The sequence below is a fragment of the Pistacia vera genome, unplaced genomic scaffold (genome assembly GCF_008641045.1).
Source record: "Pistacia vera cultivar Batoury unplaced genomic scaffold, PisVer_v2 Contig106, whole genome shotgun sequence".
Taxonomy (NCBI): Eukaryota; Viridiplantae; Streptophyta; class Magnoliopsida; order Sapindales; family Anacardiaceae; genus Pistacia; species Pistacia vera.
The window spans coordinates 265,444-337,532 of NW_022195093.1; the positions used below are offsets into that span (position 1 = coordinate 265,444).

Below are 72,089 nucleotides of genomic sequence, written 5' to 3' on the forward strand. Positions count from 1 at the left end.
GGATACGATTATGATTACAAGAATAAGATTTGCAGGATATGTGTTTGGTACGGTATTTTGACATTGATATTTGTGTTGAATATTTTATTAATATATTTTTTTATAAATGATTTATTAATATAATATTTTGTTGCATTTTGTTAAAATAATGTATTATTATATATATATAACTTATCAAATTACATTTTAATAATACTAAATATTTTATTGGTAATTTTGTCACCCGTATATATTAAAAAACAAAAACCCATATTAATTTCAAGTACTAATCCAACTGTTTAAAAACACCACATTAATGCATATATGACAAAAGTACTAATTATCAATCCTTACAATCATTATTACAAGTATACTCCATTAACAACTACGACATGGTCCACTGTGCCACCCACAGTGCATTCGTTATGTTATCCCGTATAATCGTCATGTAGTCTATAATACCTTATTGCGGTTGACTCGGTCCTTCTCCATTTCGGCCATATTCTGCCCCATTTTGACGATCACAATTTACTTGCTCATTAGCCGTACTATTATTGGTTTGTTCGAAGATACGGTCGTCCATATTGTACATTCTGATAAAATTATGAAGTACACAACATGCCATAACAATCTTCCCTTGTTTGTCCAACGGGTAATTGTTCATTTCATTTAGAATATGTAACCGTCTTTTCAAAATACCAAAGGTTCTCTCGATAACATTGTGGAGTGAAGCATGTCTGTAGTTAAACAACTCTTGTGGCCCTCTTTGGTTACGGCGGTGATCAGAAATATGGTAAGCCACTCGCCTATGAGGGGCGAGGAACCCATCCCTATTTGCATAACCCGCATCAACCAAATAGTATTTCCCTGTAATAATATCAAACATTTTATTTGAATTACAGGGCCTCAACAGTGGATGTAATACGCTATAATACGTCAAGAAAATACTTATACCTGGTGGAGGATGTGGGAATCCAGAATTAGGATCATCAATAATTGAATTTAAAACTCTTGAATCATGCGTAGATCTTCCCATCCAGTAACGACATAAGTGAACATCATGTTAAAGTCGCATACAACCATTACATTCTGTGACATCGATCCTTTGCGATTTTGGTACCTATCAGCAAATTCACATGGAACCAAAGCGTATATATGTGTGCCATCCATGGCTCCAATACAGTCCTATTATGAAAATGAGGCATTTTACTAATATTAACCTATTAAACAAATTAATAACACAATGAACTTAACTATCTACTAATAGCAAATATAATGAACCAGTACCTTAAAGAAAGGGTAATATTTTTTGTTGGCTGATATTTCCCATGGAACATCATTGAAGTCAGGTGGTCTGATAAACTCTGTCTTCAACTCACATATAGCGTCGCAAACTGCGGTAACATGTTTAGAGACCGTCTCACCCGAATGTTAGAAATCCTCCATCATCGTTCTAATTGTCTCATTTTTTCCAACGATTGTTAGAAATATCATAACTTGTTCTTCCAAACTCGTCCTCCTGGTTGGTTGCAATTTTCCTTGATCAGACAAAAATTCACATAACAATGTAAAACAGTCTTTGTCCATGCAGCACTTGTCATAGATCCTGTCAGGATGACCGTTGAGTACTTCTAACATGTACTGATGACTAGTTAATACGGATGTATGTCGTGGTTGACGCTGACTTGCTTCTAACGCGGCAACACCGTAGAGTGCAATGGCTATATCTGTCAGTATTTCTTCTTCGTCCCTCTCATCTGTAGCACGTCGTCTTCTTCCTATATGGCTAGACGACGCCATTTAAACCCACACATTTGAAAAACATTTATCAACAATTAACAGTTGTTGTACTACTTAGCAAAATATAACAGTCAATATTTAATTGTAATGACAATCGAAAACAGTTTTTACACATTACAATATCACATAAATCAGTTCATACAGTAGCGTTATAAATTGTAATTGTAATGACAACTGCCCACTGACGCATGCAAAATTGTTGCCAAACAATTATGAAATATAGTGTCATCTACTAATTATTGGAAAAAAATTTATGAATCTAGTTAGCCTTTTCCTCCAGTGGGAGTTTCACAAATATCTCCCGCCACCCTGAATTTTCATATAAGTACGTGACAGCGGGCAGATAAAACTGTGTCGGTACTTGCATGGCCGTCATGATGTCAATACAATTGCTCATGGAGAAAGGATCAGATGGAGCAATGATGTTCTCTTCTTCCCTCTCATCTGCACTGCGATTGGAAGCCCTCGATCCCATTGTCCGCTTCTCTGCAAGCTCGTCCATCAAGCTAAAAATGGCATTCGCAATTGAATGTCCCGGCCCTCTTCTGTGCCTCCGATTTCTCGCTCTTCCATGGCCAGATGTGTTTGGCCCTTTTTCCCCTGTCAAACAATCAAGATCAGGTTCAAAGTCGCTATCATCCATGGGAACCGCGCTGAGATTGGAATAACTGGAGGTCTCCACCTGTTGGGATGTAGATGTGTACGCATATCTTCCAGTGGCAGTTTGCTTCTCAAATATTATTTCATAAAGTTCCTTGTGAAGAAGTTCCTTGTGGTAAAATTGTTACGCCAGTGGGTTTTGCTGGTAAGTTAAAAGAATAATATATTAATATTTAGCAGTCCAAAAAAAACGCGTACATTTACAGTGACGTTGAATAATAATAGTTAAAAAATATTAAAATTTACCTTGACATATTCTTGCCAAACCTCAACGGGACACGTTGGACTTTGTGACTCCTGATCCCTCCTGAACCCCATGTGTTGCAGCAATTTTCGTCATGCTTGATAAAGTTTTCGCAGGCGAAAGAACTTAGAGGTTATTTGTGTCACGTTGAGTCTCCTACCAACCAATGATGATATGTCGTCCAACATTTCTTGGCAATCAGCTGTTTTTATTGCAGTACCATGTGAAGTTTTGGCCCGCTCAGATAACAGGACCAAAAATTTGTGGGTCATCTCAGCGGACCCGGCCACATAATCACCCATCTAAGGACAGTACGGTGAGGGACAACCAACATTGGGGCACCATACGAATCGCCAATCACATTACAAAATATAATACTCACATGTTAACGTAATCAACTAAACACATATAAAATTATACCTCGTTCGATTCGACACTTCTTGAAGACGTCAATGCAGGGGAAGATACAGACAATGTCGACCAACAGGGTGTATGATGAACTGCAAGTCTAGAAAAACGTCAAATCTTTCAGCTCTGTTGTAAGTAATAATCAATCCTACGACGTCGAGACAAATTATTAAACCCGAATAAAATATTTGAGTCAACTAATTACAAAACGCATTATTAAAGTCCAAATTAAAAGGATTAATGAAAAGAAAAAAATAGTATTAACAAAAATTATTTCCAATAAAAAAATGAAAAAAATAGCGTCTCAGTGACTTGAAAACAAATAGGTAACGGAAACTTACAAACTAGATTTGGATACTTTGCGGGTCTATTTCCCTTCTCTGAGACAGATAAACATCAAATACAATTAAAGGGTGTGTGTACAGGAGATTAAAAACATGTCAAACAAAACAAAAAACTTATTAAAACAATTCATCTGTTTGCCAAACAAAACAAAAATGCATTGAAAAGGCCTATGCCAAATAAAACAAAAACGAAAAAAAAAAAAATCATTCCCGTGCCAAACAAAATAAACAACCAATTACAATAATGTGCCAAATGCCAAATTAAACTCATTCACATGCGTGTGCCAAATGCCAAATAAAAGCAAAACCCATTCCAAATACCAAATAAAACAAAAACCATTCCAAATACCAAATAAAACAAAAACCCATTCAACAATCCATTAACGCAAAAGAGCATTCTCTTCTACACAGATCAAACAAAAACCCATTCACACCATCAACGCAAAATAGCATCCCCTTCTACACAAATCAAACAAAAACCCATTCACAATCAATTCCTACCAAACAAATAAAAAACGCAAAACAACATCTGAGGTGGGTTTGATCCAGATGGGGGTGTGCGTTTGCGAAGGATCGGATCACGGTGGGTTCGTTTTGGATAGATCGAGTCACGGTGGTTGGGTTGCGAAGGATCGGGTCACGATGGGTTCGTTTTGGATAGATCGGGTCACTGTGGGTTCGTTGTGGATAGATCGGGTCACGGTGGTTGGGTTGCAAAGGATCGGGTCGCAATGGGTTCATTTTGGATAGGTTAGTCACGGTGCGTTGTATTGCGAATGATCGGGTCACCGTGGGTTCGTTTTGGATAGATCGGGTCACGGTGGGTTTGTGTGTGACAAGTCGGGTCATGGTGGGTTTGTGTGTGATAGATCTGTCATGGTGGGTTTGTTTGTGACAGATCGGGTCATGGTGGGTTTGTGTGTGACAGATCTGTCACGGTGGGTTTGTTTATGACAGATCTATTTTCGGGTTCACGGTTGGGGATCTGAAGTGGGTTAGCGGTGGGTTGTGACAGAGGCATTTGCGGGTTCACGGTGGTGGGTTGACGGTGGGTTCACGTTGGGTTAGGATGTGGGTTTGTGACAAAGGGACTGGCAGGTTCATGGTGAGAAGTGAAGCACTGAAGCTGCCACTGGATACTAGAAAGTGAAATGGTGGTACTGCAAACTGGGAAGTGAAGCACTGAACTTGGTAATGGATTATCAGAAACTGAAATGGTGGTGATGGATACTGAGAAAGTGAAGCATGAAAACAGTAATGCAAACTGAGAAGTGAAGCACGAAGTTAGTAGTATACTGAGAATGAGAAAGTGAAATGGTGAAGCAGTGAAGAAAAGTGAAAAAGCAAACTGTAATGGTCAAAAAAAATTTGTCAGGATTGAATTATCAGGACAGTGTTATGTAAATAATAAAACAAACGTTATCTGTAGAATCCGATCCAAAATATGAATAAAAATAATAAGCCAAACATGCCCTAAATCTGAAACAAAAATAAAAATTTTAAAATAACTCCTCATCTCAAAATTCTCTCACAAACACCGTCTCTCTAAAACTACTTCTTCTCTTCCGTCGCTTCTGTCTCACTCCCTCTGCCACAACCTCCAATTTCTCTCCCTAACTGGCAGTTGCACACCTCTCTCCCTCCCTAACCCAAGCTGGTCAAATCAAAAGCCGCGATTAATGTGCTTATAGTCCACATCACGCTCGTCTGTAATCCTTCGGCGAAAGAACTTTCTCAGCATCAAGGAGCAGTTAGGTAAGGCATCCGGCGAGCAATAGGCGACGCAAAGAGAAGACGAGGGCACGACGCGAAGCAACGAGCAGCAATACCCAACAAAGTGGCAACAACACCAACCACCAAAATCCGAAAGACACCGCGAACTTGTCGTGATGTTGTCGCGAGATCGACCGATCTCAAAGTTTGCCGATGCAAATGGGGCGAAAACCAAGAAGACGCAGTCGACGCAGCCACTAGAGGTTGGCGGTGGACTGGGGATGGTGGGGGCTACAGTTGGCCAGATCTGGTGCAATACCCCAGATGGGTTGAGATTTTGTGTTGATTTGGATCCATATGAGCAAGTTCAATCAATTATAGGTTGTCAAGTATTACAATGATCGTATAAATTGATGGAGATTTGCTTTGGTTTACATGATGTTGAAGCAGGTAGTGAAGCAAGCATGACATATTTTCCCCATTTGACGACCATGGATGTTGTAAGGTTTCTTGGCTTAAACCCCAACTAGGATGTTCTAAAGTTGATCAAATTTGATTGAGAGTTGAAGAAACAAGAAGGCTTTGGTGAAACAGAGGAATGCGATCGATTACCAAAAAAGAGAAATAGAAGAATGTAGCAGAGATCTACCCGCCATGTTGTAGACAGTGTGAGTGATATCAAGGATGAGAGAAGGAGCTGTTTTAGGATGTGGTGAGGAGGATTAGACTAAATGCATAAGAGAAGATTTAATATTGAAAGAAAAAAAAATCTAAAAAGGAAAAAGAACAAAAAAGATATATTGTTTTTGTTTTGATGGTTGGTGACAAACTACTTATTAATTTGGCTAGATGGTGATAGTGATTGTGTGGTGGTGGTGGCAGTGGCTAGGTGGTGGCGGCGGCAATGGCAATAACAGTGGCTAGGTGGTTGTAGATTGGGATGATGCAAAGGTTGAAGAAGAGAGTTTCATTGAAATAAATTTGAAAGTAAAAGATTATTTTTCTAATTCTACTAATTTGGGGGTTTAAAATAATTTATTAATTTATTTGTCAATGGCAGTTTGGCAATAGCACTTTCTATATTTTATCAAAACCAAAAAATAATTAACAGTATTAATTTAAGAGTAGGAATCTGGAATTTATGAAATCAATGGTGGGAACTTGGCATTTGGAACATGTCGTTTACTCTTTCTATTAATCTAAATTCAATCAATCTAATATCTAAAACCTATCAACAATGTTGAAAGGTTAATATAGTTTTTTTGAGGTTAAACAGATGAATTTGTTGATAAATTTGTAGGTTGAATGAATGACATTTCCCAAACCAAAGGGCGTTCACTACAAAAAGGGTCAAACACACAAGGTTAAGCTCATTTCGAATTTCCAAAACTAACTGGTGCTTAGTTAAAAAAAAGAAAATATATATATATATATATATATAGATTTAGGTTTGTTTTTCCGAAACCTAAATGCAGAGTACTCTAGCTTGCTTATGATTGAAGTCGTGTTCTTGTACTCTAGCAATACAGTGTACAGTAGCACTATTGCCCTGATATTTACTCAATATTCTCACAATCGTGGGCTTTCCATACAGAATTATCCTTCACTGGCTAGTCTACTAATGGGGTATGTTAATGCAATCTAGTTGATGCCATGTCGTTCAAAGCTTTGAAAGAATTGCGACTTTATTGGCTGAATAACGCTGTAAATGTTACGCAAATTTATTTGCAGATTGCAGTTCAGAGATTAAATAAATGTCTGGAGCAGCAAAACAGATATGGAATTCACTGGTGAGGTTGAGACAATTGCATGAGTTCAGAATTTGGCATAAGAAAGTAAAATAAGATAAAACTATGTGCATTATAGTATTACACTATCTGAATGACATGTGCAGACAGCAGATAGTTTTAATTGAAGAAAAGCCGTGGCTTTGATCCTTTTTTCTGCAAAATGTGTTTCTATTTTTTGTAAATGAAACGCAGCGTTTAGTTTCAGTGAACTTACGGGTCTGGAAACGGAAAGCTCTTACTCCGTTAAAAATAACAGAGTTTTAACGAACTCTGTAACTTTGAATTAACAGAAGACCGTTGCCAAGCCTAACTAAAACAAACAAGTTCTCTTCTCATTTGGGACGAAGACATTCTTTTGTTTCAATGTATTGGGATCAAAACGACACTGAGAACTCCATTCAAGCGTTTGATTAGGCCTTCAAATTACAGAAACCATTTAAATTTGATTTAATAATTATGGTTATAAATGTGATGATTTTTCGTTATTATTTTCCTTCATTGATTTTGTTTCCTCTTCCCTTTTTATTATTTGAAGTCCTAACATTTCCTAACTAGGAGAATTAAAAGAAAAATCTCTTCAATGATCCCCAAAGTACTACACTAGAAATTGAAGGATCCGTTTGTTTGTTATTTTAGATAAGGTTTTAAGAATAATATTGGATAATTGAATAGAGTGAGTATTACTAGATGAATTAAAAATTAACAAAAAAAACCTCCTAGGTTGCTAATTTAACTAAACACCCCAGTATGATAAATTTTATAAAATGACAAAAACACCCCCACCTATAGTGCCAGATTCCGGCCACCACCGCTGGAATCTGACCCAAAAATGCGTTACGAAGCAGACCGATGGATAGCTCAACGGTATTTCCAGCCAGATCCATGTGTGGATTTGATCAGAAAAGGCCAGATCGGTGATTACCGGATAGTTTCGATCATTTCTATGCCATTGTGACAAATTCTGACAACCACCAATGATGGTTGCAAGAATCTAGCAACTATGAGTGGATGCGGGTGTTTTGTTAATTTTTAAACTTTTTTTTCTAGGAGTATTTAATTAAATTAATAAATTTAAAGGATCTAAAAGAATTAAAAAAATATAAAAGTATTTCTCAAATAATTAAACAAACAGATTTTGGAAATAGAGTTTGAAATAATCATCGGGAGTGTTTGTGTTAGCTTGTGCACACATCAATTAATCTCTTAGGACTGTGAAACTATTGGCTAGATAAGAGCCCCAGTGACCACCCTTATAGTGTCTGAAATTACTCAAACTCAGAACTTATAAAACTCTTTTTACTCTTTCACCATCAAATTACCCAATGGTGGATGGAAACACATAATTCCCTTTCATAATTCTTAGTTTGTTCTTCATACAAATTGGTTAATGAAGCTTAATTTAATGACACACAATTAAACAAGTAAATACCCAATTACAAAATGGCTTTTTCGATCAGATCACGACCAAATTTGGCCGTCAACAGCTGCAAAAGGCCGGATTGGCCATCAACGACAGCCAAAGATATGGCTATCATTGTCAATAACGATGGCCAAGATTTGGCCGTCAACGGTATTTTCGCCAGATCCCTGTGGATTTGATCAGAAAAGGCCAGATCGGTGAATTACCGGATAGTTTCGATCATTTCTATGCCATTGTGACAATTCTGACAACCACAAGATGTTGCAGGAATCTAGCAACTATGGGGGATGCGGGTGTTTTGTTAATTTTTAAACTTTTTTTTCTAAGAGTATTTAATTAATAATAAATTAAAGGATCTAAAAGTAATTAAAAAAATATAAAAGTATTCTCAAATAATTAAACAAACAAGTATTTTGGAAATAGAGTTTGAAATATAAAAACAAGATTCTCTAAACGTTTGCTTAGAAAGTTATGACAACGTCCTTGAAAGCAATTATAAGCCGCAAATGACCGTTTGTTCTGATTGAAATTCAACCGTTAAACCCGATTCCATCGGTGTAGCCCACAGTCGGGACCCAAAGCCCGACTGGGCACCATTCTCGTGAAACGCATGAATGCTCAAATTCCATAATGCATTCATTTCAATCCTCCCATTCTCGTGATCTAATAAATGTTTCACTTTTATTCATTTATCATCCTGACCCATCTCATTAACTCCACCCTCACCCCTCTATAAACCCTAACCCCATGACCCCAATTTACTCGTGCTCACTCAAGCAATGGCACACTTTTTCTCAGTACAAAGCCTTAACCTCTTCCTTGTGTTTTACCATTTGCTACGCCTTTCACTGTCATTTCCGATTCCGGCACGCCGCCACCGGCCCTTGTTGACGGGCCTCAATCTGGGTTTTCGATGAACAAAAACAGGGCCGTACCGACGCCCACGAGCAAGAGGCAGTCTGACATTATGCGCGCGACGGGAAATGATTGGGCCACCGAGATTCCTGACGTTTGCCGTGGCCGGTGGCACGGAATCGAGTGCATGCTGATAAAGATAAGTTGTACCATGTAGTGTCTTGATGTTCGGAGCTTTGTCCGATGATACGGCCTTTCCAACATGTGATCCGACCCGGTCTTATATTTCGAGTCTATCACTAAGTTCCTTATGTTAGAACTTTGTTCTTTTACCGTTGTTTCAGCCATAATCTCAGCAATCAGCCTTTTTGGGCCGGTTGGGCCCAACATTACAAACTTTGGTGCTAAGGGAAAATGGGCATGTGGGTCCAATCCCTAGTGAACTAGGCAATCTTAACCGTTTAAGAGTTCTTGATCTCCACAAAAATAATCTCAACGGTCACATACCCTTTTCATTGGGTAGGTCACGGTTTAAGGTCGTTAGATTTGAGCGGGAAAAAGATTAACCGGTTCAATACCCGGTTTAAGCTTCCAGTTTTGAATGTTATGGACTTGAGCCAAAATCTACTCAATGGCTCTATCCATCTGTCTGGTACTTGTATTCTCTAATTAAGATCGATTTTAGCCATAATCGTCTCATTGGTTCAATACCTGATTCCTTTGATGGTCTAAAGAACTTATTCTTATAGATTTAAGTTATAATGCTTTCTAATCCATTTCCAATATCGCTTAAGAAATTAAATTCTCTTCAAACTTAATTCTAAAGACAAAATGGGTTCAATAACAATCCTGATGTATTTTGAAGGTATGAAGGGTTTAATGATCCTATTCTATCACCATGAATTGTGCGGTCAAATCCCTGAGTCACTAGGTCGCTACCAAATCTTCGTGTTCTTATCTTGATAAAACAGCTTCAATGGTTCCGTTCCTTCAAATTTCAAGACTTAAAGCACCTCAGCGAATTGCGACTAAACGATAATCAATTAATAGGGCCACTTCCATTTGAGAAGAAATGGTTTGGAGGATGAAAAGAAAGCTTAGGCTTTACAATAATTCGGACTTTGCTACAAGGCAAAGAATGGTTGAAGATGGTTTGGATCGTCCCCAATTCAGGCATCGGGTTATGTAAAACAGGTCCACCCGTTCCAGGGAGGTCGGTGCAACATATTTCTACACTTGATGAAGATGAGGCAGGATCAAGTGGTGCAATTCATAAGCTTCAGTCCACTGCTGGATTGCATCAACTAACATAGTATTGTGTTTATTTATTTTTTTTTGTAAATAAAATTGTAATTCAATCTTTTCAATATAAATAAGTTGGGTTGTTAATTTATAGCAATTTTATGCTTAAGATTCTTTGGGCCTCAAATTTTGCCTTACTTTTATGGGCATGGGCTGGTTTTGTCTCAATCTCAAAATCCTGTTACTGCCCTGTAGAAGTATAACATCGAAAAATAATATGAATTATGCTCGAAATTCAAAAACACTCACAATATTTTTTCTAAAATAAAAATAAAAATCAATTAGGGAGTCTTCATTACAAAACTAACATATTTTTTCAACGGTGATAAGTAAAATCAAATAATTTATATAACTCTTTTCGAATTAAAGAAAGTTATAAATAAAAATCTATTTTTATGATCATTTTGAATTACGATATGAGATTATGTTTTACAAATCTTTTAATACAAAAGTTGTGAGTATTAGAAAGTAAAGAGGGAAATACGTACTTTTTTTTCTTTTTTTATCATCGGGGTGTCTGGGTCAGCTTGCGCGTACCTAATAATCTCCAAGACTGTGAATCTATTGGCCAGATAAGAGCCCAATGACCATCTTTATTAGTGTTTGAAATGACTCGAACTCAAGAACTTATAAAACCTTTTTACTCTTTCACCATCAAACTACCCAATGGTGGATAGAAACACATAATTCCCTTTCATAATTTTGTTTGTTCTTCACACAATTGGTTAATGAAGCTTAATTTAATCACAACAATTAAACAAGTAAATACCCAATTACAAAATGGACCAACCAAATGATTGAAACAGCTGCCTTAATAAAATAAAATAGGTGAATCTTTGAGAGCCATGATTGCAAATGCTACATTACAAAATCAAGAAGAAGAAGAACAAGAAGATACCCATTTGCAGTTTTTGTCTTCTCCTGACACCAATCATTAGTGGGAGGTCTACTACCAGCTCGCAAATCGGCCAAAAAGGCAACAACTTCATGCATTAACCACATCTTCCTAATTAATTGCAATTATTATTGTTAATTAGTTTTTGATTTGGTCATTAAGTATTGCAGCTTTACTATGATGGAATGATTGTGTAACATTTGTTTTTTTTTTTATTCTTCTTCTAGGATATGTCTTATTTGGTTAATCTAAAGAATATGTACAAATTATAATAATTATCAACTCAATTCACTCGGGTGCAAGATTAATATTATGATAAGTGGGACTATATAAACATAATATATGGTATCCTTTATGCGTTGATAATATAATTTTAAAACTCTAAGGGATTAGTTAGTGTCAAGAATGTTTGCTTTTTTCATTGACTTCTTGGATTTAAACCACCTTAAGACCATATATCACATTTGTGACTTACCTAGAACATTGAGTTTGAATGAGCTTCGAAGATTAGTTGAGGTACACGTAAGCTAGGCCGGACACCCGGGTATATATATAATTTTAAAGACAATTTCCCACCCAAAGTTATCCGTTACTACCCAAAATCAATTCCAGCAGAGAAAATTATCTCTATCATCACCATTTGAAACTGTGTCTCTCTATAAAACCTCTTTCACTCCGACACCTAATTTTGCTAATCTCGGTCATCGCAAAACTAGGGTTCATGTTCTTAACTAATTTTTTACGTGAATATTCTATATGTTATCACCATTCGATCCACCAGCCTCCACTTTATAAAATCCCTTTACACTAACTCCTGGTAATTCGTAGAACGTCGGAGGAAAGTGAAGTATATTTTGAGTATTAACGTGGAATAAAACTTTGGGTGGGAAGTGTTATTTTGAAACTGTTTGGGTGAAAAAGTGTCATTAAAGCAAACCTTGGGTGGGAAAAATTCGTTTATTCTTTTAAAAACTCAATATTTTGTTGTTAAGATTGATAAAACATAAGATACAGTAGATTTAGTGTTAATTTAAAAATCATTCATTTATGTTATGTGGAATGGACAAATTCCTATCCTATCCTCGCCCTAATGGCTGGATTCACGTGCACACATTTTGGCTATCTTCAAAAGCCGCAGCCTACTTATTCCCATATCAAACAAGCGTTTTATTCGTTTTTCTTCTTCACTGCTCCTAGGTACTACACCCGTAACATTACCTTGTACTTCCTTTCCTCTTCTTCGTATTAAACTTTAAGAAAACCCGCAAAATTCTAAATCTCCCCCTTTTTTTTTAATTCTTTTATTATATTTTGGAGAAGGGTCGGAAACTCCACTTTTTTTACTAAATTTGACACAATTTATGAACCGTTAGATTAATGTATTTCAATGGTTGAGATTACATCTAAATTAAAAATTTACAGTATATATTAATTATAGAATTTGTATCGAATCTCAACAACTCAAATGATTGATCCAAATAGGGATGAAATTATAGAATTGTGTATCGAATCTCAACAACTCAAATGATTGATCCAAATAGGGATGAAACGAGTTGAGTATCGGGTACTCAAACTCGATTGGTTGTTGTAGTATTGAGTTGCAGTTCAAGTCGGTTGTCGAGCTTTTTGTAATAATAATCGAATTCAACTTGCGTGCAATTTAGCTCGGTTTCACCGGTAGATCCAACCACTTATAATGTGTCAGATTTTGTGTTAAAAAATGGTTCTCGATAAACACAGATGATTTTTTGCATAAAAATTATAAAAATTTATTTGAATTTAAAAATTTTCAAGTTGGCCACATGAAAATTTATGTAATATGTTAGATCTTATCAATATATATGTTTGGATTATTTTATTGTCACGAGAAACGAATTTTATAAACCAAAAAGTAGAATTGGATACATGTGAGGGTGTTTTTTTTTTTTTTTTTTAAACATTTTTTTAATTATTTCTTTAATTTTTAAAAGAAAAATGACTTAAACCCAATATTTTTTTTTCTTAACCAAGCAATTAATTAGATTAGCATGTCAAATTATTATTTTATTGGTTTTTAATTCTACTAGACAAATTTAATTTTGTTATTGAATGTTGTTATGACTTATTGATAGTTGATACATAATTGAGTTGAACTTACCACTACCTACTACATAATATAATTAATTTAATGTAACACTTTTTTTTCTAAAGTTTATTTTAAACTATGTTTTATACTTGTTTGGGCGGTTAAATGCCTCCATCATACTAAGTTTTTTAATTGCAATTGACAATTCCCTCTATATCTATTAATTTTCTGTTAATTTATTATAGTTTCAATGTATATATAAAAAATCAAATATTAAGATTAATCCAGCAATTTCACTGATTTTTTACCGTCTTTTCTTCATTTATTTGTTTAAAATTTGATAATATTTTTTGTATTATCTCTTTCGGAACCATATACTATAATTGAGACATTTATAAATGAAAGTTTCCAATTTTATGGATTGTGAAAAAATAGGTATCTATATAAATTGGTAGGCATCAATCAAATGAATTTGGTTTTTATTTTTAATGGAAATAGTTAGGTCAATTAAGTCATTTCACAGACATCATCACCCTATTCATTAATAAAAAGAAAAATGCCCAATTTTTATGACGTGATCATGATGTTGATAGTATTAGATGCTGTAAAGAGATAAGAATGGGTTGTAAAATGGTCCAAGACAAGTTGATTTTGGAACATTTGTCACATTTCAGTAAGAGTAAAACGACTTTTTCACACCCAGGTTGCCTTTATGACATTTTCCCACCCAAAAAGTTTCAAATATCATTACAAAGTCTATATTTCGTTAATACCCAAAATACACTGTATTCTCAGTCGGTATTCGACGAGTTATCAAGAGTTAGAGTAAAAAGGATTTTGTAGAATGGATATCTGTGGATCAAATGGTGGTGACTGATTAATATTTGTTGCGGAATCAGCCGAAAATCAGTTAAGAACAAGAAATTTTAACTTTATGGTGATTATAATTGGTAAGAACTCATGTGTAAGATTAAGAGAGATTTATAGAGAGGAGACCAAAGGTTCAAATGGTAGCGTACATAGATAATTTCTGCAGTCAAAATCGACTTTGAGTAGAACAAAGATATTAACTTTGGGTGGGAAAGTGTCATTAAAGCAAACCTTGGGGGGGAAAAAGTCGTTTACTCTTCAATATACACTAAAATAAAATATCCAATAATACATTAATCAAATTCATAACAACGGTTGCCCATTACCCACTAAATGTAACGATTTCATCTACTAATTACCACGTTTAATTTCCATAAAAATCCTTGAATTTATCAATTATTAAATAATTTTATCATAGTTAAAACATTATCAAATTAAAAATTCCTTAATAAAACTTATTAAATACTTCCGAAACGGAACAGATATTGAATATTCTTATAAAATTAACAATTCCTTAATAAAGACTATTGAAAATACTTTCGAAACGGAATGGATTAAAAAAATTCCAAACCGTCTTCTTTATGAGAAGAATACTATTTATTACATCATCTTAAATAATAATAAAAAGAAAAAAAGTAAACTTGCAGGAACAGTAACATAGTGGGGTACAGAAGATGGTGACAAACTGAGCAATATTATACTATAAAAAATTTAAAACTTAAAAATAAAAATAAATAAAATAATTTTTTTTTTAATCAAGTAACAGGGTCCACTAAATTTGAAAAAAACTGAAAAAAGGAACAAGCTTCAAGACAGGACCTGTTGAAGTAGAAGAAAGACCTTAGCTTCCTTCTCTACACACGTTGTCCCAATTTTTTTTAATTTTTACTGGAATTCAATTCAATCAAACATTTTAGCAAACATCTCTCTGTACCAGAGCAACACTCGAGTCTTATCTCTTCAACAAAACTAAACCCACCTCTCTTCCATTACGGAATATTTAAAACATTTAAAAGTTAAATTAAGGAATGTGTGCGCGTTACTCTTTGTATCTTTTCTCCACCCGCTTAATAACTGGCATCAACTGATACCAAGAAAAAGGGGAAATCAAACCGACCGAGAAACTGCGAAAGAATCAACGGAGGGAAGTGGGTTTTTATTTGGTGGAAGCTCAAATGACGTTTCGCTCTATCTTTTGTGTATCAAGCCTTCAGATCGGTAATGTTTTTTTTTTTTTTTTTTTTTTTTTTTTTGATTGATTTGGATGGTTTTTGTTTATGGTTTAGTTTAGATTTTGGAAATGATTAATGGTGAATAGAGTTGTCGTTTTTATGATTTGTTAGGTGGGTAAGTGGAAACAGGAATTTGAAAATGGAATTATGTGTATTAACTGAGCTTGCTGATTTAGTTTGGTAATCAATACTTAGTTTAAGCTGTTGAATAGAGGGTAATCTTTATATGTTTTATGGTGTTTGATTATGAATTGGTGGTTTGATTAATGTAGATTGATATTTTATAGGAGCGACAGGAGTAAGAAAGAGCCAACATGGAGGATTTTTTCACTGAAGGAATTACATTCTGCCACGAACAATTTCAATTACGATAACAAGCTCGGAGAAGGAGGATTTGGAAGTGTTTACTGGGGTCAGCTTTGGGATGGATCACAAGTAATGAATACATTTCCATTTGTTTTCTGGGTTAACAATATTATTGCAGTTCAAGTATTTTAATTTATGTTATGCAGGATTTTTCTTATTGATTTATCCATTACTGGTTACTTGATTGTGTGGAATCGGCCTTATCATGAAAGTACATTTTGTAGTTGGACTGTTGATTTAAGTGAAATTTTATAAGGATTAATGCTGCTTGTTAGAGCGTGTATACTATTGTTTTCTTGAAATTGTCTAAGTTTAGAAAATACTTTATATGAAATTTGATATTCGGAAGTAGCTTCAATCAACGTGAATCTTTGCCTCTTTAGAACTATTTTCATATTTAAAAGATAAATGAAGTTCTGTTAATGAGGCAAAAACTTAGTTCTCTTCTAGAATAACATGCAAAAGCTTACCTAGACGATGATATACAGTATATGATATAAGAAGAAGATGGAGCTGGAAATTAAAGACTGATCACCTTATCACAAACGTCAAGAATGTCTACTTTAGCTTCATCATGAAGGAATAATGTTGACACAGCCACAGAGATGAATGTTGCCTTTCTTGATTCAACATGTTTCCATGAGATCATGTAATATTGTCATTGTATGAACTGCATGCGTCTAAAAGTTTGAATTGGATTCCTTTGTTAAGGGCCTAATATTGCTAGTTACATGTGTTCCATTGAAATTCAAACTTCTTGACTTTAGCTAGTAAAAGTCAGGTGCTAAGGGGCAAGAGAGCTGGCCTGTATCTTGAGATTGAACAATACTTAAAACTTCTCGTCCAAGACCCTATTTTGATGGGACCTGCACTAGTTAACCCTTTTCCTTATTGCCTCCAAAGTCTGCTTTGTTATTGGTGCTTGCATTTGTAATTTCATTGCCCTTATTTTATATTGCTTCTCAGTATTTTCATTGCAAACCTTTGAATATTGGAGTTGTTTTCAGTCTGCTGTATGAACAATTTTCTTATCATTATCTGAGACTTAAACCTGAGGTCACAACTGTTCAACCAGTCTCTCTCTCTCACTGTGTTTGTGTGTGTTTTAAGTTGTGATAACAGAACACCATTTACATGCCATTTCAAATAAGATGATGTATGTATGTACGGGCTTGGAACTTGATTAAGATATGATTTTCCAAAAATACCTCACCTATCTCTCTAGACTTGTAAAAACTATTGACTAAATAAAACCCCGTGGTCACCCCTATTAGTGCCTGGGAGAACTCGAACTCAGAATTTATGAAACTATTTTTACTCTTTCACCATTAACTACCGATGGTGGATGGAAACACATAATTCCCTTTCATAATCTTAGTTTTTTTCTCCATACAAATTTGCTTAATTTTCACACACAATTAAACAAGTAAATCCAATTACAAAATGGACCAACCAAATGATTGAAACAGCTGCCTTAATAAATAAAATAGGTGAATCTTTGAGAGCCATGATTGCAAATGCTACATTACAAATCAAGAAGAAGAAGAAGAAGAAGACCCCATTTGCAGTTTTTGTCTTCTCCTGACACCAATCATTAGTGGGAGGCCTACTACCAGCTCTGCAAATGGGCCAACCTTCATGCATTAACCCAATCTTCCTAATTAATTGCAATTATTATTGTTAATTAGTTTTTGATTTGGTCTTAAGTACTTGCAGCTTTACTATGATTGGAATGATTGTGTAACATTTGTTTTTTTTTTATTCTTCTTCTAGGTAGTCTATTTGGTTAATCTAAAAATATGTACAAATATAATAATTATCAACTCAATTACACTGGTGCAAGATTAATATTAGTTAAGTGGGACTTTATATATAATATATGGATCTTTATGCGTTGACAAATATAATTTTAAAACTTTAAGGGATTGGTTGGTTAGAAGTTTGCTTTTTTCATTGATTTCTGGATTTAAACCACCTTAAGACCATTATCACATTTAGGTTTACTGGAACATTAGTTTGATGAGCTCGAAGATTAGTTGAGTGCACGAAGTTAGGCCGAACACCCCGGTTTTATATATAATTTTAAAGAAGATTTCCAAGTTTCCTTGCACCCACCAAAGTTACTCGTTACACCCAAAATCAATTCCAGCGGAGAAAATTCTCTCTTCATCACCATTTGAACTTCTGTCTCTTCTTTAAAACCCTCTCACTCGCACCTATTTCTTGTTAATGTCGGTCCAGCAAAACTGGTTTCATGTTCTTACTAATTTTTTACGTGAATATTCTTATGTTATCACCATCGACTCCACCGACTCCACTTTAAAAACTCCTTTTACACTAACTCCTGTAATTCGTGACGTCGGCTAGAAAGTGAAGTATATTTGAGTATTATAATATAAACTTTGGGAAGTGTTTTTTGAAACTGTTTGGTGAAAAGTTCATTAGCAAACCTTGGGTGGGAAAAACGTTTATCTTTTAAAAACTCCATATTTTTTGTTTAAGATTGATAAAAACAAAGATACAGTAGATTGTGTTTAATTTAAAACTTCATTTATGTAAAGTGTGAATTGGCAAATTCCTATCCTATCCCTCCTAATTGGCTGGATTCACGTGCACACTTTGGCTATCTTCAAAAGCCGCAGCCTACTTATTCCCATATCCAAACAACTTTTATTCGTTTTCTCTCTTCACTCCTCCTAGGGTTACACCCGTACTTACCTTCTACTTCCTTCCTCTTCTTCGTATTAAACCTTTAAGAAAACCCACAAATTCCTAACTTCTCCCTTTTTTTTTAATTTTATTATATTTTTGAGAAGGTTCGGAAACTCCACTTTTTTTACATAATTTTGACCAATTTATAAACGTTAGATTAATGTATTTTGTGGTTAAGATTAATCTAAATTAAAAATACAATAAATTAATTATAGAATTTTGATTGAATCTCAACAACTCAAATGTTTGATCCAATAGGGATGAAATCGATCGAGTATACTGATACTCAAACTCGACTTGGTTGTTATAGTATTGATTCGATCGAGTTGGTAATCGAGTTCGACTCGATTAGTTCAAGTTTTAGTCAGCTTTTCGAAACACTCGCGTGCATTCGATTATTTTCACCTAGATCCAACCACTATAAATTGTGTCAAATTTTGTTTAAAAAATGGTCTCGATACACAGATGATTTTTTGCATTAAAATTATAAAATTTTATTTGAATTTAAAAATTTCAAGCTTGGCCACATGAAAATTTATATATGTTGGATCTTATCAATATATGTTTGGATATTTTATTGTCACAAGAAACGAATCTTTTATAAACAAAGGTAGAATGGATACATGTAGGGGTTTTTTTTTTTTTTTTTTTATTATTCTTTAATTTTTTTTAAAAAAAAAAAATGACTTAAACCCAATATTTTTTTTTCTTAACCAGCAATTAATTATTTTGCATGTCAAATTATTTATTTTATTTGGTTTTTAATTCTACTGACAAATTTAATTTTGTTATGAATTGTTGTTATGACTTTTTGATAGTTGACACATCAATTGATTGACTTACCACCTACCATCAATACTAATTTTTAATGTAACACTTTTTTTTTTAATAGTTTTATTTTTAAACAGTTTCCTTGTTTGGGCGGTTAAATGCCTCCATCATACTAGTTTTTTAATTGCATTGTCAATTCCCTCTATTTTTTTATTTAATTCTGTTAATTTTATTATAGTTTCAATGTATATAAAAAAATCAAAATATAAGATTAATCCACAATTTCACTGATTTTTTACCGTCTTTTCTTTCATTTATTTGTTTAAAATTTGAAAATATTTTTGTATTATCTCTTTCGGAACATATACTATAATTGAGACATTTATAAATGAAAGTTCCAATTTTTATGGATTGTGAAATAATATTATCTATATTAATGGGTAGTCAATACAATGAATTTGTTTTTTATTTTTTAATGGAAAGTTAGGTCATTAAGTCTTTTCAAAGACTATCATCACCCCTATTCATTAAATAAAAGAAAAATGCCAATTTTTATGAGACATCATGATGTTTGATAGATGCTATAAAGAGATAAGAATGGGTTTGTGTAGATTGAATTTTGGAACATTGTCACATTTCAATAAGAGTAAAACGACTTTTCCCACCAAAAAGTTTCAAAATATTACTTCAAAGTTTATATTCGTTAATACCCAAATACATTGTACTTTCTCATCGGATTCGCGAGTTACAGGAAAGGGTAAAAGAGATTTTGTAGAATGAAGCATGTGATCGAATGGTAGACTATTAATATTTGTTCATCGGAATCAGTCGAAATCACTAAAAAAAAACTTACTTTGTGGTAATCAACAATTGCAAGAAATCAGTGTTAGATTGAGAGGGGTTTTTAGAGAGGAGACAGGTTCAAATGGTGGCGTACAGAAAGATTTTTCGTAGTTAGAATCACTTTGGGTAGTAACGGAATATTAACTTTGGGTGGAAAAGGTCATTAAGGCAACCTGGGTGGAAAAAAGTCGTTTACTCTTTCAATAATACACTAATAAAATATCACAATAATACATTAATCAAATTCATAACATGTGCCACCCCACTAAATGAACATTTCATCTAATTACCACTTTAATTTCCATATAAAATCCTTGAATTTTATCTATATTAATAATTTTATCATAGTTTATAACATTATCAAATTAAAAATTCTTTAAAACTTATTAAATACTCTGAAACGGAACAGATTTGAATATCTTATAAAATTACATTCCTTAATAAAGACGTTTGAAATACTTTCGAAACGGAATGGATTAAAAAAATTCCAAACCGTCTTCCTTTATGAGAATACTATTTATTACATCATCTTAAAATAATAATAAAAAGAAAAAAAAAAAGTTAAATTGCAGAACAGTAACATAGTGGTGTACAGAAGATGGTGACAACGAGGCAATATTATACTATAAAAAATTTAAAACTTAAAAAATAAAAAAAAATAATTTTTTTTTAATCAAGTAACGGGTCCACTAGCAATTTGAAAAAACAGAAAAAGAACAACTTCAAGACAGGACACGGACGTTGAAGTAAGAAAAGACTTAGCTTCCTTCTCTTCACACTTTGTCCCAATTTTTTTAATTTTTACTGGAATTCAATTCAATCAAACATTTTAGCAAACATCTCTCTGTCCAAGCGCAACACTCGAGTCTTATCCTCTTCAACAAAACTAAACCACCCCTCTCTTCCATTTTACGAAAAGTTAAATTAAGGAATGTGTCGCGTTACTCTTTGTATCTTTTCTCCACCCGCTTAATACTGGCATCAACTGATACCAAGAAAGGGGAAATCAAACCGACCGAGAACTGCGAAGAATCAACGAGAGGGAAGTGGGTTTTATTTGGTGGAAGCTCAAATGACGTTTCGCTCTATCTTTTGTTGTATCAAGCCTCAGATCGGTAATGTTTTTTTTTTTTTTTTTTTTTTTTTTTTTTTTGTGATTGATTTGGATGGTTTTGTGTTATGGGTTTAGTTTAGATTTTGAAATGATTATGGGTTGAATAGTGTTGTCCGTTCAAGCGTTTGATTAGGCCTTCAAATTACAGAAACCATTTAAATTTGATTTAATAATTATGGCTATAAATGTGATTATTTTTCGTTATTATTTTCCTTCATTGATTTTGTTTCCTCTTCCCTTCTTATTATTTGAAGTCCTAAGATTTCCTAACTAGGAGAATTAAAAGAAAGTTATGACAACGTCCTTGAAAGCAATTATAAGCCTACAAATGACCGTTTGTTCTGATTGTAAATTCAACCGTTAAACCCGATTCCATCGGTGTAGCCCACAGTCAGGACCCAAAGCCCGACATGGGCACCATTCTCGTGAAACGCATGAATGCTCAAATTCCATTAATGCATTCATTTCAACTCCTCCCATTCTCGTGATCTAATAAATTTGTTTCACTTTTATTTCATTTATCATCCTGACCCATCTCATTAACTCCACCCTCACCCCTCTATAAACCCTAACCCCATGACCCCAATTTACTCGTGCTCACTCTCAAGCAATGGCACACTTTTTCTCAGTACAAAGCCTTTTAACCCTCTTCCTCTGTGTTTTACCATTTGCTACGCCTTTCACTGTCATTTCCGATTCCGGCACGCCGCCACCGGCCCTTGTTGACGGGCCTCAATCTGGGTTTTCGATGAACAAAAACATGGCCCGTACCGACGCCCGCGAGCAAGAGGCAGTCTATGACATTATGCGCGCGACGGGAAATGATTGGGCCACCGAGATTCCTGACGTTTGCCGTGGCCGGTGGCACGGAATCGAGTGCATGCCTGATAAAGATAATGTGTACCATGTAGTGTCCTTGATGTTCGGAGCTTTGTCCGATGATACGGCCTTTCCAACATGTGATCCGACCCGGTCTTATATTTCAGAGTCTATCACCAAGCTTCCTTATATTAGAAATTTGTTCTTTTACCGTTGTTTCAGCCATAATCCTCAGCCAATCCCAGCCTTTTTGGGCCGGTTGGGCCCAACATTACAAACTTTGGTGCTAAGGGAAAATGGGCATGTGGGTCCAATCCCTAGTGAACTAGGCAATCTTAACCGTTTAAGAGTTCTTGATCTCCACAAAAATAATCTCAACGGTTCAATACCCTTTTCATTGGGTAGGATCACCGGTTTAAGGTCGTTAGATTTGAGCGGGAACAGATTAACCGGTTCAATACCCGGTTTAAGCTTCCCAGTTTTGAATGTTATGGACTTGAGCCAAAATCTACTCAATGGCTCTATCCCATCTGGTCTTGGTACTTGTCATTCTCTAATTAAGATAGATTTTAGCCATAATCGTCTCACTGGTTCAATACCCGATTCCTTTGATGGTCTAAAAGAACTTATTCTTATAGATTTAAGTTATAATCGTCTTTCTAATCCATTTTCAATATCGCTTAAGAAATTAAATTCCCTTCAAACTCTAATTCTCAAAGACAATCAAATGGGTTCGATAACAATCCGTGATGATAGTTTTGAAGGTATGAAGGGTTTAATGATACTTATTCTATCCAACATGAATTTGTATGGTCAAATCCCTGAGTCACTAGGTCGTTTACCAAATCTTCGTGTTCTTCATCTTGATCAAAACCACTTCAATGGTTCCGTTCCTTCAAATTTCAAAGACTTAAAGCACCTCAGCGAATTGCGACTAAACGATAATCAATTAACAGGGCCACTTCCATTTGAGAGAGAATTGGTTTGGAGGATGAAAAGAAAGCTTAGGCTTTACAATAATTCAGGACTTTGCTACAAGGCAAAGAATGGTTTTGAAGATGGTTTGGATTCGTCCATCAATTCGGACATCGGGTTATGTGAAACAGGTCGACCCGTTCCAGGGAAGTCGGTGCAACATCTTTCTGCACTTGATGAAGATGAGGCAGGATCAAGAACAATGAATAGATCAAGTGGTGCAATTCATAAAGCTTCAGTCACTGCTGGATTGCATCAACTAACAACAGTTATTGTGTTTATTTTATTTTTATTGTAAACAAAATTGTAACTCAATCTTTTCCAATGTCTCATAAATAAGTTGGGTTGTTAATTTATAGCAATTTTATGCTTAAGATTCTTTGGGCCTCAAATTTTGCCTTACTTTTATGGGCATGGGCTGGTTTTGTCTCAATCTCAAAATCCTGTTACTGCCCTGTAGAAGTATAACATCGAAAAATAATATGAATTTATGCTCGAAATTTCAAAAACACTCACAATATTTTTTCTAAAAATAAAAATAAAAATCAATTAGGTAGTCTTCATTACAAAACTAACATATTTTTTCAACGGTGATAAGTAAAATCAACTTAATTTATATAACTCTTTTCGAATTAAAGAAAGTTATAAATAAAAATCTATTTTCTATGAATCATTTTGAATTACAGATATGAGATTATGTTTTACAAATCTTTTAATACAAAAGTTGTGAGTATTAGAAAGTAAAGAGGGAAATACGTACTTTTTTTTCTTTTTTTATCATCGGGGTGTCTGGGTCAGCTTGCGCGTACCTTAACTAATCTCCCAAGACTGTGAATCTATTGGCCAGATAAGAGCCCCAATGACCATCTTTATTAGTGTTTGAAATGACTCGAACTCAAGAACTTATAAAACCTTTTTTACTCTTTCACCATCAAACTACCCAATGGTGGATAGAAACACATAATTCCCTTTCATAATTCTTAGTTTGTTCTTCATACAAATTGGTTAATGAAGCTTAATTTAATCACACACAATTAAACAAGTAAATACCCAATTACAAAATGGACCAACCAAATGATTGAAACAGCTGCCTTAATAAAATAAAATAGGTGAATCTTTGAGAGCCATGATTGCAAATGCTACATTACAAAATCAAGAAGAAGAAGAAGAAGAGACCCATTTGCAGTTTTTGTCTTCTCCTGACACCAATCATTAGTGGGAGGTCTACTACCAGCTCTGCAAATCGGCCAAAAAGGCAACAACTTCATGCATTAACACAATCTTCCTAATTAATTGCAATTATTATTGTTAATTAGTTTTTGATTTGGTCATTAAGTACTTGCAGCTTTACTATGATTGGAATGATTGTGTAACATTTGTTTTTTTTATTCTTCTTCTAGGATATGTCTTATTTGGTTAATCTAAAGAATATGTACAAATTATAATAATTATCAACTCAATTAACACTCGGTGCAAGATTAATATTATGATAAGTGGGACTATATAAACATAATATATGGTATCCTTTATGCGTTGATCAAATATAATTTTAAAACTCTAAGGGATTAGTTTAGTGGTCAAGAATGTTTGCTTTTTTCATTGACTTCTTGGATTTAAACCACCTTAAGACCATATATCACATTTGTGACTTACCTAGAACATTGAGTTTGAATGAGCTTCGAAGATTAGTTGAGGTACACGTAAGCTAGGCCGGACACCCCGGGTTATATATATAATTTTAAAGACAATTTCCCACCCAAAGTTATCCGTTACTACCCAAAATCAATTCCAGCAGAGAAAATTATCTCTATCATCACCATTTGAACTTCGTGTCTCTTCTCTATAAAACCTCTTTCACTCCGACACCTAATTTCTTGCTAATCGTCGGTCATCGCAAAACTAGGGTTTCATGTTCTTAACTAATTTTTTACGGTGAATATTCTATATGTTATCACCATTCGATCCACCAGCCTCCACTTTATAAAATCCCTTTTACACTAACTCCTGGTAATTCGTAGAACGTCGGCTGAGAAAGTGAAGTATATTTTGAGTATTAACGTGGAATATAAACTTTGGGTGGGAAGTGTTATTTTGAAACTGTTTGGGTGAAAAAGTGTCATTAAAGCAAACCTTGGGTGGGAAAAATTCGTTTATTCTTTTAAAAACTCCAATATTTTTGTTGTTAAGATTGATAAAACATAAAGATACAGTAGATTTAGTGTTAATTTAAAAATCATTCATTTATGTTAAGTGTGAATTGGACAAATTCCTATCCTATCCTCGCCCTAATTGGCTGGATTCACGTGCACACATTTTGGCTATCTTCAAAAGCCGCAGCCTTACTTATTCCCATATCCAAACAAGCGTTTTATTCGTTTTCTTCTCTTCACTGCTCCTATGGTACTACACCCGTAACATTACCTTGTACTTCCTTTCCTCTTCTTCGTATTAAACCTTTAAGAAAACCCGCAAAATTCCTAACTTCTCCCCCTTTTTTTTTTTAATTCTTTTATTATATTTTTGGAGAAGGGTCGGAAACTCCACTTTTTTTACATAAATTTGACACAATTTATGAACCGTTAGATTAATGTATTTCAATGGTTGAGATTACATCTAAATTAAAAAATTTACAGTATATATTAATTATAGAATTTGTATCGAATCTCAACAACTCAAATGATTGATCCAAATAGGGATGAAATTATAGAATTTGTATCGAATCTCAACAACTCAAATGATTGATCCAAATAGGGATGAAATCGAGTTGAGTATCTGGGTACTCAAACTCGACTTGGTTGTTGTAGTATTGAGTTCGAGTTCAAGCTCGGTTAGTCGAGCTTTTTGTAATAATAATCGAATTCAACTTGCGTGCAATTTAGCTCGGTTTTCACCGGTAGATCCAACCACTTATAAATTGTGTCAGATTTTGTGTTAAAAAAATGGTTCTCGATAAACACAGATGATTTTTTGCATTAAAAATTATAAAAATTTTATTTGAATTTAAAAATTTTCAAGCTTGGCCACATGAAAATTTATGTAATATGTTAGATCTTATCAATATTATATGTTTGGATTATTTTATTGTCACGAGAAACGAATCTTTTATAAACCAAAGGTAGAATTGGATACATGTGAGGGTGTTTTTTTTTTTTTTTTTTTTAAACAATTTTTTTAATTATTTCTTTAATTTTTTTAAAAAGAAAATAACTTAAACCCAATATTTTTTTTTCTTAACCAAGCAATTAATTATTGATTAGCATGTCAAATTATTTATTTTATTTGGTTTTTAATTCTACTAGACAAATTTAATTTTGTTATTGAATTGTTGTTATGACTTATTGATAGTTGACACATCAATTGAGTTGAACTTACCACCTACCATCAATACTAAGTTTTTTAATGTAACACTTTTTTTTTTTAAACTATGTTTTATTATTTGGTAACAAAGAAATCTTCCCCACTTGTTTGGGCGGTTAAATGCCTCCATCATACTAAGTTTTTTAATTGCAATTGATCAATTCCCTCTATATCTATTTAATTTCTGTTAATTTTATTATAGTTTCAATGTATATATAAAAAATCAAAATATTAAGATTAATCCAGCAATTTCACTGATTTTTTACCGTCTTTTCTTTCATTTATTTGTTTAAAATTTGATAATATTTTTTGTATTATCTCTTTCGGAACCATATACTATAATTGAGACATTTATAAATGAAAGTTTCCAATTTTTATGGATTGTGAAATAAATAGGTATCTATATTAAATTGGTAGGCATCAATCAAATGAATTTGGTTTTTATTTTTTAATGGAAATAGTTAGGTCAATTAAGTCATTTCACAAGACTATCATCACCCCTATTCATTAAATAAAAAGAAAAATGCCCAATTTTTATGACGTGATCATGATGTTGATAGATATTAGATGCTGTAAAGAGATAAGAATGGGTTTGTAAAATGGTCCAAGACAAGATTGAATTTTGGAACATTTGTCACATTTCAGTAAGAGTAAAACGACTTTTTCACACCCAAGGTTTGCCTTTATGACATTTTCCCACCCAAAAAGTTTCAAAATATCACTTACAAAGTCTATATTTCGTTAATACCCAAAATACACTGTACTTTCTCAGTCGGTATTCGACGAGTTATCAAGAGTTAGAGTAAAAAGGATTTTGTAGAATGGATATCTGTGGATCAAATGGTGGTGACTGATTAAATATTTGTTGTCGGAATCAGCCGAAAATCAGTTAAGAACAAGAAATTTTAACTTTATGGTGATTAATAATTGGTAAGAACTCATGTGTAAGATTAAGAGAGATTTTATAGAGAGGAGACCAAAGGTTCAAATGGTAGCGTACATAGATAATTTCTGCAGTCAAAATCGACTTTGAGTAGTAACAGAATATTAACTTTGGGTGGGAAAGTGTCATTAAAGCAAACCTTGGGTGGGAAAAAGTCGTTTACTCTTTCAATAATACACTAAAATAAAATATCACAATAATACATTAATCAAATTCATAACAACGGTTGCCCATTACCCACTAAATGATAACGATTTCATCTACTAATTACCACGTTTAATTTCCATATAAAATCCTTGAATTTTATCAATTATTAAATAATTTTATCATAGTTTAATAACATTATCAAATTAAAAATTCCTTAATAAAACTTATTAAATACTTCCGAAACGGAACAGATATTGAATATTTCTTATAAAATTAACAATTCCTTAATAAAGACGTATTGAAAATACTTTCGAAACGGAATGGATTAAAAAAATTCCAAACCGTCTTCCTTTATGAGAAGAATACTATTTATTACATCATCTTAAAATAATAATAAAAAAGAAAAAAAGTTAAACTTGCAGGAACAGTAACATAGTGGTGTACAGAAGATGGTGACAAACTGAGCAATATTATACTATAAAAAATTTAAAACTTAAAAATAAAAATAAATAAAATAATTTTTTTTTTAATCAAGTAACAGGGTCCCACTAGCAATTTGAAAAAAACTGAAAAAAGGAAACAAGCTTCAAGACAGGAACCTGTTGAAGTAAGAAAAGACCTTAGCTTCCTTCTCTTACACACGTTGTCCCAATTTTTTTTTAATTTTTACTGGAATTCAATTCAATCAAACATTTTAGCAAACATCTCTCTGTACCAAGCGCAACACTCGAGTCTTATCCTCTTCAACAAAACTAAACCCACCCTCTCTTCCATTTACGGAATATTTAAAACATTTAAAAGTTAAATTAAGGAATGTGTGCGCGTTACTCTTTGTATCTTTTCACCCCGCCCCCACGTAATAACTGGCATCAACTGATACCAAGAAAAAAGGGAAATCAAACCGACAGAAATGCGAAAGAATCAACGAGAGGGAAGTGGGTTTCTATTGGTGGAAGCTCAAATGACGTTTCGCTCTATCTTTTGTTGTATCAAGCCTTCAGAGCGTAATGTTTTTTTTTTTTTTTTTTTTTTTTTTGATTGATTTGGATGGTTTTGTGTTTAGGGTTTAGTTTAGATTTGGAAATGATTAATGGGTTGAATAGAGTTGTGTTTTTAGATTTGTTAGGTGGGTAAGTGGAAACAGGAATTTGAAAATGGAATTATGTGTATTAACTGAGCTTGCTGATTTAGTTTGGTAATCAATACTTAGTTTAAGCTGTTGATAGAGGGTAATCTTTATATGTTTTATGGTGTTTGATTATGAATTGGTGGTTTGGTTAATGGAGATTGGTATTTATAGGGCGACAGGAGTAAGAAAGAGCCGACCTGGAGGATTTTTTCACTGAAGGAATTACATTCTGCCACGAACAATTTAATTACGATAACAAGCCGGAGAAGGAGGATTTGGAAGTGGTACTGGGGTCAGCTTTGGGATGGATACAAGTAATGAATACATTTCCATTGTTTCTGGGGAACATATTATTGCAGTTCAAGTATTTTAATTTATGTTATGCAGGATTTTTCTTATTGATTTATCCATTACTGGTTACTTGATTGTGTGGAATCGACCTTACCAGGAAAGTACATTTGGTAGTTGGACTGTTGATTTAAGTGAAATTTTATAAGGATTAATGCTGCTTGTTAGAGCGTGTATACTATTGTTTTCTTGAAATTGTCTAAGTTTAGAAAATACTTTATATGAAATTTGATATTCGGAAGTAGCTTCAATCAACGTGAATCTTTGCCTCTTAACTATTTTCATATTTAAAAGATAAATGAAGTTCTGTTAATGAGGCAAAAACTTAGTTCTCTTCTAGAATAACATGCAAAACCTTACCTAGACGATGATATACAGTATATGATATAAGAAGAAGATGGAGCTGGAAATTAAAGACTGATCACCTTATCACAAACGTCAAGAATGTCTACTTTAGCTTCATCATGAAGGAATAATGTTGACACAGCCACAGAGATGAATGTTGCCTTTTTTGATTCAACATGTTTCCATGAGATCATGTAATATTGTCGTTGTATGAACTGCATGCGTCTAAAAGTTTGAATTGGATTCCTTTGTTAAGGGCCTACTATTGCTAGTTACATGTGTTCCATTGAAATTCAAACTTCTTGACTTTAGCTAGTAAAAGTCATGTGCTAAGGGGCAAGAGAGCTGGCCTGTATCTTGAGATTGAACAATACCCTAGTTTGATGGGACCTGCACTAGTTAACCCTTTTCCTTATTGCCTCCAAAGTCTGCTTTGTTATTGGTGCTTGCATTTGTAATTTCATTGCCCTTATTTTATATTGCTTCTCAGTATTTTCATTGCAAACCTTTGAATATTGGAGTTGTTTTCAGTCTGCTGTATGAACAATTTTCTTATCATTATCTGAGACTTAAACCTGAGGTCACAACTGTTCAACCAGTCTCTCTCTCTCACTGTGTTTGTGTGTGTTTTAAGTTGTGATAACAGAACACCATTTACGTGCCATTTCAAATAAGATGATGTATGCATGTACGGGCTTGGAACTTGATTAAGATATGATTTTCCAAAAGAAATCATATAATAACAATGTTTGTGTTGATACTGGATTTTTTTTTTCTCAAGTGAGTTGTACTGGTCATTGATTATCAGGGAGGATATGGAATTGAGTTGTTATATAGAGATACGAAAGATTTAATGGACAGTGCTGGGATATCCTCATTCTAATAAAATATCAGAAAGTGCCATTTAGGCATGGCGGCAATATCTAGGTTTGGTCTAGAAACCATTTGTATTCCAACATTTCATAAATGCCCTGTACCCTTGAATTACTTCACCTTAGTTTGAGTCTAAATTTGATAACACTATCTTCTAATTTCTTCGCTAGGCTTTAGTAAATAGATTGAACTGAAACCAACTTACTTCCAAATTCTGGGCCAGAAAGGGACTTTGATTAACATGTAGCTTTTTGTAACCAAAAATTGGTGCCTTCTCGAGCTGTAGGCTGATGAAGCTGAGCATGCTAACAAGTAAGCAGAATTCAGCTGCACCTGCAGTAAATTTCTTTAGGAGAATGTTAATGCAATCAACATGATGCCTACATTGGTGGTCCTTAAAGCTGATAGAAAAATGAACTTTATGTTGTTTAAGAATAGATTTTTTATGTCCCTTTTGGGAACCTCAGTAGCCTTTGGGCTGAGGCTGAACATGCTAACAAGAAAAATTCAAATGCACCCTATAATGCAGAATTCTGTAATACTCTGTGTGCATGTGCGAGTTATACTAGTGTTATACTGTATCAGATAAACTGCTATATTCTTTGTAATTAGATATGACTTTATGTTATCATCCAAAATATAACTTTTGAAAGAAATTGCGAGTATACAAATAACGATATTAATATTATGTACACTTATCTGCAGATTGCAGTTAAGAGATTAAAAGTCTGGAGCAACAAAGCAGATCTGGAATTCGCTGTTGAGGTTGAGATACTGGCTCGAGTTCGGCACAAGAATCTGCTGAGTTTGCGTGGCTATTGTGCCGAAGGACAAGAGCGCCTGATTGTATATGACTATATGCCCAATTTGAGCTTGCTCTCTCATCTTCATGGACAGCACTCATCAGAATGCCTTCTCGATTGGAACAGAAGGATGAATATTGCAATAGGATCTGCCGAGGGAATTGCGTAAGTATTAACCCAGCTTCTGTCTCTTTAATTTGATTACCACATACACTAACCTCTCAATTTTGATTGATACAGCTATCTTCACCACCATGCTACCCCGCATATAATCCATAGAGACATCAAAGCTAGCAATGTGTTGTTAGATGCTGATTTTCAGGCTCAGGTTGCTGATTTTGGTTTTGCTAAGCTTATCCCAGATGGTGCAACGCACGTGACTACAAGAGTTAAGGGTACCCTTGGCTACCTTGCCCCCGAATATGCTATGCTAGGAAAAGCATCAGAGAGTTGTGATGTATACAGCTTTGGCATTCTCTTGCTCGAACTGACCAGCGGCAAGAAACCCCTTGAAAAACTAAGTTCCGCCTTGAAACGCACTATTACAGAGTGGGCGTTGCCACTGGCTTGCCAGAAGAAGTTCAACGAGCTGGCAGATCCAAGGTTGAATGGGAAGTTTGTAGAGGAAGAGTTGAAAAGAGTCGTACTTGTTTCGCTTATATGTGCTCATAGTCAGCCCGAGAAAAGACCCACCATGCTTGAGGTATTGGAGTTACTAAAAGGACAATCAAAAGAGAAGTTAGCTGAATTAGAAAATGATGAACTGTTCAACAGCCCTCAGTCTGCAGATTATAAAGACGGGACAGCAGTTCCTGAAGATAGCTCAGACTTAATCTCAGAAGAGGAGGAGGCTAAACAGGAAGTGGAGGAGGAGATTGAACCCGAAAAGGCTCAAAATAACTGAGAAGTAAATGACACAAAAATGTGAAATAGAATCTTGGCTTGCCAGGCTTTTTGGTTTTTTTTTTTTTAGGTACTGAAGGGCAAAGGTGGAGGTGGCTGTGGCATTTAATAGCAAGTGCAGGAAGCATGTTTGCAGGAGTGGTGTGAAAGTAAAGGTTGGTTTGTGTGTAGTACCATTTAATGTAAATTAATGACACAAAACTCTTTCTCGTGTTTATTGGGGTGGTGTGTAGTCATAGGAAAAAGCAGGCTTCTTAATGGTGTGTTGATGTGGGAAAATGTTTAGGTGAATTGGATTGCAATGTTTAAATGGGATCATTTTGTTTTGGCCTCGAGTGAAAACTTTTATGAATAGTCATATTCAAATTTGTTTAAGAACCTTTTAATATTTTTAAATTTTTTTTTTTAGGGTATCTAGTTAGATTTCAAAAGTATTTATAGGATTTAAAATAAGCTAGTTTACGATTTATGAGAAAAAGTTCAAATTTTGAGTTTTTCCCATAAACTCTTTTTGAGGTTATTTAAATTGTTAAAATTTCAAAAATATTTTTATTCAATTTTATAAATTTGATTTGATCTATTCTTGTATATTAAAAACATTTTTGGTAAATTAATATTAGAGAGTTCTTTACATTTTCCAACCTAAACAAGTATCAAAAACTTTTACAAAAACTATACTCTAATAAGTTCTTCCATAAGCTCTTTTCAAAAGAAGCCATACCAAACAGACCTTAAATGTACTATTCATTTCAATATTACCTTTTCTTTTTTTGGATGATTAGAGGTATCCGAGTTAGTTTACGCATACTTTAATTAATCTCTTAAGACCCAAAAACTACAAGCCGTTATGAACAATTGAGAAGAGACTCAAATACAAAACCTCTTCAGTAATACATCAAGAATCTCCATTGAACTACTCGGCCACTTAACATTACCTTTTATTTTCAATAAATGCAAATTTATCTCTTATTCTCTTTTCAACTCCAAAAGTAAAAGCATTTCCTCACTTCTTTATATTTTTTTTCCTTTACAACTTATAACAAACAAACAAATTAGATAAAAAACTATTATTCAAAATGCAATTAAAATTTTAAGGTCTTTTCCATTCAATATATTTATGAAAAGATTTGATAAGAAAACATTTGTCCGTATTCTGTTTGTCTTTTAACCCTTTCTAGTCATCTTATTTAAGGGTATGTTTACAACGTGAAATTATTTTTTAACCGAGGGCTATACATAATTTATGGTTGTCATAGCATCACTCAATTAAAATAAGGTGCAAAGATCTTTTGTAATGACAACTGGGATGTAAAGCATAATCTTGTTCATGTACTGCCTATGGCTAAATACCTCAATACCTCAATCAATCCAATCGAAGCTGATTATTACCAAGAATGGCCGATTGAATTTAAAACCATTTGATTAAGCAAATACTGGTACCTCACATAGACAATAACTTCAATTTATGAATTTCTTTACCATATATTTACAAGACATCAAAATGTTAAATGGGCTTACATCTCTCATCCGGTTAAAACAACAACAACAATATAAAATATGTTCTATAACCAAAAAAGGGCACTGCTTTATTGCCCAAGTTGCCGAGTAGAATCTACTTTAAAATTTGAAGTTTGCAAGTAGGTACTACTACAATTAATTCACACTAAACTATAACCTCAATGGCGCCGCCATTAGATTTAAGAGAATGTATCCTCGCGATCACCCTCTGCGGTTTCACCCTCCTCCAAGTTGCTGAACTCCAAGAAATGAGTTGGCCTGTGATCTTCGTTGTAGTATTCTCTGGGTGTGCCAAGCTTCACGCCATATTTCATGCTCACAGTATGCTTCACTCCCATGAAGTTATAGTTCCATGGACCGTTGTCGGGAACCTGAAAACAACACCCAAATTAAAAAAGTTAGCAACTACACATAAAAAAAATTAAGTTTCAGGGGAATACTATACTAGGTAAGTGTACTGTCGTAGTTCAAACAGATTTCTGGGTTATTCTTACCATGTAGAAACCAAGGAACCGTTCACTTAAAAGCATCTGGACTTTCTCGTAATGAGTTGGAAGATAACCATGGGGATTGCTTCCTGTGTCCTTGTTGACTCGTCCCCACTCATAACCGCTTGGGGTAAGCTTATATGCAGTTAATGAGCAGGAACCTGGGGTGAAACTGCAGGTCAAGATAATGCACTTCTCTCCATCCCACTGCTTGTTGTTTTCTAAAATCCGAGCATGACTAGTAAGATCTTGAGGTGATAACTGGGGAAGCTCATTTGGTTGTGTGTGCATCCATCCCAAAGGCTCAAGATCAGTAAGGAAATCATGCTCAGGAAGAGCTGAAGGAAGATGAACTTGCTGATGAGTCCCCCATTGCGGTACCATGGCAATACAACGAATTTCCTTAACCTGAGGATTATCTGGTGGGCTTATACCATACAAGTATCCAGCAATTTGAGTTCGTAGATCTGCTATGCAGATGAACTTCTTCAAAATATTCTTTGGCATGATGTACGTATATCCAGTTTCCTGCATCATTAGTATAATCCAGTATCAGCAAATATGAAAGATCTCACACTAATAAAAAAAATCAAAATTGAAGGTCGATATGTACCTTTATGTCCTCTGAGTTGACATATATATGATTCACTCGAAGATAGAGATTTGTAGCCGATATTGCCCTTACACGCCAATCTGTTTTGGACCCAAATGCAGATTGCTCATAGGGACTAGTGGTGGTGACAATGAGCTCATCCCCATGAACATTTGTAGTCCTTGTTGTGACTGCTGTCAGCTGGCTTGCTTCCTTCGCCTGAATACATAAATTCAACAAAAAGAAATAACCCAAATTAATAAATCAAAAAGAAAATAACCAAACCAAATAAACAATAAAAAGTAAGCCACATCCAAATTTGAAGACAAGTAAAACATCACCTGTTTCTCAATCTCAGCAATTTGTTGCCTCTGTTGGGAAGGTGGAGTAATCTCAGCTCCAAGTATAATATCACGGATCTCGGACTGTGTCAGAGCTGAGGTATTCACATTGTTCTTCTTGGCATAGTCTGAGAGTATGAGATCTCTTAGGGCAACCTCAACCTGAATTATGCAATATGATGGTTATAACTTACCCCTCATTACATTGAACATAAGGAGTCATTGGTAAATCATAGAATGTGAAGCAGGTGTGGTACTAAAAATAATGATGTGAAAAAATAAAGCCATTGGTAAATCATACAGTGTGAAGCAGGTGTGGTACTAAAAATAATGATGTGAAAAAATAAATCATGCAAATACATGTTTGACAAATGACCTTTTCAACCCTGCAAACCAATTACATGCAAACGCATGCTAAATGAAATACAAATACATGAACACAAATCCAAAATTGTAAAAACTTGCTTACCTTCATCCATTGATCGTCAGACAAAGAAGGCCAGATGTGATGAGGCTCTGTGACGATTGTTTTGTCAGGCTTTAGTAGCATCTTTGCTTTCTCATTGTTTACATGAAGTGCACGAAGAATGAGAATGAGACGGGAGAATGCAGTGTATGATGAGATACTCTTCAGCCAGTCATCATAGATATTGAACAAAACCATTTGAGGTTCTGTTGCCTTCAAAATTAGATCACCAAATTTCTCAATCTTCAAGCAGGCCTGGAAAGGAAGCTGCAGCTCACTTCCTTTGATAACTATGTTGGGGAAATCCAACAAGTGGACCTCCAATGGATCCAACATTCCTTTACGAGTAACAATGATTTGTTTTGGTTGTTCCTCAACAGGCAGAGACCGAACAAGAGCAGCAACTTCTTCTGCTGTTTTCCACTTGGCTAACTGACCAAGACGCTTCTGACCTGCCCATACACTTGTGTGGATGACCTGCAGGAAATCATATAATGATCAGAATTCAGAATCCAAACAGAAGAGGTTTAGTTTCAAAATATGCTTAAAAAGATGCAGACCTTAAGGAACAGCTGTCCAGTCCTTGGATTGAATATAAAGATTGCGCCATTGATGGGTTTAGTTGTGAGATTTCCTTCAAATGTTTTGTGGATTGTAACACGATACACATTTGTGTCATCCACAAACCATATTATCTGATTGCTGAAAATTTCTCCATAGTTTTGCGATGATAAATATGGTTCAGTAGGTTCAGAAGAATACAACTGCAAGCCTTTCCTTATACGCTCTCTCAAGACATACAAAGCTGGATTTGACTGCAGATAAATAATGAACCATTAGTTCAATTTAAGTATGAGATGACTCCAAGATATTAAGTTGACACAAGTTCAATTGACCAATTACCTTCATTATCTTATTCATTGCCTGAGCAAGCAATGGTTTTGATCCAGGGAACCAGTTACCAAATGCAGAATGCAAATTATATGCCAGATCAAGCCCAATCATCACCCCTGCACAGAAACAAGCCATGTCAAGACTAATTCATCGCAGAACAGCATCTCAGGAAATGAGTAATGAAAAAATGCGAAAATATACCAGTTGGAGATGGATAGATAGACATGTTGTCTGTTGTATAATCCATAAATTTGGCCCGAGTATACCGCTCAATGTCATGAGAATCATAATCTCCCCAACGGAGTTGTACATCTATCCAGTATTTATTGCTTGCTTTCTGGTCAAACATATCCTTTGACTCGGCAACAAGACTAGGCTTTGACATTGGCCATCGATGAGCAGCAAATAGGAGAATATCTGCACAAGAGCTGTTCATTTTGTAACTCTTCCTTGGATGGATTGTTTCTTTCTGCACAGTTTCAATTTCCAAAGCATCCAACTCCTGATCCAAGACCTGACAGAGATCCATCACCACACTCTCATGAATCTTTTGCCACAGATGAGCACGGAAGATCTGAATCAGAGATATCTTCAAGGTAGGAATCTTCCCATGCATGAAAATTCCAGTTAAATCCAACTGCACTTGGAAACCCACATAGACATTGGCCCTATTTATTGTAGGAGACCACCAGAGCGTGAATCGACGGTTAGGAATTTGGTTTAGACCAGATCTCTGTGCATTAGTAAGCTTCTTATATTTCATCGATTCCTCAAAACCTGATGCCTTTTCCCAGAAGAGACCTTCCCAAGTTGGAAAGCTGAAATTTCAAAATGAGTAAAATTAGTAGCTGAAGTTTAAATCAAATTCGTTTGCATCCCGTAATTACCACTACAAATAGAAAGACGATAAATTAATTCTTAAAATTAAACAAGGTACTCACTATGTTCCTTTGAACAAAGTGTGCTCAAGAATACCCTCAACACCTCCAAGAGCTTGAATGACATCAGTTCGATAGTTGTTCAAGTTCCACAATTTACCATCATGCCTTTGGTGGGTCCACCAGAAAGGGTTCTGTTTCAATACTTGATACTGCTTAAAGTCTGTGCGCACTCTCCAACCTTTATCATAGGCTAAAGTATGTCTGTCCTTCTGGAACAAAGTATTTATACGTGGTATTCCCCTGTCCCATGAATCCTGTCAATGGATTTGGAAAAATTCATTAAAACATGCATAAATTTAGTTTGACTAATGTCGAAATTCAATATATCAGACAGTGGGGGATAAAAATCCACCCTTCCTCCAAATGAAACCATCCCAAAAATAAAAGCTTCTGTCAAATAAAAGAAAAATACTCACTTCCAGATCCTCAAGGGTTAAACGCCTATTCTGAGCCTGAGCTTCCTGCCTCTTCAGTGCATACTCTGCCCAAACACGCTGCGAATCTATGAACTCACTCTCCCATGGCTGTTGAAAAACCAGCACAACCATCACCATTTGAAAAAACATCAGAAAACCGTAACACATAATATTTCATAACAGATGGATTCATTTGATTTACATTACCTGTATGTAACGATAAAGATTTGGAATCAGCTGGTCCTCCTCATGGCTCATTCCACTCCTAAAGTGGGTGACACCAACATCTGTCTGCTGACTATATCGGAGGTCACTTTGAGGAATCAATATGTGACCCATGGATAACATTCCAAGTCCTCCAATTTCTTTTGGGGTATAAAAAATGACTGGAGGAAATCTATAAGCACAGCAAAAGTGGGGGAAATTTAGCCAAAAAAAAAAAAAATTCTAAACTGAAAAACATCCAAAGCATATCCAACCAAATACATGCCTGCTGGGCATTTTCGAGTTCAACCCAATCTTAATACGTGTTTGGATTTTGTTTTCACATTTGACCAGCAAATCTAAAAGTTCTTGGGTATGTACAGTTGCTTCACGGAAGTAAGTCATGAGACCTGTTGAAGGAACAGAGAAATTATAAGAATAAAATGATAGCAATGCCTACTGTCAGACACAAGTAAATTTTTAATCAAGTTTTAACAACCAAAATATGTACCTATCAGGGCTGTATTCCATTTGTTGACAATTTTGGTGAATGTTGTTGACCCTGAAGACATAAGAATCTGCCTGACACGGTTCTCAAATACCTTCATGTGTTCATCATCAACTCGCAAGAAAGCAACTGCAGTTCTCTCTTTGGTCTGTTCATTCTGCAAATTCCAGACCCCATCCCTTGTATTGCTGAATGCTTCTTGGGTCATTCTTATTTTTGGAAGTATTCGAACTTCAAATCCAGACCTAGAGGTAAAATACAAGACATATCATGAACTGTCTTGTTCAAACTTACTGGGTATTCTAAGCTACCTCAGACTAAACACTCATATATAACAGGAAATGCTGAAACTATAAAAACTATGCAGTTAGAAGACACAATTGCACTTAGATGCATCAAAAGCACATCAGATATAGTGGTAAGAATAAAATATACATACATGCTGAAAAGCAGATTCGGATTGTCCTTGCTGTAAACAGAAACAAAGCTGTTTTCCCACTCCAAAGTTGTAATACTTCTGGGAAGACGGTTCTTCATATCCCAGAAAACACTCCTGCCGAGATTGACTGAAAAGTATAACAAAAATGTAAGTATTAGAGGAACTCGTAAAAGCTGATATATCCATAAAAATCAGAATTACAATGGAGATTTTAAGTTTTACCATCATGTTTCATAAGCCTCATTCTCGCATCCCTTGGCCAGCACTTCTTGTTGTTGTATCCAACCATATTCTCATTGTTGGGATCAGGATGCTCAGTAAGATAACGCTGGATAAGATCTCGAGCCTCTTCGTGAGTGAAGCGGAACAAGATGTGAACCCTATCAATGTACCTAGAATACAGCCTTATTGGATGCCTTGTCTCAACTTTTGTGTCCCAGTAAGTGATTAACTCATTTGGCATCTGAGGGGGTCCAGCAATCTCACTAGCACGTGTCAAACCAAGAAGCAATAGGTCCAGCACAAGTCCATAATACTGTACAACAAATGAAGCAAACTGAAGACCGCGTATAAGGCCATAAGAATTTGTATGGCTCATATCTTTATAGGACAAGACAACATTATTCTTTGCAGTGACATAATCTGCAATATTGTGGTCAAGGACCAAACGCAGAAGCCTACAGCAGAACATCAAAACAAATGTCATTAAGAAAAAAGAAGCCTCACTGATTAATAAGCAAAAGATTAACATGATATTTACCTGTTTAGCATGGTCAAGTCAATCTTTTCAAAGAACTTCTCAAACTTAGTTTGAAGCATCACCACACACTGTCCATCACTTGTGTCCCATATCCCTTGCAGATTGTTTATACCCTGACACCATTTATAAACCAAAAGTGGTGGAGGCTCTGAATCTGCAGGCTTAATCCAGTTTGGAAAGAGGTGCCGCTTGTCACCTTCATACCATAAATACTGGTCAAGATAAGCATCTGTAATTTTCTCCAGCGGCTCAATTTCATAAACTGGAATCAAATAGCTGTACAAGTCCATGAACTCAATGCCAACCTACAGATAATAGATAAATCAAATTAATTTTTCAATTCAAGATATAAGGCAGAATGGAGTTCAAAAGTCAAAGATAAACTCATTTTAATTCAACTCACTTCTTTAAAGGCACGCTGCGTAAGCAGATGACGCTTAATTCTTGACAAAGCCTCATGAGGATTATCATATGCTTGTTCAATGAGACCAAGCTCTTCTCTCTGCAACTGATTTAATCTGACAGCCACACTGTACGACTCTTTTAGCCTCTCCAGAGCAAGGATAAGTAGCTTTGTGTCATGCTTGTATGACAATGGTGGAAATGGAATGGGAGAAAACTTTCTCGATTCCAACCAATGCACGGTTGTCGTGTAAATAGCAACAGCTTCTTCTGGGGTAACATATGGACCATCTTTCAAATAGTTGTGTTGTCGTTCCTATGACAGGAAGATGATAATTGAAACAATATAAGAGAAAACATCAAGGAAAATATCAAAAGACAATATGCAGCCCAACAATGCATTTTCAAAATACAGGAAGAGTGAGAAAATAAGCAAAAAAAGAATATAAACCTGTTCAGCCTTCAGCCAAAGGCGAGTCAATCTTCCAAGATTCTTCCGACAAACAGTCTTATCTACTGTTGCACCCCGTCTAATACGTTCACGATTGTAGTGCGCAACATTTGTCCACCAGTCAGCTTTTGACTTGACATACCGAAGGATCATATTCTCAATCGGAACCGGCAAACCAGGTACCTAGAGATGCATATAGTTAGACAACTATCACACGTTATAAAGCATGGCAAATGAGTAATCATCTATAAATTATATTACCTTCCAAGGTATATTTGCTTTCCAACAGCGCCATGCCTCACTGAGATGCTGCAAAATAGTTCTAGCCTTGTTTTGCTTGATACCCTCTGCAATTTATATTTCATGTTAAAGTGATTCAAATAAATTCCAGAAACCAGAAAGCAAGCAACAACTACTGATTATAGCAAATCTATATTGTCAAAAGATTCTTACCCGGCATGGCATCAAGAACATCATGCATGACAGCAGCTCGAAGCTCCAAGTCAAAATGACTTTCAACACGTTGCTTGGTGACAGTCTTTGCAACTCCTTTTGAATGGCGACCTTCAAATTGTCGAGCCAGTAAATTTCCTAACCATCTTTCCAAGAGAGGCACTATACCACGAAGGAAAAATAGCCACACCCTCCACATTGGAGCCCAGAATCCACATCCAGGTCCCTTCCCCACTGGGCCAGTATTGAAGCGGTAGTAGATCAAGTGCTTCAAGTCCTTGCACATCCTAATCTGGCGCATCAGCCTGTACTTGTAACGATACATACCAGTCAACTGACCCACATGGGAGAAAGTATATTGCAACCCATCAGCCAATTGGAAGGCATCAACATTACCCAGGCGGAACTGGATATTGGCATCAACTACAAGCTTTGTCAAACGCAGAATTTCACGGCAAAGATGAAAAGCATTTCCAAACCTAGACTTCTTACGCTCTTTAGTGGTGAGAGTTTTCACAGGCTTCAAATTGAAGTTGTAATCAAGATGAAGGTAATTCAAATTTTTTCTATGAATCAACAGATTCAGCATGTTGTACCCCTGCTTACAAACTTGAAGACCTGCTTCAGCCCAATCAAGCTCTGTGGTTTGGAAGAACTTTGTTGCCTGGAGAGACCGAAACAAGTGCTTCTTCTTCTGAGCCTTGGGCGGTCGATGATGCAGCTCATTCAACACAAAACATTTCAACAATTTCTGATAGCTGACTCGAACTTTTACTGGATAAGATGGAGGACTGCAGAAGAATAACACCGACAAGAAATCAGATTGGGTAGCTAATACATATTAAGACTACATCTTCACATCAAAAGGAAAGAAGAAAAAAGGAAAAGAAAAAAAGAATCTTACCAGTGCTCCTTATACCACTCTGACACAAGAGGTATATCCTCAGCTCGTCGCATTCGACCAGATCTCATGTTGAAAGGACGTGGAGCAAATAATAGGGAAACTCCAGCAGCTGTAGTATCAGTGTAAAGTTGAGTATCTTTCAGCAATGGCTCCACCTGCTCTGGCAGATAGAAATCATCATCCTCATCATCACCATCATCATGAACCTTCTTTTCTCGCCGATCCTTGTTAGTGGAAGTTATGGGGTGTATCAAAGGATCATAATAAAATGCAGGCAAATCAGGATCCTCAGTTTTTATGTACATGACCATGGGAGTATGGTATACCCCAAGCCTCACTTTACGAGGCCTGTTGTTATAAAGATGAGGGAAGGCAATTCTATACTCGGTCCTCAGAGGTGACCGAATAATGAGTTTGTTGATATCATTGAATTCATTCCAGTCCTCATCACCTTTCTCCATGTCACGGTACAAAGGCTCAAATTTAGGGCCACCTGCAAGATGGAACAATTAATTTAAAAAATATCCAAACAACTGAATACCTAATTACTGGACACACACTATTTAGGAGAATAGAAGACTAGTAATGTGATACTCAAAACATACCAGGAATGCACATATTCAATGCTTTGGCTGTAAAGAATGACTCCATGTCAAACAAGTAGAAATAGTTGCGGTCGATTAAATCTGAAAGTAGCTGCCCTGCAAGCCGGTGAAGAGTAGCCATGATTGGAAGAGAAAGGTGCCATTTGCGGTAACTTGGACCATTTATAAGCTTTGTTTTCACAAGAGGCTTATGGTCATAAAACCAAGTATATACAGCAGAATCTTCTTCTTCATCCAGCTCTAGTTGAATTGGCTCCAGAGGATCAACATCTAACAGATTATCAGCATAGTCTAATGGAGGTTCCTCATCATCAAATGGTGGAAAACGCATTCTCTTGAAATGCCGACGATCTCTCTTCTCTCTTCTCATCATGATCCACATTGTACCCCACTGTACAATAATATTAACATAAGGTTAATCATTCTACATGAAGACAAAGAACAATAGTTGGTTTACAGCATATAGAGGATAGCGATGTCACACCATCTGCTTCATACCTTCTATGAACTCACAAAAGTAACTACAGAAGAAGATGTGATAAAGATAGAGGATCAAAATACCTGAGCCAGATAAATAGGTTCAACAACCCATGGAATTTCATTCACAAAGGTGATGGCTCCAGTAATATGATATAAAACCTTCACATCACGAACTTGTTCCCATGGCATTGGCATATTCTCAAGGAGCTTGTAAACTGCATGTGGGATGAATTTAAGGGCTCCTAGATACACACGTTTATCATGACGATATTTCTTCGAGGACATATCCCCATGGTCTCTGTCAACGAAAACACCGGACAATTCAATACAACCCCAGAAGCAAAAACAGAGCAAGCACACCAGAAAGAAGTCCCGTAACTAATTCAGATAAGACTAATCATAACACAATTGCAAATTTATCTAAACCAATATTCAGTTCCAAGAATATAGTAGATAAGATTAAAGTTTGCAATTATAGTCCAGTAAGCAACCCTTTAGCTTTTTAAACATCACCATGCAGCAAATCTCTTAGCCTTTAGAGGTTTCCAAGTGGTCAAAAGAATTCAATAACGTTCCAATCAGTTTTCCAACATCAATTTTCAAATTTTCTATTTGTGAGCACTAATAAGATCCAGGACACAGACCAGTACAAAGAACTTCACACATAGGTAACCGACTTATACTCACATTTTAGCTATATATACCCAAAAAAAAAAAAAAAATCCAAAATAAATGTTAAAAAGGAAATTATATAGAGAAAAATAGGGAGAAATTAAATTTTCTACAGTAAAATGTAATATTTTCCATGGCTACAGATTTCATTCAACCGACAAAGAACATAAAAAAATATCAAAAATAACATTAACCAAATAAATAAAGAAAGAATCAAAACAACCAACTTCAAACTAAACAAAATCATAATAAACTAAAAACGCATACTAAATTTCACCAAACAAGCTCAAATAAAAACTACAACTAAAAGAAAAATGAAGACGAGGAAGAAAGCTACTGACCTAATAATCTTCCTCACGTGCTCGGGAGGCATGTCCTCTTTCTGGGCCTCAACGAACCCAAACTTCCTCTTGTCTCCATACCTCTTCGAGTTAAGTTGCATCCATTTTCTAGCTTTCTCCTCCAACCTCGCCTCCGCCTCCTGAGGGGAGGGCGTCGTTGTAAGCACGGTATACGACGGCTGAGATGGGGGAGGTATTGGCACAGCTCCGCTCGTTCCCGGCGGAGCTATCGGCCCCCCGTTGTTGTTGTTGTTATACATGGCGGTTAATTGAGACTACCCCGTCTTTAAGATCTGATGTGAAGACGAAAATAAACCCTAGAAACCCCCAAACAAAACCCTACCAACGTGTTGATAGGATTGTTGTGTTTGTTCTTGTGATTGAATTTGGGTTTTGATTTGACAATGATGCTTAGGGTTCTGGGATTTTCCTCTCCCCGTTTTAGTCCCTTGATAGAGTGAAGTGGAAAATTAGAGAAGAGAGGTTTGGGGTTTTGGTTTTTATATTTTTGTTCTTAGGATAAATGGCGGTGTACTGGGAGACGAGTATGTGGACCTACTTTAGTATTGGGCCTTCTTGGGCCCTAAAATTGTAGGCTCAATTTATATCAACATGTTAGGGCCTAAAATACAACCCTGATTAATTAGGTTTAGGTAAAGTTTTTATTTACACCATTTTTTCCCAATTTTAAACTTAATTAGGGTTTTTGTTTAGGCTGCCTTTCCCTGAAATCTTAATTAGATTTTATTTATTTATTTATCCCCCTTTTTCCAATTTTTAAATTTAAAACTTATTTTTTTCTTTTTCAAATTCATCTTTTGATTGTTTTCTTCATAGCTTATTTAATTTCAAATTACATTACCAAAACTTTTCACTTTATATTTTAACCTTATTTAATTAATAAGTTGCTCTTATTATGCATATGTATCACTTTTGATTGCACCCATGTGATAAAATGTATTATAAAGAATTTGTAACTGCAAGGTTTTTAAAAGGGTATATATCATTTTATTTGACGACAAAACTATATTATAAAGTTCTAATAATTGGTTGGCTAGTTATCCTCAGCTCTGTTGAGGTTTGGGTTTTACCAAGATACCCCAAATGTATCAAAGACATCCTGACCTCTTCTCACATTTAAAAATTATCCAATACCTCCCTGGTACTGTTTATCAATGGTCAAATTAGCAAAGGGTTAAAGTTATCAAATCCCATGTCTTAGCCATCCAACCAAAAAAAGCCGGTTCATGCTTCCAAAATTGTCACCACATGGATCGTCTCCATCGCTGCCTCTATGTTGTTTGTATCATCACTGTAATACAAAGTGGGTGAGCATGGGTAAAAGGTAGAATAGAACCGGAACCGACGGGTATCTACCAACCGATTCTGAGTAGGAACCAGAACCAGCCCCATTAGGGTTAGGTTCCAGTTCTGGAAAATTGGAATCGGGGATTTTCAAATGCAATTCCAATTCCTATAGTGTTGGAATCCGGAGCTGAAATTGAAACCGAGACTACATTGTAAATTTTGTAAACTATTGGGGGTGTATTTGTAATTTGTCCGGATTGTATTTGTCATTTTCCAAAAAGTAAGGGGTAATTAAAATTTCTTAGGTACCTCGAACCGGAACCTCTAGTTTCGATTCTGGTTCCAGGTTTCTAGGAATCGAAACCAACAGGTTTCGGTTCCAGTTCCAAATCTTAGGAACCGTCCAACTTCGATTCCGGTTCTAGTTCTGATTCCTTCAAAAAATACAAGGTACGCCGTACCGATCGCCCCTATTATCACTGTAACCAACATGATCATCATAAGTTGCAAAATCATATACCATGCAATCATTCGATAAAAATAATAGCTAAAAAGGGTTAATGTATCACTTATAAAACTTTTACCAAAAAATGACAGCACGTTATAATCCCTAACTATCAAACATAGAGAAGTTGCACAACGAGAAATCCATAGGTGTCATATAAAGTAGAAATGGTCTCCGAAAATAGCCCGCACGCTGCCTAGTAAAAGCCAAAAAGTTCAATAACTTAGTGGTGGTGCACTTCTAGCACCATCAAACACGCCACTCTTAGATATGTTTAGTGGTGATACTTTGACTGTCTAGGGCGTTGAGTTTCCAATCATAATATGTAATTATATCTTTTAAACTTTGATAGAGGGACAAATATGTAATGTCACTTTTCTTGTTATTTATGTTCCTTAACATTTACCACAAGAGGCAGTGGACGATTAACAAATGTGAGGGGAGGTGGTATGCTATTTGACACCTTTGAGATGTTGTTGTCTAAAAGACTGAAACCCAGACCTCAGGGGAGGTGAGGGATAAAGCCTAATTGGTTTAGCGAAGTTGGGTTTAAACTTAACACAAAGCAATATAATATAAAACTTGAATATAACACACAAACGAATGGCTATGTCAATTAAACTTAATGCATGTTATCGTAATAGTTGAACAACAAATTATATCTGATATTAGCTATCGAGTAATATTATATGTATAAAGAAATCTTACAAATATTTCTATACAGAGTGATGTGGCAAAAAATGAAAAAAATAGTGAATATGATGAGTTTGACTTTTTGTATTTACTCTTCTATTCATTTCTTGTCATATTACTATGTATATAAATTTTTGTAAGATTTCTTTATACGTGAAGTATTATTGTTAGCTATATATCTCATTAATGAATTACATGTGATATTAGCTATATACCCCACAGGGTCGTCTCAAGAACATTTATGACTCTAAGCAAGAGTTACGTTGGGGCCCCTTTAATAATATAAGCAAATATTAAAAAAATATTTCAAATTTATTTTTCTTACCTTTTGAAATGCAAAATCATTAATTAAATTTTTATATTCAAGTTTAGAAACCAAATCTTTTTCAATTGATAATATAGTCAAATTATCTAATCTTTCTTAAGATATGGTTGAACACAAATAAGATTTTATTAACTTTAAATTTTAAAAACTTCTTTCTGTTGAAGCTACAGTAACATGAATAGTTAATAGTATTCTATAAGCTATCCATGCATTTGGAAAAAAACTCACATTTTTTTTATAAAATTTAGTATCTCAAGTGGTGTTTATTTCCACGTTTATAATTTCTTTTAAAACTTTTAATTCTGAATATAAATCTAAATCATCAATATCAGAGAGCATGTCATGTTTTAAAAAGTTTTCAAGATTTAAACAATTTTTCTTCAAATTATCATCATCAAGTAATTTTAATTTTCTATATTATAAAGGAAATCAAAATTATCACTATATATTTCAAATTGTTCAAACCTACTTTGAAGTGAGGAAATGGCATGATCAACTAAATATGTGAAATAATTTATTCTAAAAGATTCTCCAGCAGACAATTTCATCTCTTCATTTTCATTCTTATCAAATTATTTTTTTCTCTTTATTGTACGTTTTTCACGAAATTTTGGTTCTATATTCATTTGCTTTGCAATCTCTTTAGCAGAAATCATAGAAAATGTAAACCCAGTTTCTCTATATTTTTCAAAAAATGAAACAAGATCTTTCAACTGATTTGTTGCAACAACAATGTTCATATTTTTAGATTGTAAATATTTCTTAACTGTATTAATAGCAAATAACATTTCATATCAAATAATCATGCATAATAGAAATTCAAAATTTTCAATCTCATATGTTACTAAAGAAATAGCTTCACTTTTTGTTTTAGGATCTTCACTGGTTTTGCTAATTGATATAAAGCATCTCTTATTAGTGGAGCTTGAAATTTTATTGCTTTAACACTTTCAACACGACTTTCCCAACATGTTTGTGATAATGGCTTAAGTGTCAAATTAGAAACATGATGTTAGGATCCCACATCAGGATCTCACACCCACCAACTGTGGTACTTAAGCCTAGGGGCTCTCCCACCTATCAGACTAATCTTTTGGGTTGGGCTCTCCCTTGGGCTTGAGTTCTAACATTGGTGTTTTTCGTTGAGAGTTGGGCTATGGAAAGGGCTACCTCTAGGCTAGATTAAGGTGCAGTGTGTTCTCCTTGAGAGGGGTTGCTGCATCGAATAATTGATAGGTGAGTGAAGCCATCCAAAAGGGGAAAGGGCTACGTCGGGTTAGTGTCGATAGAGTGAAAGTCGTCGTGGACATCGGCTCTTGAAGGGTGTGCAATGTTAAGATCCCACATCGGGATCTCACACGGTCACACCTACCAAGTGTGGTACTTAAGCCTAGGGGCTCTCCCACTTATCATGTTGGTCTTTTGGGTTGCGCTTTCCCTTGGGCTTGAGTTCTAACACATGATCTTGCAAAATTTTCCATCGTTTTGTAGAAAAAGAAAATAATGAGTATATGCGTTGTGTCACTCCAAAAAATGTATAGCATCAGCACATGAATTAGTCATATCACAAAGAACGAAATTAAGACTATGACAACCATATGCTATATAAAATACTCTAGAATTTATATTTAATAATTTTTTTTGCACACTTTGTTGTTTACCTTTCATATTAGACCCATTATCATATCCTTATCCTCTCACATTATTTACATCAAGTTCAAGATTTTTTAGTATACTTGTGAGTATATTAAAAAGACCTTGACCAAAAGTATCATCCACTTTTATAAAATCTATAAATATTCTTCTATTTTTGTTCGACTCATTGAAATATCTACACATCTTAATATAAGTGACATTTGTTCTTGATGACTTGTATTTGGGATACAATCAAGTATAATGAAAAATATTTTGATTCTTTTATTTTTTTTAACAATTGTGTGCATGTTTGGTTTAATATTTTTATCCCTATTCTGGATCCTATTCTCCAAATAGTGTTTGGTACAATATTTTAAAAATATTACCCTATTTTTTTAATTACATTTTAACCCCATAAGTTTATTAATTTCACTAAATACCCCCTGAAAAAAAGTTTAAAAATTAACAAAAACACCCCCATCAACCCAACTTGTCAGATTCCGGCAACCACCGTCGGTGATAGCCGGAATCTGTACAACGGCCTAACTTCCGACCAGAAATGGCCGGAAGTTCACCGCTGTGGCCTTTTCCAGCCAGATCCACCACGGATCTGGCCGTCGTTGACCGAAAACGACGGCCACATCTTTGGCCGTCGCTGACGGCCAAAGATGGCCCTCGTTTGGCCTTTTTCGGCCGTCGACGGCCATAACAGACCGTAGATCTGGCCTTTTCCAGCCAGATCCACCATGGATCTGGCCGGAAAAGGCCATAACGACGTGTTACGGCACAGATCCGACAAGTCTGTGCCGTAACAAAATTTTCCGGCCAGATTCCGGCGGTGGTGGCCGGAATCTGACACTGCAGGTGGTGGGGGTGTTTTTGTCATTTTATATGTTAGGGTCTTTAGTTAAATTAGTAAACCTAAGGGCTTTTTTATAAATTTTTAAAATTTACCTCGTAATACTCCCATATCCAATAACCCAATACTATCCCTAAAATCCTATTCAAAATACTAAACCAAACGCACCCTGTATTTCTTATTTCTAAGACTAAAATATTTATTAACTCATTTTGTATATTATGACCAAGATTATGTGTATGAATTTCTCCATTTTGAATACGTCTAAGGATCAAACTCAACAATCATTTCAATTAGATTCAAAAAATTTCCATTATTTTCTTGATAAATCTTCTCATTTGTACCACAAAATGCCAAATTATTTTTTAAAAGATTTTTTACAATCGCTATAATTCTTAATAGTACATTCTTCCAATGGTCATTCTCTTTATTTATTTTCTATTGTAAACATTTATTAATTGTTTTGTTTTTAAGCAATTTCATCTCAACATCAACCCAAATGTTTATATTTATGGCATGTTCATTGCTTGTTTCGTGACTTTTAAGCTTGACACTAAGATTTTTCCAATCTCCACACCCTTTATTTGCCAATTGAATTGCATTTGATTTTAAACTAAATAATTTACAACAAAAACAAAACAATAATGCTACGGACACCAAAGACCTGTACCAAAATATTGCACCGAATGACGTGTCAGTTGAGTAGACGCAGTCACGTAGTATATTAACAAATATTTCGCGAATGAACAGTCATCCATAAAATATTAATAGACGTCCATTGTTTAAAATTAAAAAAAATTTAAAACGAAAATCATAACATCCGTCTATATATTATGGACAAACGTCCATATTCAATGGATGGGTGTCCCTATTAGATGGACGCCTGTCCATTGTTTAAATTAAAAAAAACAAAAGTAATGGATGCCCGTCCATTTTCGTATTATTCCTTCAAAAGTGTTGTTCCAAAAGAATTTTCTATATTACCTTTCTTTTGTATTCCTACTGAAAAGAACAAAAAGATGGCAAGGATAACTCATCTCTAAAAATCACAAAACCACCCATTGATGGTACAACTTCGGTGCCAAAGACAAATCTGTTGTAGACACCTTTCCCCAGTGATAAAATGGCCATTCAAGAGGAGGAAAATAGTTAGTGAAGGTCGTAGGGGCTACAGACCCGGGATGAGAAAAGTGCATGCATGTTGTTAATTAATTCAATCTAATATAATCTTCCTGACATGCTTGACAACTTTTCAAAAATGGTAGATGATAAGGGTTGAACTATAGTTAAACATATTATTTCCGAACTACACTTCTTTCAAAGTAAAAAATTGTGAAGCAATAAGGAAAGATTAAGATAGAGAAATGGACGCCTCGTCCATTGTGTATGGACGATTGTCCATATAAAATAGACGGTCATAATGGACGGTCGTATGGATAGGCGTCCATGCAAAAATGGCTATGGACGGGCGTCCTTATAGGTGGACTCCTGTCCATAGTAAATGAACTCCCCGACCATATAATATAGACGAGAGTCCATTGTCATTTTCGTATGGATGGGAGTCCATTTCAAATGAACGCCCGTCTAATTAAAATGGACGGCTGTTTATTCGCAAAATATTTCTTAATGTGCTACGTGGCTCGTCTGACTCAGGTAATAAGCCATTCGGTTTAACATTTCGGTGCAAAGTATCGATGTCTGTGGCATTATTGAAAACAAAATACTTTATCTAATTCTTTTGAATATACTAACCATTTTCTATCATGTTTTTCTCCATTTGGTAATTTTCGAATGTAATGAATTGTAGAAAAGCGTCTAGAATTTTCATCTCTTGGAAAATCTAAAACTTGTCTAATTGGACATTTCTTAACTAATAAATCACAAAAGCTTTTGTCTAAATTATTCCATTCAGCCGGATCATAAATATTTTTAATAGTTGTTTCATTTTTATCATTAATATTTTCATTCTTGTCGAAAGAAATATCTTCTTCTAAATTTTCATGATATTTTTCACTAGTATTTGATGAATTTGAATTGTTATCTTTAAAAATTTCTTCACAACTTTCAATTGATTTTTCATTTAAATCTTAATTTGGTTTTTATAGCATTTGGTGTTTCATATTAATAACAAATCTATCAAATGCACATTTTTGAGATTGAATTAGTTTTTCTCTCCTTTTTTTTTCTTACGTTTTTCAAATCTAAATTCATACTTCTCAGTAGACATTTCTATTCAAAGAATAAATAATTTAGAGCCCTTAATATTATTTTGGTAAAATAAAAATTAAGAAGGAACTTTAGCATTTGATTTATGTTCTTGATTTTGCTTTCTGCTGAGCTGAAATTGTAAAATCTTATATTGTTACCTTGCATAAAAATAATAATGTAAATCACACATTCACTAGGTCAAATATAAAGTGAAATGAGTTGAGAATGCTAAAAGTAAAATGATTTAGAGCCCTTAATATTACCCTGCATAAAAACAATAATGTAAATCATACATTCACTTGAGAAATTTTCGTTTACAGAGATAAAAAAACTGAGAGACAAGAGATGAGAATGCTGAGACTTAAGAGTAAAATGAGTTGAGAATGTTAAGAGAGTAATAGTAAAAAATGAGAACACTGGATTTTTTCAGTAAAATGAGTGATAACCGGAAAAATGAATTGATATAAGAGGCTGTCATTTGGATTTGGGGGAGAGAGGAGATTGTGATTTGACATTTAAAGATTGTAGAGAGTAAGGTGTCTCAACGGAAAAATTGAGCCGGCAATGTGTTTCAAGCTTACAGAGATAGGCGACAAAAGATAGGATGGATGGGAATTGGGAAATTATGAAGTAAACAACATATACCCACTCAAGGTTTATTTAGATCACAGTTGGTACCTCGGTTTCCTAAATTGTAGATTCACACCCTTAATGGCTAAATTCCAAACCATCCCATTCCAATTTCCAAACCACCAGCTGGGCTCCTTTTTCTTTCCCAAAACCAGCTGGCCAAACCACCACCGGTCCACCACAGCCGAAACCAAACACACAAAAACAATCAATTAACTCCAGAAATCATCCCATACAAACAAGTGAACAACTCCAATCAACCAATTACCAAAGAGATCACCATTACCATAAAACACAAAACCAAAAATCATCAACAAACCCAATTGGAAAAAAAAACGAAACTAGTTAGGAGAGGTGGACGACGACCAGCGGGCTACCCGGGTCAGGTAAGTGAGGGGTTTTGGAGAGGGGGTTGAGGGGAGGAAGATGGTGGTGTCGGGGAAGGTCAACGACAACAGATACGTGCCGGAAATGGTGCTATTAGGTTTTTTTTGTAACCTTGACATATATTTATTAAAATTTTAGTTTGTTTTGTTAGATTATGAACAACCATCACAAGAGGAAAAACTAATCTGAATTTTTTTTTTTTTTTTTTTTTATGGTGATTGGGATGTCCAGACCAGCATTTGCGTACCTCAACTAATTTTCAGGGTCTATTAAACACCCTACAAGCTCAATAGACCAAGTAAAAAGATGGGCAGGAAGCCACTCTTTTCATAATTTTGGTAACTGAAATATTCAGACTAATTTGTGCGTACCTTAACAAATCTTTAAGGTCTGTTGAATACTCTACAACAAGCCCAATGAGAACACAAGAACTCTGGCTAACCCAGAGTCTTGCCATATGACCACAAGCCAAGTGAATCCCGAGGTCCAAGTTAAAAAAAGTAGAAGCTTTATAAAAAAGCTTGGCAGCTACTCTTTTTATACTTTTGGTAACGGGGGTGCCTAATGGGTTTTGGTCTGACTCGAACACAAGACCTCTAAGTAACGTAAGGTATTGCCATCCGGCCACAACCCAAGTAGTTCTAATCCGATAATGTTATTAAACCAATGCTACAATAATATGTTTTGTGATTTTATTCATCCATTAAAACTATTTTAAATTAATAAAAAAAGTTAGTCTGTAATACTTTTCAAGAATTCCTCAAATTTTAGATAGATAAATTTAAAAAAAAAAAAATTGAATTAAATCATCAATTTGTTATTTTTATCTTCATAATATATATTATTTTGTTTTGGCAACAATATTTATCGGTAAAATAAAACCATAGCCAAGTAGAAAAGAAAAAAAAAAAGAAAACCACTTATTAAACCAGCGTATAAAACACGGGATAATAAACAAAAAAGGAACCCACGTGTGGGTGTAGAAAGAGCGAGTAGGGAAATAAACGCGTACAGCTAATCCCGCCCATATCTCCAAAAATAACAAAAATTAAATCGCGCTCACAACGGTCTCTTCCCGAAACAACTAAAGAAACAAACAAAGCTGAGATGGTCTGTCAGCAAATCTTTGCTGTTTGTTGAAGGAGAAAAAAACCCTAGAAACTTACATTCCCATAAGAGTTCTCTTTGTTCAATTCCAAAAACAAACAGCCCGAATTTCAATTCTAATTGTTTTAAGAAACAAAAACAAAAACAGATAAAGAAAGTCGTAACTGATACAGAGTGCGTAATGCTAATGGTGCGCGCTTTGGTAGAGCGACGATGCGTGGATTCGGTGACGATTAACGACGGTGATGATCATGATGGCGATTTTTATGAGTCTGATGATGATTATGATTATGAAGGTAGTGTTGGACGGAAGCTAACGTATATTAGGCTTCCTCAGACTCAGCTCAGTCTCTCTGTTTTGAAGCTCGACGGTTCTTTCTTCGGTTCGTAACTTTTTGTTTTAATTTTTCTCTAATGTTGTTGTTTAGTGCGTGTTTTTATTTTCTGAAAGGCTTGTTTTGAAAAGCTGTGTATTTCATGGAAATCACTTTATATGAAAGCATTTGAAAGTTCTTTTTGGAAAAGGCACCAAAATTGGATGCTTCTCCACAAAACACTCAGATGATTTTTACTTTTAATTTTTATTTAAGTTTTTTCATCTGTTTTGATTATTTGGCTATATTAATGCGCTTCCGACAACGCATCCTTAGGGAAACTTTTTTTGAAAATTAGAAGCTGAAAATGGCATATGTTTGAGTGGAGAAGGAAATTTGTTATATAATTGTTATTATTGAAGTTATTTCAAATACAAATTGTGAGATTTTTGTCAAAGAGAGAAGAATTTTTTAGTGTTTGGCTTTGAGTTGTTTGAATTTGACAGAGAATTTTGTTTGCAGATGTGCATGTTGCGAGGAATGTTACAGTGGCAGAGCTTAAAGAAGCCGTAGAGGAAGTTTTTGCTTTGTCCCCAAGGGACAGTCAAGGAAAAATTTCATGGTAAAAGTTGATTAATTGACTATGTTCCGATTATATATATGTAGCTTTGATGAATTGTGTTGATTTATTTATTTTTTAATTTGATGAGCTCAGGATGCATGTTTGGGGACACTTTTGCTTATCCTATGAAGGTCAAAAGTTGGTTAATGACAAAGCTCGAATTCAGGATTTTCGGATCAAGGATGGCGATCAGGTTTGTCTCACTCTTTGATGTTTTAAGGAATTGTTGATTTTTACTTTTCTACCATATCATGGTTCTTTTGGAGCTTGATATTAGGAGTTAGCATAACTTTAAGATGATAACACATTTGCATATTCGAAGACACCCTTGGATGATAATAATGTGGGTTATCTTCACTAGGAATAGGGATATATGTATGTTGGAAGTTCAAAATCTGACTATTGTGTTGGGAAACACTTGTTGACTAGAAGCTCCATTTGTTTAATGAACATGTTAACTTGTTCCTGTTATATTCTTTTGTTAGGACAGATTGACTCTGAAAATATGATCACAGACTACAGTTCTGGATTATTTGTAGCATTAGTAGTAGCTCAAAGTTAATTGGCAGAGACTTGAGACACAAAGGTCCTTGATAGAGAAGTAATTTGGCATGTGCTAAACGTTGTTTTATAAAATTTGAGCTTCCAAATGCATGTGTGAGTGCGACATCAGGTTCTTAATCCTTTCTGGCCTGTAAAGTTGGTTATTGCAAATTTAAGTAAATCTACGTACTACGTTCACATGTATATTAATATGAGTAACAGTTCATCATTTGCATTAGGAGCAATTGCTAAGGCCATAATCTTTTTTCTATGCTACTCACATGAAGTTTTTTTCTGTGGTTTTTGGTAATTAAGCAATCATTTGACATTAACTTGATAAACTCTGGTTCTCCATTCCATACTTTGTAAGATAATCTTCTGATACATCATAAACTACTGAGCCAGATCTCCCTGTTTCTGATTGCCAAGTGGTTGTTCTTTGTAAGCCTTCAACTTCTACTTCTTTGACCTCCCCTCTGCATTCCAAGAACCTGGAAAACAATATTCTTTTACCCATTAGAAAGATTTCAAATGTGAATGGAAGTTCGTACATCTGCATCCTTGCTATGTTCTTTTGGTTTTCATGCGTTCTTTGTGGGGGATTCCTGTATTATCTTTTTTATTTTATTTTTTTCCAGTATTTCAGTAGCTGCTTACAAGTTTCTCTATTTTTTTTTTCTGTTTTGGTATCTGCAGCTTCAATTTGTTAGGCATATGTCTATCAACTACTTACATTCAAAAAGACTGTCTAGAACCCAGAGTGTTGTTTCCACCCAGCATTCAATGTAAGAATCTCTGTTTGGTTTTTACAATGGTTAACTTAACCATGCATGTTCATCATTAGAAGAAGCTTTGTGTTTCCACCATTGTATAAGTCACAGCTTGTTTAGGAATATTTTCTTAGATGAAAGTTAAAAGAGCTTATAAGAAAAAACAAGATAACAAACTTAGTAAACAGATCTGAAACAAATAGCTCAACCTTTTTCCCTCTTAAATTCTTATAGCTCGTTCCTCTAGTTTGAGATTAGCATGGTTGAGTATTGCAGGATATAAGGGTACCCAAAGTACATAATGCTCTTAATTATGTAAATGTTAGAGAAGTAAAAGTATGAGACGAAAGTTTGTTGTGGATAATGAAGCCAATTCAAACTGGTTGATTCTGGTTAGCTGTGAGGCCAACGTCCCTCTCTTGATTATCTTGTTAACAATTATTTGAAATATCCATTCATTTTCTACATTCTGCTTATTGAGAAGTGGAACTGAAAGCTTTTTATACAAGGTCATCGTCAGGATCAGTTGCTCTTGAAGAGATGAGACATACTTATCTTGCTGGTGAAGAAAATTATTTAGAAAATCAAGAAGTAAGCTCATCATCAGGATCAAATGGTTGTGGAGAGAAGAGACATCCTGGTCTCGCTTATGAAGATAGTTTACGAAATCAAGAGGACAGCTACAACTACTATAATTATGAACATGTGGAGGAAATGCCTGCACCAGAGTTCAAGTTGGTTCACTTCCTAAGAGGGTGGTTGTCATACACCAGATTGTGGGGTGTTTCAAGAAGGACATCAGAAGGCAAGAGCCGTCCTTCCAGATTCGCTCGACATCGCTTAGCAGGTGCACACAGCAATATGGTACAGCTTTGACTCTAATTAGGCATGGTTGTAGAACTTAGTAGGCCAGAGTCGGATGATACATCTAATACATGTCGAGCTTTCCAATGTAAGGTGTGCCCTTGGGCCACATTTTGTTTTAAAACATATTATACATCAAGTTCTCTCAAGTAGGCTATTCGAGTTTATCCAATGCAAAAAGTTTGTTCACTTGGCGCAGGAGTTGGGAAACTCAGAACTAGTTCACTTTACATGTTTTTCGGCTCTGTTTATCTGATGTTAGATGTTCACTGAAAGTAGTCGTTTATTTTGTTCGATCCATCTTTCCTTTTTGCCGGGCGAAATTTTGGGATTTGGGAGTGCTGAGGATATTCATATTCTTATATTCAGTGTTCTTGGCTGGTTTAGCATTCCTGAATTTATGACTAATCTTTCATTCTATGAAACGTGCACCAAGTTCTTTTTATTAATAGATGTTTTCATCTCCCTTTCCTGGGCTGTGGATGGCTGAATGCTCATCTTGTCTTCTACATGCTAATGGTTTTGTGCAAATATAGATGTATTAAAACTCTCCTTTCTTATAATGAAAAATTTGTCCACACGCCTCACCCTCTCTTGACCAAAAGCTTACACTATCTGCTCGCATTAACTAAACTTTTTCTTTTTCCTCTGTTACAAAATCTTTCCCTTTCTTAGACCATCTCCAACGCATGGTGCAAGTTTCACACCAAATTGGTGTGATTTTTTGTGTGAAACACTATTACATATCTAATCTATTGTATCAAATATTACATTAAAAAGAATATTCCTTAGAATATTTTCTTTTTTTTTCTTTTATTGTAATAATCAACAATTAATTTATTTCACTCATTATTTTTGTATATATTAATTAAATATTGGGAATGATATTTTTATTAAATATTCTTTAGAATATTCTCTTTCTCTTTGTTTTATTGTAATAATCAACAATTAATTTATTTCACTCATTATTTTTGTATATATTAATTAAATATTGGGAATGATATTTTTATTAAATAATAATTACTTTAAAAATTATACTAGTTTAATAAAATTAAGTATTTATTTAATCAAATAAACATTACATTTAATGTAAAAAAACATTATATCTAATATAAAATGATACCAAAAAAAAAAATAAATAAATAAATAACACAAAAGTAAAATTTTATATTGATAGTAATTTAATTTTTTATCATTTTTTGAATTATATAATTATCATGAATTTATTTTATATATATATATATATTTTATACTGTTTGAACAGTGCCATGCCAAATTGGTGTGCATGAATAGTGTTACACCAAATTTGGCGTGGCACTATACATTGACACCAAATTGGTGCAATGTTTGGCGCTAGATTGGAGGTCTCTTACACACAATTTTGGTGTTTTTACACCAAAATAGCATTGGGTTGGAGATGCCCTTACACAACTTATCTCTGTTTTAAAACCTGGACCGACCAGGACCTTGCAGTCTCTTCGGTTCGGTTTAGGTTTTAGGGGGTTTTGTTATATTTCAAATTTATAGGGACTAATTTGTAATTATTAGGGGGTGTTTACAATATTTTAAAACTTTAGGGACTAATTGAATTTTTTGGGTATTTTAAAAATAAATTAAAATTTTAGGGACTAATTTAAAATTTATTCGGGGTTTTTTAATATACTAAAATTTAAGGGACTAATTTATAATTTTTAAAAATACTTTTGTTGTTGACTTAATCGGTCCAACTGTTGAACCAATCGACCCGTGACCCGATCAACTAGTTGGGTCTCACAACGAGTCGGTTTTTAAAACAATGCAATTGACAACTTTAATGCTTTTAGTTGAAATCATTTCCCACACACTAATATTAGATTGGTTTTTATATCTAATTAATATCTGTAATACTACATACAGAATGGATCTAAGCAAAAATTGATTTGAGAAATAAGCCTAAACCTAATACATATTTAATAAATTTTACAAATTATAAGGTGTTTTTTTAAAATTGAAATAATTATTTATATGACCTTATTTTAAGAGTCAAATTAAAAACAATCCATCTCTAATTATCTTTGTAAGTAAGACCTTTGACACAGAGTTTGAACGATTTTGCCCTTCTCCTTCAATTTAATTAATTCACTTCACTTCACTTCTTTCTTTCTCCTCTTTTTTCTTTAAATTTATGTTTTTTTGTTTTTATCATTTTTATATATTTAGGATAATATTATGTTCATATGTGTTTAATATAAATCAGATATTGCATATTTAGGGGGAGAAAAAACCCACTTTCTCATATTTGAATCATAAAATCTAATTTCTAGAAAAATTGCAAAAACTTAAGTCGCTCGGGTCTAGTTGCTCAAGTGGGTTATAATGGTATTAACCTTGCTCGAGTAAGTCTTCTTAATATTTTATATGGGTTATATTAATATTTCATAAGGTACACTCGAGCGAGGTTAATCTCATTATACCTCCACTTGAGCGATTGAACTCGAGCAACTTGAGTGACAAGGTGCAAACGATTCAAGTTTATTCAAATTTGCTTGGGTTTGATCATCATTTTTCATGAAAAAAATGAATTTTCAACCTAATTTGAATTAACAAAATTTTTTTTTTTTACTTTTTTTTTATACGCTAAACATATTTCTACATTTTATATACCTTTTGATGCTAAATTCTTTCAAAAAAAAAAACCAAAAATCTGGGTGTGTTTGGTTCAATATTTCTACCCATATTCTCAATTATTCCCCAAATATTGTTTGGCACATTATTTAAGAAATATTAGTGTATTTTTTAATTAATTTTTGACCCCTTAAGTTTATTAAGTTCATTAAATACCCCCAAAAAAGTTTAAAAATTAGCAAAAACACCCCCATCCACCCATACTTGCCAGATTCCGGCAACCATCGTTGGTGGTAGCCAAAATATGTCACAACGGCTTATAAAATGACCGAAAATGGCCGATTAATCACCGATCTGGTCGTCAGTGACGGCCAAAGAAATGGTCGTCGTTGACGGTCAACGACGGCCAAATCTTGGCCATCGTTGACCGACAACGACGGCCATATCTTTGGCCATCGTTGACGGCCAAAAATGGACATTTGCAGCCGTCGACGACCACATCTAGCCGAAAAATGCCATATTGACGCATTATGACACATATCCGATCGGTCTATGTCGTAATGCAATTTTCTGGCTAGATTCCGGCGCTGGTGGCCGGAATCTGGCACTGCTGGTGGTGGGTGTGTTTTTGTCATTTTACAAAATTTTTATATATTGGGGTGTTTAATTAAATTAGCAAACCTATGGGGTTTTTTAACAAATTTTAAATTTTACCTCGTAATACTCTCCTATTCAACTACTCAATGGCCATGTTTGGCTTATTATTTTTATCCCTATTCTCAATCCTATTCTCCAAATAATGTTTGGTACATTATTCCAGAAATATTACCCTATTTTTTTAATTACTTTTAGACCCCATAAGGCTATTAATTTCATCAAATAAACCCTGAAAACAAAGTTTAAAAATTATCAAAAATACCCTCGTGACCCATACTTGCCAGATTCCGGCAAACACCATCGGTGGTAGTCGGAATCTGTACAACGGCCTACCTGATGACCATAAATGGCTGGAAGTTCACCGATCTGGCCGTGAATGATGGCCAAAGAAATGGCCGTCATTGAGGTTAACGACGGCCATATCTTTGGCCATCGTTTTGGCCTTTTTCGGTCGTCGACGGCCACGGCAGGCCTTAGATCTGGCCTTTTCCGGTCAGATCCGTGGTGGATCTAGCCGAAAAAGGCCATAACGACGCGTTATGACACAGATCCGACCGGTCTGTGTCATAATGCGATTTTCCGGCCATATTCTGACGGTGGTAGCCGGAATCTGGCACTACAGGTGGTGGGGGTATTTTTGTCATTTTACATGTTGGGGGGTATTTATTAAATTAGCAAACTTAGGGGTTTTTTTATAAATTTTTAAATTTTATCTCGTAATACTCCCATATTCAATTATCAAATATTATCCCCGAAATCCTATCCAAAATAATAAACTAAATACACTCATATTATTCCCAAAATCCTATCCAAAATAATAAACCAAACGCATATTTTACATTTCAATCTTAAATCAAAAACTTTTTTTTTTTTAATTTTAATGAAAATAATGATCGGATGTGTTTGTTTTATTATTTTGAGTAGTATTTTTGAAATATTATTGTTAAGTTGAGTTAGGTTATTATTACGAGGTAGGATTTAAAAATTAACAAAAAAACCTACAGGTTTGTTAATTTATCTAAACACCTCAATAATAAAAAGTTTATAAATTGACAAAAATACCCCCACCCACCCACTGTTGCTAGATTTCGGCTACCATCGCTGGAATCTGGTGTCATTATACACGATCGGCCAGATCTAGCTGGTCTTGCTCTGCTATGGCCTTTTCTGGCAAGATTCACCACGAATTTTGCCAGAAAAAGCCAGATCTATAGTCGGCTCTGGCCGTTGACAACCAGATTGGCGACCAAATATATGGTCGTCGTTGACGATCAATGACGGCCATATATTAGCCATCATTGACGGCCATATGTGGCTAAAGATCTGACTTTTTTCAGCCAGATCCACTTTTTCAGATCGACGCACTACCGGCCAGATCCAGTCGGTGGTACGCTATTACGCCAGATTCCAGCCACCTTCTGGTGATGGTTGTCGGAATCTGACAAATATGAATAAGTGAAGGTGTTTTTGTCAATTTAGAAAACTTTTTGTTGGGGGTGTTTAATTAAATTAACAAACCTATGGGGGTTGAAATAGTTAAATATTATAGGATATGATTTTGAGAATATGGAAACAAACATGCAATTTTTTTTAGGATAGAAATAGAGTATTTTTTAAAAAAGGAAACAAAAGCAGCCGATATTTTTGTGATTAAGTGTGATTGTGTGAAGGATAAAATAAAAGTACCCAAAATTCTCATAAGAAATCTTACTTAAAAATTTATTTAAAAGTTAGTTATTTTTTAATATGATATTTCGAAAAGGTCAATTAAATAAATTTCCCTTGATAATTAGCCCTTCTGTTTATATATCTGAAAATGGCAAAAGTGTGTTGAATTCGGCCATATTGTGCATTATTCTAGGCTATATGTATGTGTTAAATAACCGCAGCTATCTATGAGACTATGACACGTGAAGAGTAGGATATTATTAACTGACGTGGCGAACACTCGACACAGACAGCACCAAATATTGCATATTCCCTCACGTAACGGTTCTCTTCTTTATCTCATTCCTCGTCTCGGTGATTACTTGTCGTTTTCTCCGAAACAAAATCAATAATAATAACAGAGTTCGTTCTAGGGTTCACTTCGAATTTGGAAACTTTACTTGGAAATTCTTCTCTCAATCGGTGAGTTAATGATACTTGCTTTCTCTTGCTGCGTTTGTTTCCCGAGGAAATAATTAATTAAAAGCTTTTATTTTGTTCTTCAAACTGATTTTATTTTATTTTATTTTTTTTAATTTCTGTGCTTAAAAATGTGCTGGTANTTTTAAATCTTATGAACATAAATCATCAAAATTCAACACTTTAAAAACTAAAACTCACTTCTTAGTGCAATGATCTTACCTAAAGATGCTTGAAATTGAAAATTCACTCAAAAGTACCCAAAAATCTATGAATTTCCTTTGAAGAAAAATTGAAGAACTCGAGAGATTATGGAGGTGAAAGTGGCGTGAAAATGGGTGAGAGTGGCTAGAGTTTCACTCTTCAATTTGATATAAGATAAAAATATATATATAGTTTCCCATTTTGCCCTTGCAATTTCTTTAAAATGCATCTATGTCCCTTAGTCAATTACCATAATGCCGTCATATTTATTGCATTCTCCATGAAATTCTATCTCTTTTCACTCCCCACTTTTTCAACTAATTTTGAATGAAAAGGCCATTTTACCTTAATGCAAGTTTAATGCATTTTCTTCACATTTTCTCAAAATAACTTTAACAAAAATCAACTAAGGGTATAAGAGCATAAATTAAATTACATACCTCCATGTGGGCGTTACAATCACAGTAAACCAAAATGGTCACACTTAAAAATTCACAAAATGTTGTGACACTTTCTAAAACCACATTAATAAATCCAGTAATTCCCATATAATATATACAATTATTATTCAGAAGTGAATGAATTCAGAAATATTAATTACCAATTTCTCTAATTTTAATTTTTTAACCATAAGTGACATCTAATCACAGAAGGACATACTATGTAAATGGAAGTGCAGGATTTTGTTTGAAACGAACTCATACACAAGTTTTCTCTTAGTCTCCCGAATGCACTATCCAACAAGATGTAAAAGATATTCGTGTTGGATACCACTAATGATTTCTATCTTATTCCGAAATTCTTTCTCCTCTAGTCTCCATTCAGCTCTTTGCTTTTTTATAGCAACAAGTTCCCATCTCGAAGGACTTCTTTATAGACAATGCCAAAAGCACCTTCACCAAGTACTGTGTCTTTGGAGAAATTATTTGCAGCCTCCTTTAGTTCATAATATGTAAATGTTTCGGCACTACACGGTCAGAGGGCCGTGGATGCTGCCTAATTCCTACAGACAATCCATCTAGAGAGACAGGAGAAAAAAAACAAAAGAAATAATCAAGAGATGCCTGTTCACATACACGGAAAACAACTATTGTAAATTACTTGATTCACTTGCTGCAGGAAACTGTTATTGTTGCCTATCTTGTTGCGTGTCACCTACAGAGATTAAAAAAGAGTATTTAAATTGAGTTCGTAAGTGAAGCTTAAAAAAAAAAAAAATCAAAAGAAATAATCAGGAGATGCCCATTCCTATACATGGAAAGCAAATCTGAACACTTACTGGTTGCATGGAAATATTTTGTTGCCGACCCTACTGAGTGTCACCTAGAGAGATGAAAAAAGAGTATTTAAACTGAGTTCATAAGTCCAGTTTCTCACAAGCTCACAAGTTCGTGTCTAGGACCTAAAACATTCAAATGTGTTTATGTAAAATTGTTATAATTGATTCACTTATGCTTGCTTTAGGTATATAATGATATGAAACTCAAAAGTTAATTTCACAGGGAAGGAGAAATATTGATTAAATATGAAACGTTTATTGCAAGGAAAAGTTTTTTTATTAAAAAATTTGGCTCTGCAGGGAACACATAAATGAAAAAGGGGAGAGGATAGTACATCTGAATTCGATATATTTTAGGAATTTAATCATTATATGCCGATAGCAGTTACAACCAATCTGCCTTACCTAATTAAGTTAAAAGCTTCACGCTCAAAGTTAATGTAAAACCCGTCTGTTGATGGTTCCATTGTATCAATTGCATTCGATTAAAGATTAAGTTAAGAGGTTTTGACATACCATGAAACATTCTAATTGCGGATTAGATGACAGAGGGATTGTTACTACAATACGTACGATCAGAAATGGTTCATGGGAGTTTACACTTCATTGTGGTTAGGGGTTATGGAACATTGATAGACGTTCTACCATAATCAGGTGGGAGTTTCGGATTATAAAGATTATAAGAAATATATTAGGCCAATGGCTGATCACTGTAATAGACTCTCTTTCTCGCCAGCATACTCGAAAAAACAGTAAAAACCATTACATCTATATAAGGGAAATATATAAACGAGTATCAAAGTCATGGGCACATAGTTAATTTTCTTTATTAAAGTAAAAACGTTAATAATACTATAAGTCTCAAAATTATTAAAATTGTACAGTTTTGCCCAACCCTTTATCTACGTAATGTACACGTGACCGTCCTGTTAGTAACGGTCCCGTATACGGAAGGAGGGGAAACGAAAAATTAACTCAGGGATCGTTTACATGGCCAAGATCAAAGGTAGGTATTTTACCATATATTAAATCAAAATCCGCATAAATATTCAACATGAGCTTAAAGAAACAAACGACGTTGGAGCTCCTCCAAATTTGTCGACAACAGTTTTGCTACGATCCAAGTGTAGGATCGAACGTAGTCCACAACGAGACAATCTAACAAGAACCAAAGAGGGAATTTGCTAGATCCTCTTTGGCTTCAGATTAAGAAGAAAAGAAATCAATTGAACTGATTTTAGGCTCAAAAGTGTTCTGCCGTGGGCAGAGCAAAGGGTGCTGTGTATTTATTTTCCAAGAAAAATCTTAATTAAAAACACACACTTTTCTTTTATAGTGTTAAACAATTTGCCCTAATCCCAAGGAATAGCTTGGGCTTCAACCCAAACGCCCAATGTTGCAAACACTCCCAATTATGTATTATTTTCCTCTTATCTCATTAAATCAATTATAATATATTAAATTATATTAACATTTAACTAAATAATGATATTTTAAATATGTGCGAACACATATTTAACGTAATTTCATATTTAATTTTTCTAACAATTAAATAAAGCTACGACCTTCAGCAAATTTAATGCACTGTGAAATTACCAAAATACCCTTTCCCTTAAAAGACGAAAACGCCCTTCTTTTCTTCTTGCTCTTAAATTGTCTTCATGTGGGTGACCCTAGGCTCCTCATCACGGCATGTTAGTATCGCGATTAACACCAATTAATCGTCTCACTAATACACAGACCAAGATTGGCCCTAGCTAAGGCATCATGTGCACCCGATAGATTCGGATTCAGCAAAGTAGCTACCTGTCAACGATATGGTTACCTGCAAATTCGATCTTTCATCATCGTTTCTCGAAGACGAAGCATAGAAATAGTGTCAACCTTTCGTTACTCTCGATATTATTGTATTCAGTTTCTGACACAAGACCTATTATAAATATATAGAGCAACAACTCAATCCCACTGTGGCCACAGTTTTAGTGTCATTGCCATATACTGATTAGCGCCTGAGATAACTTCTCCCATACACGGGAGTGAGTAGAATCCCTGTCAATCACCATAGTCTTGATACACTCCTTGATGCAGCCAATCACCACCGTATTGACAGGTCTGAAAAAGAACTGTAGGCTTAGTGTCAAACTACACCAATCGGTTGCACAAGGCGCTCCGGTGATCTCAAGTCTAAGGATCACATGCACACATTCGTAGGGATTTGGTCCATAGACTGGGTTACCATCCATAGGGAATCCTCTTGGGTCAGTCCAGTGAAACTGCGGTAATGCCTACCAACAAGCACCCATGTGTTGCTACCAGGTTGTCACCAAACAACCTTGAAAGAGATCAAGTCATGCCATTGTCGACAGGTCATTCAACACTCTTGGTGTAGCTTACCGCATCTGTGCCCTTAGTTCAGAATAAATGTATTGGGCTGACGGAACGTTTCTAGAATGGCCACCAATATTGGCTCATAGGGTTCTCACTATCAAGATTGAACACTGATACCCTCGTCACGGTTCTACCATTCTAAGGACATATCATACATATTGCAATAAATAATGATTTACCGATATAGATAAAATGCCTTTAGATTAAATGAACATTCTTACCAAAGAGTCAATTACAATAATTGATTGGCTTAGGGCCATCTACTCTAAACAATCTCCACTGCACTATAGCCAATCATTCATGTATTTAATTGTACCAATGATCGCAAGTGCCGGTCATTGCTTCGGCCTGGACAGAGGATTTGTTAGGGGATCTGCGAGATTGTCGGTCAGGATGCACTACTAAGCTGAGTCCTTTATCTCAACTATATCTCTGATGAGATGGGAATCGTCTGAGTATGGTCTGGCTTTCTGATGAAGACCTTGGTCCCGGCCTGAGCATATGACCCTCATTGTTGGACCACCCACCAATAGATGTATATAGGATAAACAATGTCAGGTAGGGAAAAACCAAGTTCAATAATGAACTTCTTAATCCAGGACTGCCTCCTTGGGCCGAATCTGGCAATGTAAATATACTCGCCTCCATGTAGAATATGCTACAGTGCTTTGCGTGAGCTCTTACAGCTCACTGACCGCCCATGAGGACAAATTAATACACCCCACCCGATGCGATCGTAACATCTTTGTCCGTTGGAAACTAGAATAACTGTATCCTTTTACAGTGAGCAATCTTCACTCCATAAAACAAGAACATATCTTAGTCATCTTCAGGTAAGTTAAGCAATTACTTGACACGCCATCCAGTGAAGCTCAACTGGATCCGATTGAATATCTACTAAAAGTGCTAAAGTTTCACATGAGACACACTCCAAGTACTAGCATGCATACATTAAGGATCCTATTGGGAAGTATATGAGATTCTCTTCATTCATATCTCTCTCATGACTGGTGTAGGACACCAATTCCTTAGAGAGATAAATACCAGGTGACATCGGAAGAAATCCTTTCTTGGATCTTTCACAACTGATCGTTTCAGTACTTTGTCAATATATGCACTCTGAAGTAGGCCAAGCAACCTCAGCGATCTACACGATAGATCTTTATACAAAGATATAGGGCGATCCCTAAGTCCTTCATGGAGAAGCACTGGATAACCGAAGTCTTACCGACTGCAAGTTCGGTTATAATCATCACGATAGAAGTATGTCATCGCCCCATACAACACTAGGAATGCATCGTTCCCACTCACTTTCTTGTAAACAATAGGGCTAATCTTCGTTCTTAATAAAAAAACTGAATTCTTTTACGGATTCATCAAAATGAATTGTTCCAGCTCCTGAAGCTTGCTTGAGTGAGTCCATAAAGGATCTTTGACAACTTGCCTACCTTATTAGCTTGACTATCAAGAACAAAACCATCGAGGTTGTGTCTATACACCCATCCTCCTTAAGGTTTCCATAGGAAAGCGGTTTTGACATCCTTGCCAAATCTTAGTATATCATGTAGCAACGGCAATCATAACTGGATGGATCTTAATCATGGCAACCGGAAATTTCATAGAAGCTAGAATTTGTTTGAAAACCTTGGCACATCGTGCTTATATAGTATGCACAGTTTGCCATCCATGTCAGTCTTCTTCTTGAAGAGACCATTGCACACCCCTATGGGTTTTACCCCTCAGGTGGTTCCACAGAGACCTCAAGCACATTGTACTGGATCATGGATCCGCTCAGATTATGCGTTGCATTACCGAACGGTCATATGCGTCGTAGTTTGTTCATCGTCTGGTAACTACTCGTCAACCTGTTGAGTCGAGTATAATCGTACTCTCGAGCTAATGGCATACTCTCCCGATCTACATCAGCTTCCTTGGCTACTCTGAGGTAGGTTCACTTTGATCCACAGTTGGGAGTTAACCTCCTCATGTGTTCACCCACTTTCTGTGGCACATCACCTGTCCTTGTCTAGTATTAACCTTGGGTTGAGAACTTCATCGATGTTATCACTTTTCTTACCACCTAGTCTTCTGTAGAAACTATCTTCTGTTCTAGGAAACACCAGATCTGAGCAACAAAAAATTTTCGCCTCTTCTAGGGTGGGAGTTAGAAGAATGTATCTTTTATTTCCTTTAGATACCCCAAAATATACATTATACATATTTTGGACCCAGCTGTTCCGAAAGTCATTTACTTAATAAGCTTTTCGCAACCCCAAATCCTTGATAAGACAGTTGGGCTTTGCCTCACTATAGCTCAATGGAGTCTATCTTTACAAGACTTTGACGTGCACACGATGTTCAAAACGTGAGTCCGCCTATATAGTGCATAAACCTAGAACGATGCAAGGTAAATATCACTAAAACCTCATCCGACTCTAACCATGTCAAGTAAGGTCCTATTCTACCTTTCGAACTCCATTGTGTGTGGGGTATATAAGGTCGGAGGGGGTTTTGGGGTGAGTTGTGATACTATCCCACATTTCCTTCAGTACTCTGAAGAACCTGAGATTAAGGTATTCACCTACTCTGATCCGAATCCGAAGAGCTCTAATACTTTGCCCAACATTTATGTACTTATTCCTGAATTCCTTGAATTGAATCAAAGCTTCAGATTTAGTCCTACCTAAGGTAGCATAAACATATCTAACTGCAAATCATCAGTAAATGATGAGTATGAATATAACACCTCTGGGGCTCCCCCCTCAACTGATTAGTTGGACCACATACATTCACTATGATGATGCCTAAAGCTAAGTAGCACTTTTCACTTTGTCTGGTAAAGAGAGAACTTGGTCCATCTGTGCCTAAAGAGACTCACGATACCTCAAATGATGAATTCCAAGGGCCGCAAAAACCGCATCACTTTGAAGTTTTTGAAATGCCAGTTCTTATTACCATGACACAATCTACTAATGACAAATATAAGATATGTCTGGTTGTTGTCGCTATGTTTATCTTTCTTGTTCAAATTGGAATATCGTATTGTTTAAATCAAGAAACATATATCCATTATATAACCTTGAAATCCAATAGATCAATTCAACAAAGACAACAATCCAGTGATATACTCAAAATGATACCCATATGCTCCCAAGCGGAACTACATAATATTTCTGAATAGAGAATGTACGATAAACAATTATGTAGTTCCAACAAACAAGCCGCTAGGCAAAGATAAATAAGTCCCTAAGCCATCTGCGAGCCACATTGTCCATTTCCAACTCGTAGGTCCAACCTTCCTCACCTTGTGAGCACTCTACTCTTGCCTGTATTAACACCTGTCAATATAGTACACAAAATGCTTAGATGACCACAACCGTTGACCCATCCATGTTGAGGGAGAGGAAGTTAATCTCAATCATAAAAATACCTGAAGTCGTAGCCCTTCTACTTCTTCTGCTTCGAGGAAACCTTGCATGTTTCTCAGATGGCCAGGCTTCCCAAAAGAAGGCAATGACTACCTTAGCCCTTCCTACTGCCGATCTCAGGCCCAGAGGCAACCTGTTCCTGGGTTGGGCTTGGGCTGGCTGGGTTTGGCCTTGGCCTACCCTTGCGTTACCTTGCGTTACCTGGTAGTAACAGAAAAAAGGCTTGGACTTTGATCAAGTCCTGCTCTGCGTCGTCCATGTTCGAAAAGCTTCTGACTATGGTTTCTTCGATCCATGTTCATATTGAAAAGTCATTATGAACGAGCAAAGAGTCAGGCAAGGATTGCCAGAATACAATAATTTGAATTCCATGCATTAAGCCATCCCAACAGTCATCAAGCCTCTCTATGGTCCTCGATCTCTTGAGCACAATGAGGAAACACTTGGGCTCCCTCAGCAGATGACTCCCAAATAGTCTTTTCGACACCTTATACCTCTCACTGCCGAGCAATTGTTCGGTAAAGCTCTTGATGATTTAGACAAGAAGAAGCATCCCAATTCTCATGCTGCTTTTGAGCAAGGTTTCATCGATGCGTACTAACGCATGATACCTATGTCGCCAGCAATACATAAGGAAACTTTTAGAGTAAGTATCCTTCATTGTTTCTTGCATGACGCTGCAGAGAGTGGCATTCAGGATCAGGCTCAGAACATGTTGGCTCTTTACAAGGATATACATTCTTTTTCTGACTTGAGTATAGGAATCCATGAAGGCATTTGATACCAGTCTGAGAGCAATTGTGATCCATCTCAACCTATTTTCTTTCTATTTTCGGTCGAAAGGTCATATGCTCATTTTTGGTGGAAGATCTACATTGCAGGAAAGAAAAGATAACAGTATATAAAGTCATTTTTTTATGGTCTTTTTTTTAAACGAATACTCCCACTATTTCTCTCAAGCACCAATAGCCCTCACTATTAACCGGGAAAGCCGTGACTTTCCAGTGGACCGAGAGGCCAATCCTTGCCCATTTCAAAACCTCGCCTTTGGGAACAAGCCAAAACTGACGTCTGATTAGGTAAGCCAACAAACTAATCCACACATTGATAGCCTCCAACGATCATACCCCTCAAAGTGAGTGAAAGCAACAACGACTACACACAATTCCAATGGCTCCAACCATTCCTTTGAAGTGTGATTCTCCAGTATCGAGTAGAGTGGACACTACATGCCACTCGTACAACACATAATATGTTTTACTGCTCTACTATGGCTATGACGCGTTTACAACCTTCGCTTTGGTGAACAAGCAAAACCGCTATCATTTTAAGTCGATCCTCACCATTAAGGAAATCCAATGTCATTTTAATCCCAGGTCGAAATGTACCCTTCGCTTTGCGGACACAAGGTTTCGCGCAAAGTGGGTGATTAAAACCATGGTGATGGAAGGCTTATCGGGGGGGGACTTAATTAATCAGCTGCGCATGACGGTTGTACTTAATATGCTCATCAGATTATTATCTTTGTTAGAAGGTGACATTGTTGTTGGCATGGTTATCAAACATTCAACCTAGCATGCATTCTAAACCATAATTAAAACGTGCCGGTCAGGCCCAATTGAAAAGCCACCCCAATTTTCTTCGAGACCTAGAGAATCGGTGGGGCAACTAGGGGTCCTGTAACTAAACTCTTGAGTCTTAAGAGTATGGTTGTTTCAGCCTTTTCTGCGTCTTCAAGTACGGTCGACGAATGTTTTGCTACGAGCCAAGTGAGGCGCGACTGTTACTGTCCACACAGAAGACAATCTTAAAAAAACCAAAGAGCGGACTTGTGCTGAAGATCCTTCTTTGCTCAGATTAAGAAGGGGGGGAAAAACAAAAATCAAAGTGAATGATTCAGGCTCCAAAAGGTTACTGCCGTGGGGAGAGAAGCAACAAAAGGGTGCTGTGTGTTTTGGTTTTACAAAGACAAAATACTTAATAAAAAAACACACAAGTCCTTTTATATTTACAAAAAAAAATTTTCCTAAATCCCATACGGAACTAGGACTCGGGCTCAAAACCCAAACGCCCATGTTGCAAACCACTCCCAATTGTGATTATTTTATTTTCCATCATATATCAATAAAATCAATGATATATATATTTAAATATATATTAACATGTAACAATAATGATAATCTATTTAAATATGTGCGAACACCTATTTAAAAGTGATTACTTATGTACTTTTTCTAACAAAATTAAATAAAGGCTACGACCTCAGCAAATTTAATTGCACTGTGAATTATTACCAAAATACCCTTTTCCCCTTAAAAAGTAGGGGAAAAGCCCTTCTTTATCTCTTCATCTTACATTGTCTTCGCTGTGTGTGGACACTATAGGGTCCTTCATCTCGGCACGTGTATAGTATTGTGATTATACATCAATTAATAGTCGTCACTAATACACAGACATAGAGTGGCCCCTACGAGTATACGAATGCATGGATGCAAGATAGATTCGGATTCAAGCAAAAGAGAAGTACTGACCTGTCAACGATTATTGTGTTTTTGGTAGTCTTGGTGTTTTTTAGTTGTTATTTGCGTTACCGTTTGCAATGCGATCCTTCCTTTTTTTCCCAAAAATCGGTTCTATCTGAAGAAGACGACAGGCATGAAAAATAGTGTCAACACTTCGGTTACTCTCGATATATTATTCAATTTCTTGGAACAACAACATTATTATAAATA

At 35.2% G+C, this 72,089-nt stretch overlaps 4 protein-coding genes and 1 pseudogene across 4 annotated transcripts; 4 read left to right on the forward strand and 1 right to left on the reverse strand.

The window, feature by feature from the left end:
- The first annotated feature begins 9,137 nt into the window (after positions 1-9,137).
- Positions 9,138-10,526, forward strand: LOC116129479 (annotated as a pseudogene).
- A 4,751-nt stretch (positions 10,527-15,277) lies between these two features.
- LOC116130192 (PTI1-like tyrosine-protein kinase At3g15890) lies at positions 15,278-32,400 on the forward strand. The gene is given in 5 exon segments (XM_031415936.1): positions 15,278-15,545; positions 15,548-15,563; positions 15,865-16,012; positions 31,025-31,287; positions 31,363-32,400. Coding segments are annotated over 5 exon segments (1,116 nt in total). The 5' UTR covers positions 15,278-15,520; the 3' UTR covers positions 32,027-32,400.
- LOC116130181 (protein TOO MANY MOUTHS) lies at positions 21,994-23,501 on the forward strand. The gene has a single exon (XM_031415933.1). It carries the CDS (start codon positions 21,994-21,996, stop codon positions 23,473-23,475), a length of 1,482 nt encoding a protein of 493 aa, XP_031271793.1. The 3' UTR covers positions 23,476-23,501.
- Positions 32,401-33,471: 1,071 nt separating the features above from the next.
- Positions 33,472-44,371, reverse strand: LOC116129943 (pre-mRNA-processing-splicing factor 8A). The gene is made up of 24 exons (XM_031415701.1): positions 43,901-44,371; positions 42,969-43,185; positions 42,408-42,798; positions 41,803-42,295; positions 40,899-41,689; positions 40,707-40,792; positions 40,446-40,628; positions 39,996-40,310; positions 39,593-39,897; positions 39,055-39,509; positions 38,833-38,959; positions 38,397-38,638; positions 38,172-38,295; positions 37,889-38,078; positions 37,682-37,789; positions 37,266-37,519; positions 36,526-37,142; positions 36,334-36,440; positions 35,991-36,245; positions 35,434-35,907; positions 34,965-35,126; positions 34,645-34,842; positions 34,038-34,559; positions 33,472-33,914 (listed from the first exon to the last, which is right to left on the reverse strand). Exons 1-24 carry the CDS (start codon positions 44,158-44,160, stop codon positions 33,723-33,725), a joined length of 7,068 nt encoding a protein of 2,355 aa, XP_031271561.1. The 5' UTR covers positions 44,161-44,371; the 3' UTR covers positions 33,472-33,722.
- A 9,367-nt stretch (positions 44,372-53,738) lies between these two features.
- LOC116129489 lies at positions 53,739-56,880 on the forward strand. Its single transcript, XM_031415230.1, has 5 exons — positions 53,739-53,940; positions 54,394-54,493; positions 54,587-54,686; positions 55,733-55,821; positions 56,316-56,880. Exons 1-5 carry the CDS (start codon positions 53,739-53,741, stop codon positions 56,680-56,682), a joined length of 858 nt encoding a protein of 285 aa, XP_031271090.1. The 3' UTR covers positions 56,683-56,880.
- Positions 56,881-72,089: the final 15,209 nt, after the last annotated feature.

What these genes read in the sequence shown, in the direction of transcription:
- LOC116130181 (XM_031415933.1), top strand. Translation starts at nt 21,994, where the DNA reads ATGGCACACTTTTTCTCAGTACAAAGCCTTTTAACCCTCTTCCTCTGT.
- LOC116129943 (XM_031415701.1), bottom strand. Translation starts at nt 44,160, where the DNA reads ATGTATAACAACAACAACAACGGGGGGCCGATAGCTCCGCCGGGAACG. An exon ending in CGCAGCGTGCCTTTAAAGAA is followed by an intron (nt 39,898 to 39,995) that starts GTGAGTTGAATT and finishes TATTATCTGTAG; the next exon opens with GTTGGCATTGAGTTCATGGA. An exon ending in ATCTTTATCGTTACATACAG is followed by an intron (nt 37,790 to 37,888) that starts GTAATGTAAATC and finishes GTTTTTCAACAG; the next exon opens with CCATGGGAGAGTGAGTTCAT.
- LOC116129489 (XM_031415230.1), top strand. Translation starts at nt 53,739, where the DNA reads ATGCTAATGGTGCGCGCTTTGGTAGAGCGACGATGCGTGGATTCGGTG. An exon ending in AGTCAAGGAAAAATTTCATG is followed by an intron (nt 54,494 to 54,586) that starts GTAAAAGTTGAT and finishes TGATGAGCTCAG; the next exon opens with GATGCATGTTTGGGGACACT. An exon ending in GGATCAAGGATGGCGATCAG is followed by an intron (nt 54,687 to 55,732) that starts GTTTGTCTCACT and finishes TGGTATCTGCAG; the next exon opens with CTTCAATTTGTTAGGCATAT.